The sequence below is a fragment of the Corvus hawaiiensis genome, chromosome 6 (assembly GCF_020740725.1).
Source record: "Corvus hawaiiensis isolate bCorHaw1 chromosome 6, bCorHaw1.pri.cur, whole genome shotgun sequence".
Taxonomy (NCBI): Eukaryota; Metazoa; Chordata; class Aves; order Passeriformes; family Corvidae; genus Corvus; species Corvus hawaiiensis.
In genome coordinates this window covers 45,423,498-45,477,049 of record NC_063218.1, presented here as the reverse complement: position 1 = coordinate 45,477,049, position 53,552 = coordinate 45,423,498, and the positions used below count along the sequence as shown (strand labels likewise).

The window sequence follows — 53,552 nt, the reverse complement described above, 5'->3', positions numbered from 1 at the left end:
AGGTAGGACAGTTCACAACATTTTTTGGACTTGCTCAGACCTTGTTCTGCTATTTGTTTCAAATTGTGATTTGTCCTGTGTTTAGTCTTGATTAATGACTTGTGTCTAATCACACTTCCAATGATATCCAAAGGAAATCTGTGTGCTTCTTAATGTGCTGCCACAAGCTAAAGCACTAACAAGACCCAGACTTTGCCTTGTGTTTTGCTGATGGCATTTTTCCGAATTCTTTTTTAGGTGAGTCTGGGCTTAGTGTTTGTGTACTTTTTATTGGGGAGGGGAACTTTTTCTGTATTTCTGTCTTCTCTAAGTCACTAAGTACCTTGCAAAGTGAGGTGGGATTCCCTTTATCTTTCTGGTCATAGCTTAAATACTGTAATTCTGATTCTAGGGCCTTGTTCTGGATTTGAGTTGTGTATGGTGTGGGTGCTTTCCTGTGATCTGTGTTTTCTGTGTCTCAAATGATGATTCTGAAGACTGTAATTTAGATCATGATTGTCTGTTGTATACAGCCTCCCAGAGTAAGAAAGTTACACCTTGCCTTGTATAGATTGTGTATAGGTTGTATAGATTTTGTCGCTCATGTCTCCTGAGATTTAATGCTTACCCATTCGCACAAGGAAAGTTTATCTGGTTTTCTCACTACTTTGATCTGTGGATGATATTTAGGTAGATGGGTGTTTGATTCTCAAGAGTCTAATAGACATCACTTTTTCAGATGGAACCTGGACCTGTTACGGATCAGTTAGGTTTGCTTTTAAACTCCGCTATGTGCCACACTTACTACTTTCTTACCTGGGAGGGGTTCTTCCATTCCTGTTATGTACACCAGTTATCTATCAAAGGTTGTCACAATTTCATCCTGGGTAATACACTAACCTGGCTCTTCTGCCAGGGCACTGAAGCCTGACTGCAGACATTGCAAATAAAACCTGCTTTTCCTTACATCAAACAGAATTGAGTGTTTGGGAAATCCCTCTGCTATTTTTTCAAATGAAAGATAAAAATTGTTGACTGTCTTCTACTGACTCTCACATCAGACAGAGGCACAACGTTGCTAAGATAAGCTAAGACTGCTAAAACTCCAGTGACCTTGTTTCTGTTGTTGGGAGTTCTCCAAAGCACTTTTTCTCCTATATGTTTATAGAAACAATTGTTAATGCTGTATTTGTTTAAAAGGATTGTTTTTCTTGAGTCACTGCTAAACTTAAAATTCTGAGATGTGCTTTCAGATGAGAAGCGCTCTGCTTTGGAATGAGCTATAGTGGACTGTGCATATTGGCAGACAAGGTAGTAACAAGGAACTGTGAGATATTCATAGGACTGTAGGGCCCTACTGTTTCTCTCTAGTTCCTTCAGAATAAAGTAGCTTGAAAAGATACAAGGGCTGACAAAATGTGCCACTTTCCTTTTAATGCTGGTACTTTGCTTGTCTAGTTTGAAATACTCCAAAGACAAATCTCTGAACTTGGAAAGTGGTGGGTGACTCCCTGGTAAGTAAATTGTTTCAAGCTTTAGTTACACAATTCATATGGAATTCTTACTTACTTCTATGTACAAGCAGTTCAAATAATTTTTAACTAAACTATTTAAATAAATATCTATAGATTCACGCCTGTGTGCATGCACATCAGTGTGTGGGATATATTCTCTTAACATGGCTGGTGCAGTGCCAGTGGTGCATTTCTGAAGTGCACTGAACTGTGGAATACCAGGAAGAACAAAGAGATACTTGTGCACAGGTTACAGCCCATTCTGAAGCATTTCAGGCTTGTGTCTCTGTGTGTACAGACATTGTCAGTGGTCTCTTCACAGCCTGAAGGTATCTTGATGGGAGGAGGTACTGTTGCCTCTGGTGTCTGAGGCAAACTTCAGCTTTTGTCAGATGATTTCTCTGATGCTCTCTTAGTCCAGCTGCTTGATAATATTTGAGCCTGTGGTAAGGCATATCCAACTGGGAGTCTCTTTCACGATCTCAATTACGATCTAGAATGGAATAACTCAGGAAGGGACTTGGATTGCAAAACTAAGTGCAAGGCAAGGGTTATGTTAAGCATGAATTTGTACATGTGCATGCTTGGTGCTCTTCCATCTGAGCTGTTCTCCAATATCCTTTTTTGTCATATGAGAAGGTATCGACTATGTGTAAAATGACTAACCAGTTCCTTCAGTGAGAGAAGTAGATGCTACTTCCGGATATGTTTTTGTGCCAAGTGTCTGAAAAGGCATAAAGAAAGAGATGGTGGTGTAGTGTGACACTTGTACAGAAGCTCGATCATCTCATCACACTAAAATATTTATTGGGAGCAAGAAGTCTTCGTGTTCACAAGTGTGCGAAAAGGTTATAGGTAGGCAACCCTCAAATGGAAAGGTGATTGCTTTCAAGTATCAAGATACTGGCTTGAAAGAAATAAAGCAGGGAAATGGGAGAAGTCTCAGGCAAGGTCTCGTTTCACTTTTTGGTCATTGCAATGCTTCAGTGAGCTAGAAAAAGGTGAAATCTTTCTGGCTGGCTATCTGTCTATGAAATGATGGATTGCTCTAAACAGGAATCCTCAAATGGCCTTGGGCTCCTGGGAGAATTCTTTTTCATAGTTCATTGCAGTGCTGCCTGTGGCATGTTATTCATGAAGGGAAAAAATTTTAAGTTGTGAGTTGCAATAGGAGAAAAAAATACGCACTAATGAAATCATCTGAATAAGTTGATTGAAGTCAGAATTTATACTCATGGTGTGGCTGTGTGTTATGTAGTGACATCTGACCCTCTGGAATGTGAGGATTCAGAAACTTGAATGATTGCTGCTGCTAGACAAAATTAGAAGGTTTTGTGTTAACATCACTTGTCTTATGAAACCTTCCTCTGTCTAAACTTGGTCTGAGGACTGTGAATTTAGTCTTCATTTCCTCATAAAAGCTATGACTGATAAAAGATATGATGGCATTTGAAAGAGCAACTAGTTCATTTTTAAGATTATTTTTGTGACTATCTTAATGTCCAGCCATGGGTGTCATCAAGGTATCCCACAGGCACTTATCTGACTGTAGGACTTAGTATGGCCTCTGGACTTTTGATTTGCTCCAGCTTTGATACAAAACAGTATTTCACTGCTTGAATACTGCTATCTCTGACAATCTTCATTGTATGTTTTTATGACAAAAAGTCTTCTTTGACCTCAGAGCAGAAAGGGTAATGGAGCAAGAATGACTTGTTTATAAACAATGTACGGCCTTGGTATGTGCTACAAACCTCTAAGAATGTCTTAGAAACTCAAAAATAAGCATAAAGTTTTCTATTAGCTACAGCTTTCTGTTGAGGAGAAATAAAGGTAGCGAGGCTTACTGCTAAGCTGACAGGCATTTATTAGGTGTTCAGTTTACTGACTGTGTCTGAGTCACTCTCTGCTGCTGCCATAGCAGCTTCTGTGGTGGCTGAGGATGGAACTGATGAAATCCTGCAGTAATAATACTTGAACTTTGAAACAAACCACCCTTAGTTTAAGAAGCAAAGGGGAGAGCAGAATCCATGTCAGTACTTCCCAATCCTTTTCATTAGAAGAGGCTTGTATCCTTTTTCTCCAAGTGCTTTATCAGGATAATTTCTTGCAGAAATCAAGGTAGAGGAACCAGTGCTAGAGATGGGGTTTTTTTCTACAGTCAAAGGATGAAAATAACAAATAGGGTGACAGATAAATGTCTGCAGGTTTTGAATTATTTACAGGAAGCTCTTCCTTACTCTACATTAAGAATGCGGGCAGTATTGCATTTGTCATTCCCTTTTGCCTGATGTCTCACGGAAGATTTCACAGAACAATTTGGGATTGTGGAAAGATAGAATGAACAGTTATCAGGACTGCAAAAACCACACATACTCAAGACATAGGTGTTTATGAAGTAAAAGTTCCTTTTTCATAGACGTTACAAGTTAAATAGATGTGATGGCTGCTAAGTAAAAGCTGAAAGGTAATATATCTCTTATACAAATCTTCGTAACAAAGACTAGAATTTCACTTCATTCTAGATCAGTTTGAACTCTGGGTCTGTCACATGCTCTGTGGAAAGCTCAGTTTAACTTGACTTCATACAGCATAATTACAGATCACTGATGCTTAAATTCTTACTCTGTTTATCCTCCCTGCCCTCACACTTGTTGAGAAATGACAAAATGTTAGAAATCCAAATACGATGTATTTTTCCTCCATGGGAGACTGAAGAAGACTAAAACCAAAATAATACTTACTAAAAGGCTGGAATCAGGGAAGAATATGAAACGAAGAGACGAGAAGAAACTGAAGAAATGAAATGGTGAAGAAATGAAATGGTAAAGAAAAGAAGAAAAAGTTCTGAACTGAAGTGAAAACGACAGAAGTGCAGGGAAATGGACTGAAGCTTGTGGAATGGATCCTCACTGAAATGACAAGATTTCATTTCTTTTCATGAAATGAAGAATTTATTTTCATATTAGGAAATGAAATCTTGAAATCAGAGAACAAAGTGTAACAGTCTGGAAAGTAGGTATGATCAAATGAAATGCAATTGGAAAAAGAAAATCAGGAAACGGAGTGACTACATCAGAAAAGAGAGTGACTACAACTAAATGTACTGAGATGAAATGAGGGCCAGTGAAGAGGACTGAAACTTGCCAAAATTATACACATTGAAATCCTGAAATCTGTGAAGAAAGTGAAAGGAAGAGACAGGAGAAGAAATTGAAGGAATGAAATGGTAAAAAAAAGAAGACAAAATTCTGAACCGAAGTGAAAATAATAGAAGCGCATGGGATGACATGAAGTGCAGGGAAATGGACCGAAGCTTGTGGAATGGATCCTCACTGAAATTACAAGATTTTATTGCCTTTCATGAAATGAAGAATTTCCTTACATAACAGGAAATGAAACCTTGAAATCAGAGAACAAAGTGTAACAAACAGTCTGGAAAGTAGGTATGATCAAATGAAATGCAATTGAAAAAACTAAAGAAATCTGGAAATGGAGTGACTATGACCAAATATATGGAGATGAAGTGAGGATCAGTGAAAAGGAGCAAAACTTGCCAAAATTATTTACATTGCAATCCTGAAATCATGGAACAAAGTGAAATGAAGAGAGAGGAGAAGAAGTTGAAGAAATGAATTTCAAAGAAAAAAAAGAAGATTCTGGACCCAAATGAAAGCAGTAGGAAGCGAATGGGCTGACATGAAGTGGAGGGAAATGGACCGAAGCTTGCAGAATGTATTCTCATTGAAATTGCAAGATTTCATTTCCTCTCATGAAATGAAGAACTTTTTTTGGCTTGTGTGTTTGACTGCTTTTGTCTGACTGAGTCAGTCTGTGTCTGCCTGTGCCTGTGAGAGTGTTTGTGTTGAGTGGTTCTAACCTTGTGTGTTTGTTTTTTGCTGGTAAGTTTTTTCAACTAATTTTTAAAATTAGAATAAAAAACCAGCTGGGTTATTTTTTTTTGTTTTTCTCTCACCTGGGTTTTTTTCTCTTGTTCCTGGCTGGTCTGCCAGGTGATGTTCATTGCCAAGGTTTGGGTGCAGACCATGCTGGGGCTGGGGTTTTTCAGGCAGGACGATTTGTTTTGAGGCTCCCAGGATCTGTGTCTCCGTGGAGTGCTGTGAATGTGCGCTGATGGCCCGTGGTGGTGTGGAGTAACGGAGCGATTGACATGAGAGCGAAGGTGGGTTGGTGTGTTAAGCTGAAGGAGGTGTGTGTGGTGGATGAGTGTTATGTTCTCTGTGGGCTTTTTTTTTGTTTTGGGTTTGCTGTAATAAAATTTATTAAATTTTCCAGGAATAGAAAAATGGTTATATTTGTTGATGTGTATTTGGCTTGTATTGCTCTATATTGTTCTGTATTTGCTGCTGCATTTCCATGTATTGCTCTGTAGGTAAATTGTACTTTTACCAGTGTGTATAGGGAGTGTATTTGTTACTTGTATTGCCTTCTGGTTGGGAATTGTATAGATTTCTTTAGAGAACTGAAGCAAATTCAGTATACACAGATAATGTTTTGCATTTTACTGCCTTGTGTTTGTATACATTGTTGTTTCCGTGTGTTTTGCTGAAGTGTAAGTAAAGTAAGTAATAAAGTTGAATAAACCCTAATAAAGATAATCCACCCCCCAACTAAAGGTAACACCCCTACCCACCCCCTTTCTGGTTCCTGTCTTTCTTTGTTGTGGTTTAGTCATTTTTTGTCTCTTGTGTGTCCTCATTTACTTTCTATTTCTAACTTCATTTCTATTTCTGACTCTGTTTCTGTTTCTGACTCTGTTTTTCACTCTGTTTCTAACTTTGTTTCTCTGTTTCCTCACTCTTCTTTCTCTGTTTCTCACTGTATTTCTCTCTTTCTCACTTTATTTCTAAATAAAGTGAGAAAATAAGAAATGAATTTTTTTTTCTCTCTAGCTTAAACTAAAAAACAGCAGTAGAAAGTTGCACCGCTCCTAAGGACTCCCTTTTAGCCCTCGCAGCAGCAGCAGGCAGCAATCCTCACAGCAAGACAAGACCACACCATAAAGGGAGGGATGACAGCGACAGGCGGGAGAGTGACAGGTAGGGGTTGGGGGCTGAGCGGGACACAGCAGGAGTGAGGGGCACAGGACACAGGAGTAGGTATGGGTACAGATAGGGTACACTAGTTAGGGACCAGAGTAGGGTCAGGGTCCAGGCTCCAGAGCCTGGGGTCAAGGGTCAAACCTCAAAGGTCACAGGGTCAGAGGTCATGGGGTCGATGCCTGGGAGTCAAGGGCATGTCCCTTGCCCATTAGCACCCCTCTCCTCATACAGCCCTGTTCCTGCACACCATGCCCTCTGGCATGGACCCCCCTTCATGCTGCCCCCAGTGCTACTCCTAACACCACTCTCAGCAGCACCCGTAATGATGCCATTTTAGGATGACATGAAGTGCAGGCAAATGGACCAAAGCTTGCCGAATGGATCCTCACTGAAATCTTGAAATCAGAGGACAAAATGTAACAGTCTGGAAAGGAGATATGATCAAATGCCATTAAAAAAAAAAAGAAAATTTGGAAATGGAGTGACTACAACCTAATGGTTGGATTGGGATGAAATGAAGTGCAGTGAAAAGGACCGAAACTCTCCAAAATTATACTTCTTGAAAGCCGGGAAGAATGGTAAATGAAGAGACAGGAGGAGGAATTGAAGAAATGAAATGCTAAAAAAAGAAGAAAAAATTCTGAACTGAAGTGAAATCAATAAACTAGAGTGGGATGACGTGAAGTTCAGTGGGGCTTTGTACAGTTCAATTGGCTTAGATAGTAGCAGCCAATAGTTCAGAACCTTTGGAGCTGCACAGCCAAGTTGCTGTACAATGAGAAGGGAAAACATGACCACTCATCCCACCTATGGCATTCTTTCCCCCCACTATGCATTTCTGCACACTTTATAAGTATTTAAATGTTTCTAAATCAGTTCCTGTGATACATTTTACTACTGTCAGTATCTTTAAAGGAAGGCATTTGTTTAGTTAAAAGATCCAAACTTTTTTGGAATAGGTTAGAGCTGTTAACTAAGAATATGAACACTTAAATGGGTTTGAGATCAAAGCTTTTGTTATTTTCATCAAGTTTTATAGCTATTTACAACTTCAGATAATCAGTAGTAGTGGCATGTTCTCCAATAGCTGTTAATGTGATATTAAAAGACACAGCTGTCCTTCCAAAACCAGGAAAGGGAAAAAATGGAGCCTTTTCACAATTTGAGCATGCACAGTAAACAGCATAGTAAAACTCCTCAATTGCACATACCATCCATCACACTGCAATCACTAATAAAAATCTGACTGTTGTGGCTGTGAAAGAATAAGGAACAAAAAGATGGACAATTTTATCTTTCAAGAATTTTTTTAAAAATTCTTAATTAAGTACACCAGAATAATCTTACTACTGTGAACTAACTCCGTAATTAAAAAAAAAAAAAAAATCAGCGGTCTTGGCTGTAGTAATGAAGTACCACCAGGGAATTTATAATGCTCCCCAAATGTTAAAATTAAAAATTTCTGACAAGTTATTAAACTGAGATTTAGTGAGAATTGGGCACTTTTGTATTGGTGAAAAGTTTTCTGCAGAAAGCACATTTGAACGATGACCAGGATAACACTTTTTGTGAATGATCGGTGTGTTGTTGGCATCAGCAAACATTTTTAGTTGATGTAAGACTAACTTGTGTTTCTAACATCTAAAACCTTGATTGCCTATACCCATCTATTAGTGCCTTGTCATATTTATTTAATCTGAAAGAAGTCACTTAATTGGTTTTTATGTTTGAGAAGGCAGTATTCCTGAGCTTCACGAAGTAGATCCTGAGTGATTGTCATGGTTTGACACTGGCTAAAAGCCAGGCACCCATAAGAATTGTAATGAAGGGTTCATAAGCTAAGGATCAGGGGAAAAAAACACTATAAAGGGCAAAATAGGTTCAAACTTAAACAGTCTAAAGAAAATTTATTATTAACAGAATTGAAAGAGGGTAATGAAGACTAAAATAAAATTTTAGAATGCCTTCTTCTTCCCAGCCCCTCCCTTCTTTCCCACTGCCAGCGCAGGGAGATGAAACATGGGATTTTTTAGTCAGTTTCTCACTTGAAAAATCTTTCTTCAGTTCGCTTAGGGAAAGGAGTTTCCTTTTTCTGTTGTGCTGTGGGGTCCTTCCCACGGGAGACAGTTCTCAGTGAACTTTTCTCGCATGGTTTTAATTTTCACAAATAACAGTCCTGCCTGAGCATGGGCAGTGCAGTCCTGCACCCATGGGCGGTGCAGTCTTCCCAAAACTGTACGTCATGGGCAATTTAGTTCATTTAGTCTTTTAAGGAGAAGCTGCTGTAGTTTGGAAGCAAGGGCTCTCTAACTCTGGAAACAAGGGTCTTCTCTCTGTTCGAGTTTCTCACTAGATTACAGCTTTTCAGCATCCAGTTGCTCCAGTGTTAGCTCCTCTCCCTCTTTCTTTACTGACCTCGGTGCCGCCATGTTGGTTCCCCTTACACGTCCTCACTTTTTCCTCTTCCCTGACTTGGAAGAAAATTCCAAGTTCTGTTCTCAAGTTCTATCAATTGAGAAGTTCTTATAGAGTTTCACTGTGCTGAAAAGGTTGATCTCGTCTGTGCTCTGCGCTGAGGAGTCACTCACCATGTTTCCGCTACTGGCCATGCGTACCTGCCAGCACCATGTGAGCCTTGCCACTGCTCCTGCTTTTTCTGCCCGCAGCACGACTGGCTAGGAGCAGCTAGGCAGGCCCAATTTGCTGTGGGCCGTGCCGGGCATGGCAATAGCCAGAGATCTGCCGGGATGAACCACACTTCTCATAGAGATATGATGGAACTCCATTTATTCTATTGTCAGACCCATAGTTATACCCTAATTCCCCAAGCACGCATAAGCAAGCTCCATACTATTGGGTTACAGCTACTGTTCACGCGGCCTTTGATAGCAAGCGATTGGTTACAGATTCATATGCACGCGACTAACTAACGTAAGTCTTTCTCTTTCTATGGTCAGCATCCCCCTCCGCAACATCCTGTCGGCTTGCCACATCAGCATTGCTCCCCTCTTTTTTCCCTAGTCAAGGACAGTTCACTAATATAGCTTGGATTGTGCACGTATACATGTCCCTATTCACTCAGCCATTTCCCTACACGTGGTGCTGGCTGCAGCGCCACGTCCCCGTGGCCACACCCAGCATGGCCGCGGCCACACATGGCTGCAGCCGCGCCGAGATGGTCCCTGGCAGCCGTGGTGGCACATGGCCACGTGGCCACTCCCAGCGCCAGGAGGGCTCCAGCCGTGGCACCTCCCCACCCCTTGGAAAAAGAAGAGACCTGTGCATGTTTTTTCCTTCTTAAATGTGTCATAACAGAGGTGTTACCGACTTCTCTAATTGGGCACCAGCAATATGGCCATCTTCAGAGCCTTCAGGGGTTGGCGTGGCTGGACATAGTAGAAACTTCCAGGAGCTTCTCACTAAGCCACCTCTGTGGCTTTTCCCACTCCCACCAAAGAACCAAGCCATGTTAAACTAACACAGTGATCCTCTAGAGGAACCTGTCTCTCCAGTGGTTATCAGGAATGCCTAGGGAAATAGCTGGCATGTGTAATGATGTAATTACGTTAACTAAAACGGAATAATACAGACCGTCCTTTCACAAAAACAACTTTTCTCTCCCTAGAATGCTCCCATTCCTCCATCCTTGTGACAATAAATTGACTTTGTGTTGGGGAAGGCAAGAGAAAGACCAGCTACATAATTATACTTTCAAATTTCCTGCTTCTTAGTCAGCAGAACACTAAGTACAAATAAAATTTAAGTGATATTCTTTAACACTGAACAGCACTTACATAAGAAGGAGTGTGCTGCATTTCCTTCTCAGGTAGGTCAACTTGTCCCTTAGTGCTCTACTACCTGTTAGGCTGGTAAGTAACTTTGTAGAATGCAAAATCCAAAGTGAGGGCAAGAATCATAAAGCTTTCAAACTGAAAAGGATAACAAGATGAATCAGTGACTAGAAAAGTTAAAAGGAATTAACTAACTATCCTATGACATCTTAAAGTAGCACCATATGAATCAACTGCCTCAGATACATACGAATTCTGATCAGTAGTTTTAAAAAATTAATTTAAATGTGTGTTCTGCTTCTGTTGTTAGGATTAGCTTTACAGGTCACAATCCCATTTGTAATACTGAATCTCACAGGTTTGTGGGGCACAACTTCCCTTTAACCTTCCCCGTTTGCCAAAAAAGATTGCATTTATCTATTTCTTTTCTAATTTTATTCCTTATTACAACCTATGCTTACTTGTTATTAGCTTGGTATCCTTAAACCCCCATAAAAATAGGCCCTATTTCTGTGATTTTCCCCTCCACTAGTACAAAGTAGCATTTATCAACCAAAACCAGTTACTCTCTATTCTGCTCTTGACAGGCAGCACTGATGTCAGAGGACTTTTGACCCTCTTGAAGGCAGATTATAACAAATACATCACTGTCTTAACCAGTGCAGAGCATCCACCCAAACTCCCTGAAAGCAATCATGAGAAACTTAAACTTGTTCCTGTCATTGCAGTCTCTCTTTTGGTTACAGACTAAGTGGTTTCTCTTCATAATCAGTCTCAACATCAGTTATTTTTGTGGTTGCATTGTATATGATCATGTGCACTCTCTTTTCAATCATAGTAAACTTCTGTAGCAGAGAGTATCTGAACTTGGGTCCTGAAGTCTTCAATTATAAAACACTCTCCCTAACCACCTATGCCCAGTCACCCACAAGACCAGGAGTCCTAACTGTGCTCCCTGGACAGTGTTTGTCAGTATCTGAGTTCACTCTATTGGAAAGAAAGAGTGAACTGGTTTTTAGTGGTGCTGATGAGCTCAAAAAACAAATGCAGAGTACTCTTGGGTACACATGGGTAAAAGCTTGGGGGTTTTTTTAGAGATTTTGCAGAGGTAGGTTACTGATTTTGTGTGCCCAAGCAAACAGGATTACTGTTTCCTAAAATACAAGTACTGCTGTTGTTACAAAGGCTCTGGGAACTTTCAAAGTTATCCAAGTCAAAAATGGAAAAACTCCAGAGTCTTTGGACTTGTTATGGCTTAACCCCAGCCAGCAACTAAATACCATGCAGCTGCCCACTCACATAGGTAAAAGTGAGCCATGTGAAAACTGCCCTCTGAGCTCACAAACAAGTTGCTTAGATAATTTAAAAAAGATATTATGAAGTTGATGTTGTAATCTGGTAAAATGAAAGTTAATACCTGCAGTTCTAGATGTGATTTCAAATGTGTATCCTTGATTTTTACTGGATCTCTCAAAAACCCCAATAAAATGAAACCATTTGTGGTCTACATAAGCAAAAACTGTCCAAGAAATTGAAGCTGATTCAGAATTGGATGTTTTGTTATGGGTAAAGATCAGGCTCTTTACCTCTTTACAATTAAGTTTTGTTGTGAAACTTAAGGTTCTTCTATGAAAGAGTGCTGATACCATCCTCACATTAACCACAGAGCTGGGTCACAGTGATGCATATGATGCATATGAGTAAAATCATGTCAAATCCCAAATTTATGAGGATTTTTATGAGTACATCTGGAACTTAGTCTTAGAAAATGAAAAACGATGAAAAAAAGTCATGACCTTATCATACTCTGAAATGGGATAAAAAAGAGAAATTGCAATCAGCTAGGTAACATTTTGAATAATGGACATAGAACTGAAATCTGAAGTGGAAAAAGTCAGGAAAATTGCTGTAAAAAAAAAAAAAAGAGAGATCACTAGAGCTATTCATAGAGCACATGTTCCCTTTCATTGAGATATCTCTCTGAGTAAGTTGGGATGGGTTGGTTTGCCTTTGCTGATCCTGAGGTGACAGGCTAGCTTCACCGTTTTACATAGTCCATGAAACTGTGAGCTGTAAGGCCAAACATCAACTAAACATAAATCAATAAATCCAAGCAGCTGGACAAAAGCAAACTAAGAACTGTAGCAAACAGATTAACACATGAAATATTTACTCCATTCATCACAGGAAAAAACTGCAGCTGGAGAACTGGAGAACACTTTTGTGTTTCTAGAAAAATGTACCCATTTCGACAGAGAAAGCTATGCAAATTGGAGAGGTCTGGTAAATGTAACTCATGAAAAACACTTGTATGAATTATTGGATGATTTTGGTCTCTAAAAGTCCATTTTCAGCCCCCTGATTCTTGATAATTCAACATTTATCTTTTTGGATTGACACAGAAAATAATTATTATTCTATTTACAGCTAAGAGTTAGTGTATGGTGCAAAAGCTTGTCTTCCTGAAAATGATTTATTGCAAATTTCCAAAACAAATACAAAATGGATCTTTTGACTCATCCATTTTATGGGGAAATACAGTGTGCAGTCTAAATTGAGAAAATGAATGTTCTGTTACAAATATGTTCTGTTGAAGGGAATATCAGACTATATACAAAAGAAGGAAAATGCAGATTTCTAATTTAACTGAAATCAAGCACTTATTTCAGAATAAATGACTTGGAAAGGCTTCATATCTTATTCTCTACTATGCAGTTCTTTGTTTGAAAAGAGAAAATCAACTTTTTTTATCATCTATTGTAGTAAGAGAATCTCTGTTTCAACAATATCAGAAAGAACACCAATGCAGGCAACAGACAAGTGATTTAAAACAGATGTGAAATTCCCTCTGTGTAGAAAATTATAGGCACTGGTGATGACATTAGATGCATATGACTAATCACAGTTAATGCTTGCTGTTGCCAATTAGCTTTATTAGCACAAGCAATTTGAGCACAGCATGACATTACTTTAATTACTGTAAGCAGCTTGTTCATTTATTGAGCAGTATGCATTTAGAAAAGGGTTATTCTACCTGAAAATTAATCATAACCCTCTTTATCATTAGAATTTCAGGAACACTGAGGAAGAAAGACTTTGCCATGCAAATAGAAAAAATGGGTGATGAAAGTCTGGCAGTAATTTTAGTATTTTACTACTATTTTACTTTCTTATAAAAAGACAAAAGCTATTGTATGATTTCTGTCTGAAAGCTGGACATGAGTGAGACAAAATTACTACCATTAGAGTTAAGACAAGACATTATGACCATTAGGTGGTAGCAATGCAAAAAAAATCTTATAAAAGTGTGCAGCAAAAATAAGGCTAAAAGTATCTAGGACAGAAAAACCCCAATACAGACTCCAAGCTGCACAAGAAACTTATTTTCTCCTTTTCATATCATGTGAAGATAAATTTGTTTTCTGTGACATAGGTAAAAATTTGCATATCAGAATACAGTCTTCAAAGGGCGGAGGATGCAGCATTTCACTAGCAAAATGCAAAAAGAGTCATCGTGCAATTATGTTACTCAAAATTGCTATGGCAAATGAAACAGAGCTGCATTATGACCTGATTGCATTTGCACCACCCCACTGCCTCACAAAACTATTGCAGGAATGAAAATCATGGTGTTGTGGAAGCAAGAATTCCAAATAAGATTTCTTTTTTCCTTTGTAGTTTCTCGTAAGACTTTAAAATATCTCAGAAATTTATATTTCTTAATTCAGAAGGTAATAGATTCAAGAATCAGAACATACCTCTCCTATATTTTATGTCTGTAGATATTTTGAGCTTGGATCAGGAATCATATTATCCATGTTTTACAATAACTATTTGCAATCTTTCTTTTAATCCTTCTGTTGCAAATCTTGTTTTGGACAAGATATTCACTGTTCAAAAATTAACTTAGGTCTTAAAGAGAGTCCTTAGCAGTTGTTGGCTTCTGCGCTGCTGTTACTCTTCTGTTCATCCACAGTTCTTGCAGAAGCAGTACTGCTAGAGGAAGTAATGTCAGTGGCTTGTGCTGTGTGGGCTTCTGTGGCATGGCCACACATAATCAGCCATGGACTCTGCTGAGTGCAGCGAATTCCTGCTGTGGGATGAAAAAGGAGCAGGTGAGTAAAGGCCAGCAAGGCTGACAGGCTGGCTTGCCCATGGTGGTGTAACCAGGTAAGGCTCATGAGACCTGGAAGAGGTTGCAGTGAGATGCGGAAGCGTCAGGCTGGATGGAGCTGGGTGGCCAACAGCTGCTGAACATGAGCCCGCAGTGCCCAGGTGGCCGAGAAAGCCAATGGCATCCTGGCCTGTATCAGGAACAGTGTGGCAAGCAGGACCAGAGCAGTGATTGTCCTCCTGTACTCAGCACTGGTGAAACCATGCCTCGAATTCTGTGTCCAGTTTGGGGCCTCTCATTGGAGGGAGAACACTGAGGTGCTGGAGTGTGTCCAGAGGAGGGAAGCAGAGCTGGAGAAGGATCTGGAGCAGAAGTCTTGAGAGGAGCAGCTGAGGGAGCTGGGGGTGTTTAGACTGGAGAAAGGGAGGCTCAGGGGAGACCTTACAGCTCTCTACAACTGCCTGAAAGGAGATTGCAGACAGGTGGGGGTTAGTTGGCCTCTTCTCCCAGGTAACAAGTCATAGAACAAGAGGAAATGGCCTCAAATTGCATCAGGGGAGGTTTAGATTGGATATTAGGAAAAATTTCTTTGCTGTAACAGGCTGCCTGGGGAGGTAGTAGAAGCATTATCCCTGGAAGTGTTCAAAAAAGGTGTGAATGCAGCATTTGCTGTAATTTAGCAGGGGACACAGAAGTGCTGGGTTAATGGCTGGACCAGATGATCTTGGAGATCTTTTTCAACTTAGGGGATTCTATGATTCTAACCGCAGTGTTGCTTAAACAGAGGTCAGGTGACTTACACTTTGGTTTTCCTGTTGCCTGTGTCAACAAACCTCCTGTGAACTGTCATTAAATTGAGAGCACAAACACAGATTATGCCATTGTTTTGCACTGTGCAAAGCTGTGCATAGTGCTCCCCGTCTGCCCTTCAGTCCCAGGACATCTCAGATCTTCCCCTTCTGACAAAACTGAATTCACCAGCTCAAGTTTCTTTTCAGTAGTGTCAATGATTTGATTACACTTGCATGAAGGTTTAACTCTGATGATACACCCATGTCCACAGAAGAAGATTTTTGCAGGCAGAGCACTCAGATAGTGGATACTGCTACACTTGGTTATAAACCATTGCATTAATCAGGCTGATAGATTCTCAGCCTAAAAGATGTAGCCTTCAAGTCAAAAATAGAAAGGAAGTGATCATGGCTGTTCCTTCACTTGGCAACTTCATCATGAGATACAACAAGTAACTGAGGTTTAGAGCCACAAACATTTTCCCTAATTGCATAAGCCATCCAACAGGCATGCCATGAAATGGATGACAATGAGGATGGAATAATTGCATTTCCAGATTTCTGTGTGTTCAGATCTGGGAAGAGGTACAACAGTGTTGGGAACTGGAGATAACAAAGCTATTCCTTAAAGCTGTCATCTGCTACATTTTATGTACCCAAATGGTGGACATTCATCATGGAACAGTTTCAAAATTGTAGATTTTATTTTGTGATGAGGCTTACTCATAGGAAATGGATAGAATATAGATCTTGCCATAAGCCACCACCTTGGTCAGTAGTATCTGTTACAAGCTCATGTGGATGGACAATGCTGCCCTTCTCGTGTCATAGCCATGAGGAATGTCAGCCTGTTTTGGGTTACAAGTTGCAGGAAGTCAGGTGAAAATGAAAGAGGGTTCAGTACTGGTGCCAAGGATTGTTGGTTTTTACATCCCAAGATATTGTTTAAAAAGGTATTTCTCAATGTGTACCAACAACATTTTAATTTCCTAAATTTCAAAGCACCTGAAGGGGATCTGAATCCAAATCCTTACTTATTCAATACAGAGTAAAGATAAACCTCTATGACAGGACTATGTCTACGACAGAACAGGCAAAGCTGAAAACATACATAGATAATGGAAAACCCACCAAGCAAAAGAATAAATGAAAAATTACAGAAAGGGAAATATATCCAGCAAAAAATGAAAGGTGTAGGACAAGGGCAGTTTTAAGGGAAAGGCTGTCATACAGCTGAATGACTTGGAGGGAAGTCAGGACCATATAACCTGCACAATGTGTAAAGGTACATGGAGAGCTTCATACCTGACACCCACTGCAAGGCAAAAAGCTACAGCTTGACTGCCTGCTGGGGCTGCACTAAGCACTGGACAGACACTGAAAGAGGAGTAGCTCCTGTGGCTGGGTTCCCAAACGAGCTGTTCTGTGCGCCTGCACTCATCAACATCTCATAATACTCATTGCATGAATGCACCACAGACTTCTGTGTTGTGTTCAAAGGCCAGTCTGGGTAATTACAGTTTATCCCAATTTTCCTGGTTTTACTCCAATACAGCTGTCGGTAGCCTAACAAAGATACAAATGAAATGATGCACTTTTATTCATGTGCTGCATCACAGTGAATGGCATGGTCAATAAAGCAACACCAGTGAATGCAATTTATCAACAGTGTTGTTAAGGTTGGAAAAGACCTCTAAGATGATCAGGTCCAACTGTTCACCCAGCACCAGCACCACTAAACCATGTCCCCAAGTGCCACCTTCACACATTTTTAGAATGTTTCCAGGAGTGGTGTTCCTACCTCTTCTCTGGGCAGCTGTGGGTAAAATACTGAAAAACAAAGTTCAGTGAGAGGGCATGCTTGTTTTGGCTGTGGTTCACCAGGGACAAACTGTCTGCACACCTTAGGAGCAGAAACACAGAGGGAGCTTTGTGTACCACGACAAGGGAGATGTGGAGCAACTGATGGAGTGGCACTGAAGTTGTGGTCACGCTCTGTTGAAAACAATGCAGCAATTAGGAACAAAGCCAAAGGAATGATCCCAACAGTCACTGAGACTGGAAAATACATATTAATTTTCATGACTCTACATATGCTAACAACTAAAGACACCCTTCCTTATTTGTCTTAAAAATCTCTGATGGAGGGGTAAGTGAGGATGAATGGGAGATTGTTCCCATGGGTGTCATTCCAAAGTAGTATTTATGGGAGGAGCAGTAATCTTACATTTTTTTTCTTAAATCTGACTGTAGCAGTTTTAAATTGCATGAATTATAAGTGCTTGATGAGTGTTATAAGGTGAAGCTTCTTGGAGATGTTTCCTAAATAAGTTTGGATCTAGGCTGACAGTTTGGGCATTTTTGGTCCCATCTCAACTGAATGTGCAAAGAATAAGCATCACACGTTTACAAAAAGATAGTATTTCATGCAAAGAGGCTAATTAGAATTCACAGGTAATCAAATAATATATTAAAGTATCCTAATACAGAGTTAGAACCCTAAATTTAGGGACCTATTTTTAAAAAATGCATTTGAACATGGCTTAATAAAGAAGGCTGGAGGTTAACACCTCCCCATACTGCATTTGCTGTAAAGGTAAGGCTTATTTAAAAATAACTGATTGATGTATGACTGGGACAAGAGTTCTACACCCCCCAGGAGTGTTAATACAGCCAAGTCCTGAAGCCTTATGAGCAGTTTCATTGCCAGGGTGGTGTTGCAGAGTGGGGAGCGAGAAATTCAGAACAAACAAAAGGGAAACAAAAAGGCAAAGGGTGAGAACTACTTCAGCAACACTCAATATGGAAAATATCCAATGAATCAGACTGAACAATAAAGCAGTATCTAGAAAACAGAGTGATCAGGAGACATGGAAGTGCACAAAAACAAATGTAATTCACATTGCTTACAGTGGGATGATTTTGCAGATGAGAGGACTATTTTGCTATTTAGTATTTTCTGAATATTCTATGAATTAGCACTTTGTTTTAAAAATTCTGCATTGAGAAAAGATGAATCTGCTTCTTAATAGCCCAGAATGACTCACAAGGCTTCATGGTTGACACCAATTGCATTTTAAAGGTCTTAGTTTACAAAAGTCTAATAAAAAATATTCTAGACAACTCTAAATATTGAAATGTCTTCCAAAGCATTAAAATTTCCCTAAATATCACATACATTTTTCAAATAGGAGTTAATGCAGGAATAAAATGCTAATAAAATAAGCAAGCTAACCATAAATATACACAAAATGAGTAAATTTCATTTATATAAACCATGAATGTCATTTTCTAACTGTAGGCCACACAGTGAAAACTGACAGAAAAATGTGATGCTCTTTAAAGAAACCAAGAGGAAGATCTCTGTGGTGACAGAATTCATAGAATAGAAAATTATCTAGCTATTTCTAATATCTGTGGTTCATGTGAGAAAAAACCAGAACTGCCACTTCAAAGGGTAAGTCTTTTCTTAGCCCTCAAAAATGACAGTAAATACATTAAAAAGGTATTATGCGCAAAGTATCTACAGGACCTTTGCAATAAAGAAACCAGCTCTAATATGTGTTATGCTCTTTTATGCACAACCTTTCAGCATTTTTTTTTCCATTTTCTGACTTTTTCTTACCTGGCTTACAAGTGAAAAAGGAAAACCACATTTTAACAAGTACAGTTTGAAATTTGGAACTACATTCATGAATGGAAACGATAAAATGAATTTTTTCAACTGAATGGTTAAGGGCTTCATTTTATTAACAAACCAGTTTTCTTCATGTTGAAATCTGTAACAGAAAAAGGATTAATCAAAAATAATATTTTTCAGAATCACTTGGCAAGGATATTACTTATTGTTGCATTTTCCGTTTGCTTGCCTGGTAAAGGAATAAAATAAGGAAAACACGATCACTTTGATTAGTGTCTAATCAAAGACATCGTGCCACTTAACAGATGGGACAATGATCCTTCTTCCATTCTGTTCCTCCTCTTGAAGCATTTATTTTTCCCAGTGGAAACCTGGAATGACCTAATTCAAAACGGAGGCATCTTGGTTTATGTGAGAGGAGCAAAGGAAAAGGGGGTGTCTCATTTTTCCTTTGCAGGAAGGTCAAGCGAAGTTCTCCAGTCACTCAGAAGATGTCTGCTGCTAAATAAGGCAGAGAAAGCACTTGCTTTGTTTCCCCACAGCACACACTGAAATCTTCCAACCACTAATGCTTCAAGTTTCTCTCTTAAAATACAAACAGCAAGCCCTTACCAGCTGTTTGCCACTGGGACTCTAGATACTGTTTTAATGTTCGTACAAAAAACTTGGAAGATAATAAGCTAAATTGTGACAACATTCTTTTCCAATTTGTTACTTCATCATATTTCTCCACATTCAGCTGACGTCCAATTTCACCTCAGTCTTGGATTCATCAGTGAAGATAAATGCCTGCTAACAAGACATGCAGAGTGTACTTCCTATCACAGCTGACTGCTGTACTGATTCTACTTACAAGGGCCTAGAGTACCAGTTACCAGCATAAATTTTTGAAAGGAGGCTTACATTTACATGACAAACAAATTTTCTGACAAAGTCAGTGAGGAAGCCAGAGCAGACAGTCTGCCACACCAATCAGATATTGAGAATATTGATATACATTGAACATACATTGAAGTTAGGGACTGCTATCCCAGCTGGGCCCTCTCCTGGCTTCTTGTACACTCCCATGGGAAACAGAGAAAGCTTTGATGCTGTGCAGACGCCTTTCAGCAATAGCTGGAACACTGTGTGCTTTCAAACATATGAGCTGCTATGAAGGAAATTAAATCTATCCCAGCCCAAACCAGTTCACCTACAAAGGTGACACATCAGAATAGACAACCTAAAGCTGGTGGAGTACAAAAGTCCTCCCCTTATAAACAAGCATGGTATTCTCATTTTCCGTAAAGTAACTATATTTGGCATGTTGTTTTCACCACTGGGTAAATAAATAATTTTCCATGCCCACCCTGTAGGTATTTACATAAGAACTTGTTGTTCAAGGTGTCGTCATATTTGAAAGACAACGAGCCAGAGGAGAAGATGATACATCTCATCCTGAGGTACACAGTTATCTACAGATAGATGGATTTATGCTCTAAGTTCCCATGGCCATGTTGAAGCAGTCTCTTTAATGGAGCTAAGATAACTGCCCAGTTCAGCACAGCTGCCTAAAGGGAGGTGGGCAAAATAAATCTTACTTCTCTTTAAATATCTTTTTCTGTAGCCTAGAGAGACATTTGCAAGTAAAAAGAGAGCTTTACCCCTTCTTACCCTGCTCCAATCCACCTTTCCTCAGCTACCTGTTGTTCCTAATTCAAAATACCGGATACAACCTTTAAAATCCTCAGTAATTTAAAACTTCCTATTGGGAAAACACTCTTCTTGCCACAGAATATCATCTTGCAGCTGAGTTGTCTGTAAAAATGTGTAATTTTTCAATATTAGGACTTTGATTATGAAACATTTCCTTATAACCTTCACTGGAGCCTGTATTTACTAACTTTCAAAGACTAGAAAAAGCCATTTTGGTCAGTCAATAACAGATGGAAAAGCAAAGGTCTATTTTATACATGTGTGCTTATCTTTACCCAACAGTGGAGGCAAAGCTTTAGACCACCCATATTACTTCATTTATTTATTAACATGTGGGTCACACCAGAGTCTGCAGCTGCAGATATTAATTCTTTTTGCAATGATTTATTAATGATACCCAGGACATACAGAGAAAAACCAACTGGAAAAAGAATAAGCATAATTACTCCTATTTTTATCATGCTAGGAAAGTCTACATTGATACAAGTGTTCATTACAGAAACCTTTATGAAATTTCTGTAGATTTCTAATGAAGAACAGGCTTAAGTATTTTCACAGTTTATAATACTTGTTCTTTTCACTGTCTACAAAGCTTATTTGATAAATATTATTAAATTATTCAAGAAAACTAGTAAGCTACTTGCCTGACAGGCATATTTCTGATTTTTTTTTCTGGTTTATTTAATTTGCTTTATTCAGTTATTTAGGGAATGGAGCCTGTAAATTTTCAGTAATAATTGAACTGATGTGCAGAAAGAAGGAAAGAAAGAAAGAATAAACACACAGAGAAGTTTGAACTAATCTGAAGAAAAACTACCCATTTGTTTTACCTCAGCATTTGTACATTTAGAGAACTACATTTTTAGGTGAATAATGAACTTCTTCTACTATTTGTAAAAATGTAAGAAGTACAACCTTGCAGTGAAGACTGGCTTATAAAGTCAGGTATTTGTGGCTGAAGTTCTGAAGAACAAAACTTTAGTAAAAAATTTAAATATTTTCTTAAAGGCTTCTATGTAATATGGACAAGTGTAATTTTTTTCTTTTAATAAAAAGGTATTTACACCATTGATCTTTAGAACCTAACCAAGACACTCAATACAAGTTCTTAGTTGCATGTGTTTTCAGCAGAAAGAGAAATTGCTAGCAAATACTCAGAATCCCTTTCTTGAGACCTCACTGATCCCTAATTTAGGTACTTACACACCTGAACTTGGATGGTGTGAAACTTATTTCCTGAAAAATGCAATGTTAGGTTCTGAATACAGGACAAGTGCAATGATGTCTTCTTGAACCTGTAAATAGTTTGAAATAATAGTCCCAAAAGAGGTATGAAGCATTCTTGTTTTAGTTTTTTTGCAAATTAATATAAGAACATTGACTAGATGGTAATAATTTTACTCTGAGTTACAACATACAAAAGTGGTCCAGTGGGGGTGACTTGGTAAATACTACATTCAATATTTTTTCCTTATACATGTTTACATGTATAAGCAAAATAAATTAAAAATTACCTGCTGGTTCAAACTCTGTAAAAACTTGAATCCCAAAACCTTCTGATGGCCTTCTTACACTGATAATAAAGAAGTGAAATTGATTAAAATACACCCATAGTGCTTCTAAACTTTACAGTCCTGCTGAAGTGTTCAACCAAGCAATAATTTTCTGTACTTGAAAAATAAAATAAATATTTCTTTCCCTCAAGTAAAAACAAAAAATTCCCAAGTAACTCCTAGGACACACAGAATGAAGACAGCAACCAGAAATAAGGTGACATGTTCCTCTGGTAAGTGTTGCACATTTATTCCTTTTTACCCATAAAAAAAGACGTTAATGAATTAAATGGGTATAGATGGGGAAAATAGAAAGAATAAAATGCAGGCTTCATCTGGATTTACTTGGTGCTACATAATAAATGTGTGTGGGAATTCCAAAGATGGCAATCCAAAGGACTCAATGAGATATTGCTTTTTTTTTTCTTGAAGAGTCTGCAACTATTTGCTAGTGGCTAATAGAAATCTCTAACTTGCATTGGAAACAAATGAGTCATCTTCTGCAAGTTCAAGTCCTTTGAAGCAATATCTGATAAGATTGTATATAGGTAAACATATCTTTTCCTTGGATAGAAGTGGGAGAAACACTCAATTTGAATCCTGCTAATTCATGTTTGGCTACCAAGAATAACAGACAGTTTTGAAAATTGCGTGTAATCAAGATGCTCATGTAAAGTAGCAGTGCTGATTCACTAGGCTAAAGCTCTAACATTTCTGCAATACCTGAGAAATTCTCCCCTTCATAAATACTGCAAAGACAAGAGCATACAGTTTCTGTGCACAAATGTCCAGGTAGCTCTGCAAGCAGCCAGATTAAGCCCCTCCTTGATCAAATATTGTGTCAGGTCCATGCACATCTAGGATATCCTGTGCTTTGTCTTGAGAGGATAGGTAGAACAAAATCAATTCCTGCAATTGTCTTGCAAACCAGGCCTTTGAGTGGGGGCTTGCTACTCTTTTTTTGTTAACTTTTTTTTGTGTGTGTGTTCTGAGGAGACTCCAAAGTGGTTTTTATGGGAGTGTTTTGGCAGCAGTATCAATTACCTCTCTGAAATGCCTGTAGACCAACACACACAGGATGGGGAAAAACCAGGCAGAATGAGAGGTCTGTGTGCACGATGTCACTGCAGTTACAGAGACATGGTGGGACAGCTCACATGACTGGAACGCTGTCAGGGATGGCTACGACCTTTTTAGGAGAGACAGACCAGCAAGGGGAGGTGGTGGAACTGCTCTTTATGTGAGAGAGCAGCTGGGCTCTATCGAGCTCTGCCTCAGGCTGGGTGAAGAACAAGACAAGAGCTGATGGGTAAGAGCTCAGGGACAATGTGGGTGACACTGCTGTGGGTGTTTGCTAGAGGCCACCCTGTCAGGAAGAGGAAGTCAATGAGGAATTCTCCCATCAGCTGGAAGCAGCCTCACAGTCACAGGCTCTGGTGTTCATGGGGAACTCCTGCCCTGATCTCTGCTGGAAAAACAATTCATGTGGGCACGCAGGAGCCCAGGAGGTTCCTGCACAGCACTGATGGTAACATTTTGACACAGGTGGTGAAGGATCCATCGAGGAGAGGTGTGCTGCTGGACCTTGCACTGACAAACAAGGAAGGACTGGCTGGGAATCATAAAATCATAGGATCACTAAGGTTGGAAACAACCTCCAAGTTCTACAAGTCCAACCATTAACCATGTGAAGGTTGGGGTCAGCCTTGGCCGCAGTGACCATGGAGTGCAGGATCCTACACGGAGGAAGCCGGGCAATGAACCCTTGATTTCAGAAGAGACATCTTTGGCGTCCTCAACTATCTACCTGGAAGAATCCCATGGGTTAGGGATCTGGAAGGTAGGGGTGTCCAGGAGAGCTGGTTAATACTCAAGCATCACTTCCTCCAACCTCAAGACTGGTGCATCCCTATGAAGAAGAAATCACACAGAGCAGGGCAGGAGACTTGCATGGATGAGCAAGGAGCTTCTGGCAAAACCCAAAAGGAAGAAGAAAGTGAAGGAAATGTGGAAAAAGCGACAGGCTGTTTGGGAGGAATATAAGAATGTCGTCAGAGTTTGCAGAGACGTGATGAGCAACGCTCAGGTCCTCTGGTAAGGGATGTCAAGGGCAACAAGAAAGGTTTTCCACCCAATTTTCTCAAACCTGTTTTCAGATTTCACAGTGAGCCTGTAAGATGGAATGGGTTATTTCTTATCATGGAAGAAAAAGACTAACTGGGTGCATTTACAGTACAATAATGAAGGCTGTGTAATATCATCCTGATAACTCTATTTTGTGCTTTAACAAAATAAAACCCAGTAACAAACAAGATACAAAAAAGTGAATTTTGTAGCTGAATACCTATCTTTTAACATTCTGCCTATTTTTTTTTTTACATTTAAGTGAACTTAATATAAAAATACTTTTGGAAAATATTTGATGTAAGTATTATTCTGTAGTTCCTATTTGAATTACTGTGAACGCATTTCACGTCTGAAGTGCCTACTTGTGAGGCTTTTTGTATTACAATGTTGCAGCATACTTGCTAATTAAGCAGCTGGCACTGCTGTCCTGTTAAAAAATAAGAGCCATGGAAGCACTGACCTGCTTTCCTGTGGCTTCTCATTTTAGTACACATAATTTGGTAAAGCACTTATTATAATTTAGCCCAGGTTGGAACAAACCTTGAAAAATCGTCTCTTGTTTAGCACCCTGACCGCTTGACTTTAAAACCTCCATGATGGGGACTCCACTAAGGCCCTGGGACACTGATTGTTTTCAGTCCAAAAAAATTCCTCTCCTACATCAAAATGAAACCTCTCTGAGTACAGCTTGTGCCCTTTGCTGGTTGTGCTCTCCATGGGTGTCCTTGTGAAGAGAGAGCATCCACGCTTTTTGTGACTGCCTTTTGGGAACTAGAAAACTATGATGAGGTTCCCCTGAACCTCCTCTTCTCCGGGGTGATAAGACCTAACTCCTTAAGTCTTTCCCCACAGAGCAGGTTCTCCAGCTCTTTAATCACCTTTGTGGCCCCCCTTTGAGCCCTCTCCAGTGTGTCTTTTTTGAACTGTGCATACCAGGACTGGGCACAGTACTGCAGGTGTGGCCTGACAAATGCTGACTAGACTAGGATGATCACGACTCTGTCTCTGCTAGTTATGCTCCATGGATGCAGCCTAGGATCCAATTTGCCTTCCTTGCTGCAGCAGCACACTGCGGGCTCATGTTATCCTGTCCACCAGGATTTCCAGGTCCCTTTCACCAAGGCTCCTCCTCAGATGGGCAGATTCCATCATTTACTGGGAACTTTGGTTATGCCATCCCAGGGGCACAACCTTTCTCTTGTCTTTGTTAAACTTCATACTGTTCTTTCTATCCCACTTTTCCAGCCTGTCCAGGTCTCCCTGTAAGATGTCCCTTCTGACATGTTCAATGCACCACCCAGTCTGGTGCCACCACCAGATTTGCTGAAGGTGCTTTCAATCCCATCATCCAGACCATTGAGGAGGATGTTAAACAGCATGGGGCCCTACAGGGATTGGGTAGGCAGGAATTCCTCCTGAGATCTTGCAGGACCAGAAACTCTCTTGTGTTTGGTAGGTGTGAGCTTCCCCTGAAGCTGATCAAAGGAGGAGGAAGCCATTGGTGAGCAAGGAATTAAATGGAAACCTAAGCCAAGAACCAGCCTCCTTCAGGTAAGCATCAGAATTCAGAGTTTGGTAAAGGAGCCTCTACAACTATAAATCTTGAATCAGCCCTTTGAGTCAGAGGTTCCCAGCTGTTCCCAGCTGGACTCACAGTCAGAGAAGCTGAGCTCTGTCTAATATTAGCAGGAGCTGAGTGCCAAACTCAGCCCCTTACAGAGCTGAGATATTGTATTTGCCTCTGAGAGAGGCAGTGCCTCTGACCCATCCTTCTCCTTGGCCTACAAAGGAAATAGCTGAAGCAGTGGGTCTCCTGGAATTTCAGGGAGCCTTCTGCATATATATCCTGTTTGCCCAAATAGAAGCGTTCTGGGGATGCATAACCTGGGAGTGGCAATAGGGTGTGCAATCCGTATTGATCTACTACTACTAGTACCAGAAACACTTGAAAATGGTATTTCTTAGAATATTTCAAATCCTCAGTGCTTTTCTCAGATAAATTGTTGTCAGGAGAGCCTCTGGTTTTGTCTGACTTCTTCAGGAAATGAAGCTTGTGCCTTTGTGCTGGCAAGCAATCTGTCCTTGATATGTTTGAACCTACTGGCCAATCTTAACCTAATGGATACATTACTCTCCTGTAAGGTAGCAGGAATCAAGACTAAGTGGTTTTTTTATCATTTCTCACAGTAGTATTGATGTATATAGTAATTAACTTTCAGAATTTTTCTCTGACGTTTTCATTCTGTGGTTTCTCTTCTATATATATACAATTAGTCTAAAAATCACCTTGCTTCTTGAAGCAAAAATCATTTTAAAAATACATGAGATGATCTAACGTGTGGTAGTCACAGTTTTGATGCAATGATATATGTTTGTGAATAATAGCTCTGGTAGCACACTGAGTGATGTAATGATAGGAAATTATTGGTTGATACCAGTGTAATTCAGAATAGAAAATAGCCTTTCATTCAGAAGTTATCTATAATATTTAGTTCTATTTGATGCTGAGATGGCAAAATGTGCAACAGATTCACTCAGTGAAAATTGCCTACATTTCACAGAAATTACAAAATGGGAAGAAAACAATAGCAAAGGGCTTGGAAGGATGAAGGAAATGACCCTTCTCTTATTACTAGTTTTTTTTTTTTTAAACAAACACAACAACCTGTTTTCTGTTCTCCCTCCATTAAAGAAGGAAGGAGTTCTATACATGTGAGGGAAAGACTAATCAGGAGGTTCCTTTAAGACTTAAGAGCAAACTACTTACATACAAAATGATAGTTGCATATAGAAGTTCTGTCATCTTCAGATAAATGCAGACAGCATCATCTTCAACTTATCTCTGCTTAGATTAACAATGAGCAGGTGAGATGCAAATGTTGAGGGCTGAGGTAACGGTGTTGAGCTGAAAGAAAAACTCCAAATAACTTTTCAGCTCTGTGGCACTACCCCCAGACTCATTTACCACAAGACTAGCAATAAATCTTTAGGTCAGTGAAGCAATTCCCAGCCTTGATGGCAACTGGAATGCCTCCTTGCTTCTGGATACTCAGATCTTGCAGTGTCCATACTCAGTTAGAAAGAGGTTTGTGCCTTTCCCACTCAGATTTAGCCACAGAAAGTCTTGCATTTGTGTTCTCCATGCTCAGTTATGATAAATCGCTCTATTCAGGATGGGAACACTGATCTCAAAAATCTAAAATTGTTTCCAATGCAGAAGACAGCAACATCAGTTACTGGTGTCACTGCATTTTAGTGATCTCCTGGTAAATACTGAAGAGGATTCAAAGTAGACATCTTGAAACTTCTGCAACCAATAATTTCTAGTTAGCTGGATGCTGACACTCCTCCAATAAAGCATTTACTTTCTGTAATGTCATTATTTCACTGGAATTACTCATATACGGGAGACATTTTTTTCTGATTATTTATCTCCCAAGCCTATAATTCATTACAATTGCTCATGTAATATTAGAGATTTTGTGTACATACCTGAGAAAGGTCTTAAACAGTATGTTCAGACTTGATGTTGCCTGGGAAGTAGGAAAAAACCTCACTCATTTTTTGTGCAGAAGGACATCACTGTGACTGAAGTGGTTTCTAATATTTGATTTTAATATTCATTGGTGAGTTGCTGAAAAGAACCCTGCTCTATAGCTTCAACACAGAAATAGCAGACACACTTTTTCTTGCTTCATTCATTCATTCATTCTCTCAGCAAACTTAACACTGAAGGGAGTCAACTGCAGACTCCAGACCCTTTGAAAATATAATGCAAAATCCACTTCTACTCAGTGTTTTTCCTACTATAAAAGATAGCCATACTGTATGGTTTATGTTTTTTGCTAATTAAAAGGTAAATGAGTCCATCTTACCTCATCAATTGTATAACAAAGACATTTTTACCGTTAAAGACGTGGTAGAATCCTTAGGGTTTACTGTTTGTTCTCAAAATGAAATCTTCAGTGACAAAAATGCAATAATTTTATTTCCCAAGTCCAACCTTTCAATACTGTCATTTATTTAATTCCTATTATAATTTCCTTAAAAATTCAAAGCTTTTTGCTCTGGCTGCAAACAGTATTCTTCCCTGTTTTTCTTTTAATTATTTTTGAAATGCAGTTACAATCACATCTATAAAATACATATACATGTTGCTCTGTGAGACAACCAATTCTGTCTCTCATGTATCAGCTTAGAGACATCAGAGACAGTTTTGTTATCAATGCTTATCTTTCCACTGACTTGAGTGAACTTTAGATGAGCTTCATGGTGAGTTTATCTGATGATGGACCTCTAGTGAGGATTAGGCATAACCTAACAGTATCTGCAAATTGCATTTAGCCTTTACAATTAACCAGACAACAAATAAATCAAGAGAGGAATAGACTGAAGGGTCTCCTCAATGACAACAAGCTGTGCAGTCACAGAGATGGCCATTAGTCAAGCTAAGCTAGGAAAGGCAGGCTTCAGACTAATGCTCTTTTTTTTTTGTCTGAGCAGTGAGATTTAAAATTTCTATGGAATAAAAAAAAGACTAATAGCATTCTTGACAAAGAAAATTGAGGGAATGAGAACATCAGTTGTAGGAATGACTGATAAAATTATTTAATTGACACTAACATAAAGATAGATTTAGACCAAAAGTATGATGGGCAAGTGATGGATTAAGCTTTTCGGTATACAAGAAGGCTTTCTTTTGCATCTGACTCTAGTGGAGATGAAGAGATCATTTCACTCTAATTTGACAGGAAGGTGCAAGTACTGTGGATGAAAAACCAGAATAAAAACTGCAGGTTCAAAAACATTATTTCAAATACTTTTTACAGGAACATCAATAGTAAAACTGTAGTCAAAGCTCACAGAATTAACATTTCTTGAATGCAAAATTGGACATCTCTTCATGTAACTTCTGTGGTTTTATTCAAATAACATAGAACATTTTGTGGCACAAAAAAGCTTCAAGTTTCAAAAATTACTTAGTGGCAATTAGCAGCTGAGGTCTAGGGAATATCAGTCAAAACTGCACTTTTGATAAGGTAAAGGAAAACATCACTTTGCAAAAATTATGTTGCTGTTTCCAGATCTATCTAATCTGAATTGTGAGGATCATGCAATGGCTGAGAGAACAGCTTCAGCAAATGATAAAAAATATCAAATAAAATCTGCAAAGTTGAGCTTCCCATGTATGTACATCAGCATTTACGAATTGCATAAAATAAACTTTATCCCAGCAGTTTTTGCTCAAACACCCAAAGATAAATCTAGACTCCTATAACCCTACTGCATCTGACAAAAGAGGGTAGGAAAAAGAAATAGGGGACACAGCTTCTGCTTCTAGCTTGGATTATGAACATTATGCTACATTGCAGTAAAAACCGTTTGCTTTTAAACAAGTGAATGATGAGTGAATTGTTCAAAAGTTTGCAGAGACTTTTTAGCAGTTTCTGAAAAAGGACCTGTAAGTATTACTTATCCTGTGCAACATCTGACATGTTTTCTTATTGAAAGAGAAGTGAATTTGAGAACTTGCAGTGAATAAACTAATTTGCTGCAGAGAAAATACAATTTGCCGGGGGGGGAAAGGGAAGTAATACTGGAATCTCTGCTCTGTAATTTAGTTTTGCACATCCCGATGCCAGCTGTAACCACAACTGAGATGAGCAAACTGGTGAAACTCCACTGGTTGTAGACGCACAGGCCAGGGTTAATTTAGTCACTGGAGAGAGCTAAACCGCTGGCTTTCATATACAACCCTACAACAAGTGCTATCTCAGATACAGAGCGGCAGGAAGTAGAGTTTTAGCCGCTCCTCTGACTGATGCTGGAGCACCGGACACGAGTCAAAGGGATTTCAAGGGGCCGCGAGGGAACCGCAGGGCGCTGCCGGGCTCGCAAGCACAGCGGAGCTGTGTGAAGTCCCCTCTGTCCCCAAACGCCGTGCCTCTTGTCCGCCAGCAGCACACGCAGACACGTGTGTTTAGCGCTGCTGCCGTACCGGAGTCTGGGAAAAGTGCGTGTATTCCCTTTCCGCAGCCCCGTCCCCCTTGTGCCGCGATCCCGCGGGCGGGCGGGCGGAGGCACGGGCACAGGGCAGGGCAGGGCTAATCGCCCGCGCTGCAGCTCCGGGCTCCCTGCGTCGTGCTTCCAAGTGCCTCTAATTGGATTGCCGTAATTTCTGCCCTTCCTAAAGCGGCGGGTGGCGAGGGGAAATGGCCCGGGGGAGGGGGGAGGCGGTGGGCGGCTCTCGGCTCCGGCGGCACGGCCGCTCCGCTGCCCATAAAGCGCGGCGGGAGCGCGGCGCGGCCGCGGCCATGCAGTGAGAGCTCGCCGTGGGACCAGCCCGGACCGGCCCCCGCCACGCCACGGGAGCACTGCGAGGGACTGACCGCCCCAGCTCAAGGTACCCCCTCCCGGCCCTGCTCCCAGCGGGAATGGGGCTGCCGAGCCCTGGCAGCCGAGCCCTGGCAGCCGAGCCCTGGCAGCCGCCCTGGGGAGTAGGTTCGCCCCCACTGCCCACCCAGCCGCCCGTGCCCCGGGCCACGCAAAGCATTTACCCCGCTGCGGTTTCTTTCCAGATGCAGAGGTGCACCACTTTCCTGTTTCTGTCTTTAATCCTTTGTGCCACCCTCTCGGAAACACTCGGGCTGGTTTTCTCAGTAAGTATCTGTGTCTCAGCTGGCAAGGAACTGGGAACCTCCCGGGGATCCACACTGCTCTGAGGTATAGGGATTGCAAAGGGTGCAGCACTCAAAACCATTTCGGGCTATAAACAGTTTGCTCTTTTTTTCCCAGCTAAGAATTTGGAGATTTTAAATACTAAAATCCCTTATAGCAAATACTATGACTAAGAATGTCTAGTTGATAGACCAAAATTGAATGGGTGTCCCACCTCCCTCAGAAAGATGATGTACATATGGACCTCTTTTATGAAGAGGCTGTCAGGTAAATCCAAGCAATAAAAAGAAGCACTGTTGTTTGTTAAGGTGGCTATCAGGTGGTAATATAAACTAAGTATAAAGTTGAAATTTCTGCCTCCCAAGTGTGATGTGCAGTCATCACTTACGTGGTGTGAAACCTTCAAATCGCAGGGATGTCAATAGCAGCACTATAGATTTAGGGAGAGGGTGAGAGCTCACCATGATTATTTGCTTCAGTATGATTTGCTTTATTTTTAAAATATTTTTTCTGGATTTTGAGCCTTCAGAAGACTCTTTCTGCTAAGAGAATGTCCTTTTGAGTGTAGGTTGTGCAATAACATACTTGCATTTTTTTTTTCTTTAAGGCAAAAGACAAAAGGGGTTGGACTTTGAATAGTGCTGGTTACCTCCTTGGGCCACGTAAGTGAGGCACTTTTTTTTTTCATTACTTCAAAATGCAGAAACTGTGTTTTCTCTGAGTATAGCAATTTTGTCTAAACCTGCAAGACTGAAGAAATTCATTTGGGAAAACACTTGTTTAGATGTTTGTTACATGGGTATCATAGAACTGAGTTATCTTAGACAACAGCTGTTCTTTTCTAAAGAAGTGTTATGGGAGGCCTTATGTCCACAAACTCATCTGCTCACATTTTGTGCTTCTGAACTGTAATTGTCATACGACAAATATGTCGCCACCAGAAGTTTTAAAAAATCTTAGATTATCTTAGATGTCAAGGGCAGAATGACAAAATGTGGGATTTGGCACTTCTCCATGTATTTCAGATTTCACCTTTAAATCTTTTTACAAAATGTTTCACTACTTGACTTTATTATACTACATTCTTTTTAATTGAAGCAAAATAAAACAGTAACTTGCAAACTCAAGACTGTTGATAGATCACTATGTGAAAAATAAATATATAAGGTATTCAAAATACAGGAGCACTGGCTTACAGTGGAGATAACAAATGCAGGTTGTAAGAAAAGTAATGCAGTACTAAGCTGTTTCAAATATTTTTCTTTTTACTATTAATTCTCGTGAATGTGGTAACATTCATTACCAAAGTTTCTATATTTTCAGTCTCAGTAACACACAGACAAATACTACAGATGCTTACTCTTGACACTTTTCATTCTTTTAGCTAGCAGTAAGGATACTTAAAAAAAAGAAAAGAAGTTTAATGCATCTTAAATGTATTAACTGGTTCTGTAAATGTCTGGAAGTATATTTGCCCAAAGCAGATCTAAGAAAATTGGGAAAAGTACAGTAGGGAAATTTGCTTGTCAAAGACTTGTATCTTATATCTAAGACTGGATAATAGGAATCATCCTTTGTTGCAGGTCGTATTGATCAGCTTTTACTGATAAAGGAAATGCCCATTGCAAGGGGGAGAGGAGAGGCACCAGGGGCATGTAAGATAGTTTCTGAAGGTTATTCACGTAAATGATCTGCAGTTTTCTTTTAAGCAAACTCACCAGCAGCATTCTCTTAAAGACAGAGGAAAGAGTAGTAAGAACAGCTTCCCAGTGTACATGCAGATACACACAGTTTTTCTTTACAACTTCTAAATCCAGTAATAGCTTCAGCAAGTTTGTAGCACAGGACTGGGTCTGTAATTGAGACAAATCATAAGCACAAATTTAGAAGAAAGGTTACTGTATTTAATGACACGTTAACTTCTTCCTTGTAATTTTGTACATCAAAACTAGCCATCATGATCTTTTCATTGAAATCCATGAAAAGCAAGGAAAGGTTGTTGCTAAGTCAATTAACTCCTCTGATTTTTAATTTATTTATCAGATGCAGTAGATAACCACAGATCTTTTAATGACAAGCATGGTTTCACTGGTAAACGTGAAATACCACCTGATGAGGATATTAAAGCAGGTAATGAAAATCTGAAAACCAGCCTTTTTGATTTATTTTATATGTTTAGTAATTTAATTACTATTGAATTAACTGATTACCTGGATACAAAACTATTTCTGCATTTCAGCAGAAATCTTAATAAACATATGAAAGTTAAAAAAAAAGACATTTGGCCATATGGTGTGATCTTTGTATGGTCACAGATTACAACATCTAAGTGCTTAGGAAAATGTATCATAATTTTGTTTCTTTAAATGTGTAATAGATCATATTGCTTTGAAAAAACTTTGATTTTTTTCTCTTTTCATATGTGCAAATAAGTGTTTCAAATGTCACTCCAGCCACTCCAGAGTTAATTGTTTTTTGGCAAAAAAGAGGGTGCATATAGGCATCTTTCACTAATGAAGGCTATAGAAAATAGAAAGTCTCAGTATTTCCTATGATTAAGCAAAGTGGATTATCTTCATTAAAAGATTGAAAACCTGGTCACAACTGAAGTCAACCTGTTTTGATGTTGCATCCGTCAGAATTTAATAAGTGGCAATGAAAAGGGAGCAGCCTTGTTCTGGATTTGTCATCCAAAGCTGGGCCTCTAAAACATATGTCTAGACTCCCTTTATGAAAAGAAGCTGACAATTTTTAGGCTTTATCTTGAACACCTATTTCAGGATAAAATGCAGAAATTTCGAGAAAAACCCATTTTATCTCCTGAGGATGAAACTAAACCTGCTGCAGACATCTAAAGTGAGCTGGGATGAATCTCATCCTTAGGCTGATAAAAGTGACCACTGCACTAATGGGGGCAAAACAAAGGTTTTGGAGCCTATTTTAAATACACCTAGAACAGCACAAATGCAGTTAACACTAAATGAGTTCATAAATAAGGGAAATGTGCTTAATTACAATCTCATACATACGTGCTTTGTAAAGAGAAGAGAAACATGAATACCTTTCCTAGTTGGTGACACTCTCTGAAGGACTGTCATTTCAGGTCTGGTACACAGTTATACAGTGGGGTTTTGTGTGTGGTATTTTTTTGGTGCTCTGCTTTGGTTTTGTTTGTTGGTTTCTAAGGAAAAAAACCCCAACCCTGCTTTCTCAAATACCGATGTAAAAACAATATTTGGCCATTCAGAGACAATGTGAAAGTAAGGGATTTGTAATCCAGCAGTAGAGAGCACATTGCAACATGTTGCCATTTGTGCATGTACCAGGTCTGTCACAGGAATATGAACTTACAGATTTATGGAACTCTCTTGCTGGGTACTGTTGTGCCTTTACAATTGCAGGCAAACCCAACCAAACTTGTCAGGATGAGACTTCAAAATTATACAGCTGCCTCTGCTATGAACTTCATTCTCTTCCCTTACCAAAAGTTTCTTTGAAGCTGAAGTTTATTACAGAGTTCCTACCCAAAGGAGATTTAAATACATATATATATAAAATGCATAAGTTAATCAGAATCTTATTTTAATTGAAAATTAAGGATTTTCCTGATTATTTGCAAAACCACCTTAAAATGGCAATATACGCACATATTATTTTATTAATGTAAGAGTTCATGCAAAGGACTGTGCTCTCCTTGAAGGAATGCTGCAAAATTCATAAGCTCTCCAGATAACCTAGAAAAATTTGTAAGCTGATTAGGGACTGAACACTAGGGCCAGGAAAAAAAAAAAAACCAAACCACAACTACAACCATCTATGAAAATAATTAGTCAAATATTCAAATCACAAGATCATAAGGATTTCTTTACTGAAATCTGCAAGTTATTGAATGTGCAGAATTATGGTCAATAGCAGAGTACAATATTCCCAAGTCACTGAGGAAAATTATTTATCCAATAAATATCACATAGATAATAAAATCTGGGTAGGAAAGTGACTAACACAATACTAACAAAAATCCATAACAGGTTAGGTGGGAATAAAAGTTAAGGAAAAATTCAAATAAAAGAGTATTACTAATGCAAATAATAGTAACATCTTTGTGTCAGCTCAAAGACTGGAAGACAAGATTTTTAGGTGCAGGTATATTAAATGCATTCTTAAATGCTTATTCTCCATGTACCAGAAACCTTTGTGTCCCTTACAACCCTCATCAATGTTTTTAATTTGTGCTACAGAGCTCAGTCTGCCTTCTGACCCATCTGATAATGTTTTCAGTGATGTAATAATGGACTGTTCCTTCTGGTACCCACGTCTGTGTGCAGAGAACTAAAAATCTTGGGGAAATTACTTACCATTTGTTCTTAATAGAGAGCAGTTCTCCATCCTCCTAAAAACATCAAGGTGTCTTCCTCCAACCTCCTGCTAATTCCTTTTTTTCGTCCCATTAACAGATGTAGAAAATATCCTTCTCAAAAGTACAATAACAAGCACCCATTAGGCCATTAAAATAGCATCAAAAAGCTATTTTCACAAGATCAAAGACAAGTATATTGGATTAGATTCCTATGTAAAAACATAATCTTTCTGGACTTTTAGAAAAACACCCAGGCCTAGCTTTTGGGTTACAAATCACTTCTATATCATTTGAAAAGCTATATGAAGAGCTTTTAACTGTTCTGTAAAGTTGATGATTTTGTTGGCTAAATTTAAAATTTAGCCTATCCCTGCAGGCTCAGGTGGACACAAGGGAGAGAGTTGGGAACAGAGGATAACTCTCTTCTGCAACAGATCTCATAAGGCCCAAAGACCACAACCATTTCCTCAATATAATACCCAAAGACCACAATACCATTACCATAGCAGCTGCTATGCATCAATGGCATACAAAGCTGGGTGATTTTGATTCTGAGAATTGCAGTTACCTACCTTATATGGGCTTCACTCTTCCATGAAATGAGGTTTTTCATCAAGGATTTTAAGGAAAAAGGAATTTCAGATAGTTTGGGGGATTTTTTCCCTCCCCAGAGTACTCATAAACTTAGCCACAATATCTCACATGATGTATCTTTGAGCCATGTTAACTCTCAGTAACACCCAGCTTGTTTTACAGGGAATCTTGGAAGACCCGTGGCTGATGAAAACATTGTGCGCACAGTAATTGAATTTTTGACTTACTTGCATCTTAAAGGTTAGTGAATACCTTCTAATATTTCACAGGGTATGAAATTTACTGAGGAGACAAGACTATCCCTTAATGTACACATCTGCTGCAGATTTGAGTGTGCAAGACTTTGAACAGCACCTTTGGGATCACACACACAGAGTGCAGGTGGATCCTGCAAAATTGCACCTCAGTGGAGATCTGATGTAGCAGAGTTCTGATCCCATTCCATCACTTGTTACTGACAAAAGAAGTACATCTCCCTTTTTGCATGTATTCTACAATAAAGTTGCATGATAAAATTGCAACAACACTTAGCTGAATGTTGGCAAACAGCTCAGAATGCTCTTAAGTAAAAACCCTGTACAGCCTCACAGTTGTGACAGGAGTTGTAATACTGAGCTTACAGCTGGTTCTCTAAGAATGGTAACTTCACTATGGAATTCAGTGAAGAAGAAATTTGTCTGCTTCTGAGTTTTCACTAGTTTTGCTTTAAAAAACCACAAACAAACATGGTTTTTAGCTTTTAAAAACCTCTTCAGCTCTTCTAAAATTGTCTACAAAATGTATAAAACCATAATGTATAGCTGCAAAGAAAACAACAGGTAGGAAGTTGTTGTTGTACTGCAAATGTTTGAGGATTTTTCTGTCTCAGAAAGTAGACAACTCAATAAATTAGTAACTTCTATATTCTTGCATTTGTATACAACAAATTGTGAGCAATTTTGTAGTAAGTGTATGCTGTAGAACTGTGTGTTCATTTGTGTTTTAACTTTGTTATTAAAAGAGACTTTCAACAGATCTGTTCATTTTCTGCATACCTGGGATGCTTTTTACTCATTGTTTTCTGAATTATTTGTATCCATCCAAGGAAAATAATTCAATGTTTATTGAATTGAATTTGCATTTGAAAACAAAACCTCTTTATAGCTAGTCTTAAGGGCGTGAAATAATTCAAATATATACTTAAAGTAGATTATTAGCATGTATATTTACTGTGGACAAAGTGTAGTTTGTTTGTTGTGCCACTGTGAAGAAAGAGCCCAAAACACTCCTTTACTCTGCTGTGTGAGCCTAGGAGGCAAAATCAATATTTGGACGCAACAAAAAGGGTGTGAAGTTAAGCTCAAGCACACACTCTCTGAGTAGGCTAAAAGCTGCCAAATCAGACAAGAAAACAAAATGCATCTCACAGAACTACAGATTACTTCTTCCCTGGAACAAAGGAGCAAAAAAGGCTCCCTTCTTAGGGCTGTGATGAGAAACAGTTGTTTTTGTCCAGAAAAGGTGGTGTAATTACCATGTTCTTGTGAAAAACAAAAGAATGGATCTCCAGGTCTGGCTTTACACAGACATAGTTCTTGTATTCTCAGGTTGCAACAGACACAGAATGTTATCACATGTTATCTCTCAACAATAGTTATTGGAAAGGCTTAGTACAAACTCTTACACAAACCAGAACTGTAGATCTAGCAGGTGAAAACCGTATTTTTTTCATGATAGAAATCCTTTAATACTTTTACATAAATGAAACCTTACTACATTGAATTCATTGGTTTAGGTATGTTCCTTGCTGGGGGAAGGCAGAAAAATCCCACTCATGGGGTTCAGATTCAGAGAATAGTTATTCAGATTAGACACACGTATTAATCTGCAAGAAAAAGGCAGTATTTTTACTGCTAAAAAGTACCTTGGTGATAACTAAAAGTGGCCTTCAGCTCTTTCTTTTGGAAATTATTCCCTCCAACTTTAAGTGCTTCTCATAAAGAGCAGCATGCAGGATGGCAGCTGTAATTAGATAATATTAAGTCTTTTGAGATGCTGGGATCCAGCAATATCAATTGACATAATAAAATTAATATAATTTAATTGTTCTGTCACTGCTGTTTCTAAAATGTTGAAATTATATCAGGAAGATATTTTTGACATTCAAAAGAAAAAAACCCAGTATTTTATAAATTAAAATATGAAAAGTTCAAAGATTTGCCTCTTACAGTTGAGAAAAGTATTAAAATAATTTTTATTACTGAAACTGGATTTCATTACTCAATTGCTAAGATAAATATGCATACTTACACATGTGTTAATTACTTTTTTTCCCCCTATTTTGCAGAGATGGGAGCACTTGACAAGCTACCTACACCAGAGGAAATGAACCAGTCTTGAAGAATGCATTTTTATTTTGTTGCAGTGTAGATTTAGACTGAATTCTAAACAAAAGACCCGAATGACCTGAAGTTAAGAAGAATTGTTTGCATTTATCTGCTAAATGGTAAACAGCATTCTGCCCTCTGGTTGGTTTGTTGGGTTATTTTTGCTTTTTTATTCCCTTCCCTCCCTCTCCTGCAATGTTACAGTGTATAATTTTGCTTTGGTAAAATTTTTCTGTAGGTAAATGATAAAATAAAAATAAAGAGCAACTAAGTTGTTTCATTTTAAAATTGCATACATATCAGCACACAGTGCATCATATACAAAGCCTGGGGTTAATTGGAAGATTACACTGCATCTATACTCTGCAATGTTAGAGCAAAATAAAACATAAATACTATATGTTGTCTGCTTAAGGTAACAGAAGAATAACAGTGACTTCAAAGTGCTGCCATGCAGAATCATTTTAGGTCACAGATCTGTCTGTACTTCTGTGCTTCAAGGAAACACTGTTTTCATAGACATGAAACAAACTCATGTTCATAATAGATTTCATATTATTCACCTGTACTACACCAGCCCATTGGCTGGGGCATATCTTGATGCAGTGCCAATTTAACTGTTCTGTGCAGGGTTACACAAATCTTACCTGTAGGATTCCCATGTCAGAAAGAACACTGGGGCTGTGCTCCTTCATGAAGAAAAGCTCCTGGCTGCTCCAAGGTTAAAAATATACTTTATGAGATGCTTTATTCTGAGTCTAGCAAAGCACTTGGATCCATGTTTAATCCATGCAAAATAGCTTTGATACTGGACCAGGATGCTAGGCCTGCACACAATAAATGTCATGTCAAGACTGAGGAAAGGTTTGAGATGATACAGAACCTTAGAGACGTTTTTCATATTCAGATGACTTTCAGCCTCTGCACAGTGCAATGAAATATCATCCTTTCAAAATGCTGACGTGCACTGGAGTGCACAGACCGACAGAAATTTTGCAGACCTTTGTTATCTAATCTGTTTTTCACTTCTAGCATAGCAGAATTCTAAAAGCCAAGCCACTAGTGTCTACTTTGTACCGACACAGCTATTCCACCTTGTCATTCAGGCTGTGCTCTTCCTTTGATAATCACTAAGCCTCTGATCTCATGTCTGGTGTTTTCACTTTCCAAAGTGTGAAAAGTACACTTTTCATCAGATCCAGTGAGCTTCTGAGCAAGCCCTCCACACTATGTTTTATTGGATTCCTTATTTTAAGAGTAATGAAAAAAATATACACTGCTAATATACATGCTGCTAGTTCAACATTTTTTGGTAAATTTATGGGCTTCCCAAAATGTGAAGAAAGAATAGAGTGAAATTTAACCTCTGTACATTAGTATAGTTCAGTAAGTCCAAACTCTCATTCCCACTAGTAATATCCACACTTCTCACACAACCCTGAAGTAGAGCTCACTAAAGTCAAGAGGTTTTCTTTTCACTGACTTACATGGACCTTGGTTCATGGACTGCTAAAACCCAGGATCCATTTGAAGAACTCAGTAGCAAACCATCTCTGGCAAAGCAGCTGAATCTCTGATCGAATAAAAGGAATTTCAACTTAGCACTGAATTTCTTTCTTTTTGAAATAGGGTAAAAAATTAGAAATAATAGGATAGAATTAGTAAACAGTTATTACTTTAATCAAATTAGCATACCCCGAGCTCCTTAGAGTTGGACTCATCCTGTTAGAATATTTATTCGAAATTCTGAAATTTGAGATTATTTGAAATAATGGAAAACTCACAGGATCAGGAAGATTTACAGCACTGTCTAAGTAGGGATGCTCACAAGGTTTGATATTGTGCTGCACTGTTATATGTAAGTATTATAGAAATCAGATTATTATAAACTAATTACCAAAAGCAGTCCATATACTTTCATTAATAATTTCTGCATTCAAACACGTATTGATAATATTCTGAAATAGAGACAGGTAAAATTTTCAGCTTGTTTCTTTACCCTGTAACACCTCTTACCTTTGCAAATATGAAGGGGGAAAATGACAATAAAGGGGCATTCTTCTGGAGCAATTTCACTTTTTCAGTAACATTATTATTTTATTAACACTCATTTTATTTAAAGTATGTCTTAAATCACTTCATCTCAAACATAAATTCTGCAAATATTTGGAATAACATCTCCGTAATCGACCTCTTGGAAAAACACCTGATAAAAATGTCCTTCAAACCACAATTTGAAAACAGTAAGTTTCAACAGGGCAAATGGACAATAAAAGGATGTGATAAGTTTCAGTAGAAAATAGTAATAAAAAATCCCACTTTTGCCATCTCATTATATCATTTACTTGCTTATTTGTATACATTACATTCCACTGTTGTGTAGGATTATCTCAAATTTATATTTACACAACAGACAGAAGTCAAATTTAAAAAAAAGATTAAAACTTTCTTGTAATATTTGCCAGTGATATGAAATTACCCTTCATGCAAATTGAACTCTGACAATGAGCAGAAGGCTTGCATGATGCTGAATGACTGGACAATAAAATGGAAGATGAGATTAAATGCTGATGCAAGCAAATTATGTACGCAGAGAAAAACAACTCTAATTTTACATACGCATACTGGTGCTCCAAATTATGTCTGGAAACATAACTCAGACTCATTGTACACAGTCCTCTAAAAATGCTTTTTTAAACTTCAACAGTGGATAGAAAGCCAAAGGGAACATCAGGAATTACAACGAAAATGTACCGTTCCCAATTTTGATACCAACAGCAGTTCTGGGCAGTTCACTGCAAAGAAAAAAGCACTATCGGGCCAGAAAAGCCATAGGGGAAGGTGACAAATATTTTTACAATGATTTTTATACACAGAGAAACTAAATAGGTGGGAGATGAGAATCTTAAATGTTGTGCTAAAAGTGCTTAGCAAATTCACTTTTTCTTGTCACCCAAGATTTAATGATTAAACGCTAAATGATGATAAAATTATCACTTTTAAACTCCACACCCCGAAAGAAACAGAAGGCCTTTTCCATACATCTCATGATGAAATTGTGGCACAGGACTCTGTGGAGGCCATAGGTTCTGAAGCATTTATATTCATGGAAGAAAAGTCCTTCAAGGCTCAAATGTTTAATTAAATTTTTTTAGACTGAATTAGGGACGTGAGAGCACAGAGCTATAAAGAAACCTTAGAACCTGATCCAGGGATTAATTAAACAGGACTCCTTCAGCTGCACAGCATTTGATGCCAGTTTACAAAAGAAACTTGGAAATCACATGTATTTGGCTAAAAATTCTGGAGAAATACTGAATTCTGAACACTACCTGTAACAAAAAACCCCCTATAATTTTATACAGTGTTTCACCTACCTGTCAGGTAGTCTCACTAAAACTTCTTTAAATGCAAATCAGTTCAGTGTAAAAGGGGGAATTTTGGGTGGCACAGCTGGCACAGAAGGGTCTATTCTGGTTAGGAAGTCATTAGGGAGCTGACAGGATACATGTATTTTCCCACCTGTCTACTCCTGTAAAGGTCAGACAGCAACATTAGCATAGGACATTAGAAAAACTAGATAGGACTCAGAGTACTGAGGATCTTTGAGGGGGCTTGATATTGACATTAATAACTCCCCAAAAAAGTGACAAAAGTATTTTTAGATTATTTCAGGATATGTGACACAAAATGGAAGCCTTTTAGAGAAGTGTTTTGCAGTTTGTTCAGAATGCAAGATTACCTCAGGAGCTTTCTAAGGGTAAAAGGGTTAAAAGGAAGTTTAGACCCAAGTGTTATTAGCAGAACAATTTTTCACCAATTCACAGAGTACGTTAACGGTGCAGTGCTTCCGTCACTATTCTGTGTTCTATCGCTTGTTTTTAAATAAATTCAAATAATAATTCTGATACTTAATTCCATGAGGACTGAGCGTGACCCAGCCATAGAAAACTGCACCTCATGGGTCCCTTTACTACTCAGATTCAGTAGCTGGCTATACAAATATCAATTTGTTAAGATTTTTAATACCTCAGAGCACTGGACATTTGTCAATGCATGTGCCACACTCAGAACCTCCTAGAAATGAGCTGTTAAAAGCCAGAGTTAAATTGAAGATGAGAATTATTTTATCTCCTTGCTTGTAAAAGAGAAAAAAACTTTATCAAAAATTTATTCCCAAAAACTTTACCAAATTCCCTTGAGATTCCACTTATGCATTTCTAATTTCATTGATCTCCACAGGTTTTCTACTAATTAAGTATCTATAAATCATACAGCCTTTCTGAGTGCTGGGAGACATGAGTCTCATACAGAATGTCTACCTGAGGAGGAATTCTGAAATACCTGTTACCATTCAGTTGGATTTTTTTACAGTTTCTAAAAGAAATACTGATTATTTACCACTTACCAACATAGATATAATTAATTCAGAACATAATAATTTCCCCTTCAAAATGTTCACGAGACAATGCATTTCCTTGAAATTATTCTATTTCATTAAAAATCATTCTGTTGGAAAATAACTGATCAGATTGATGAATGTCATGCCTATTATTTACATGTATCAATATTAAAGGTAGCATTTCTTGACAAAACTTAAAACTGATGCTTCAGTTATTTACATCAATAAAAGTTCCTATGTCATATCTTCAAAAGGAGTATTCTTTGCTTACTATTTATTCAGATAAAAGTGTTGTAGAAAGACAATCTACTTCCCTGAGATCTTTTTGCAGTTTGATAAGGTTATCTGATTCTTCTTCAACTTCTAATCTAAAAGATAGTAGATTAAGGAATCATTAGCTTTCTGATGGTTTTCATACCTACTGTTCCCTGCAGCAAGCAAAAACCTATAAAAGTATTCTCCAGAGATTTCTGTAAGAATTTCATGCATCTTTTCTGCCAATCAATGTTTGAGGACACTTCTATTGAGTGACTGCTTCCAGGACTCTCCAGGGGCACTCTGGGCACTGGAACTGAAGAGGGCAAAGCGAAGATTTGAATCTGCTGCCTGCTAGCAGAGCGTGGGTGCTGGCTCTGAGTTTTAAATTAGGTGTTTGGATTGCCTCCTTCAAATCAAGCAGAATGAGCCCAGGCCCCAAGGCTTAGAGATCCAGTAGAAGCAGACAGGGAAAATAACCGTGCTTTTACAGCTCAACGTTACATTTCTGTATGACTTTGCAAAACATGGTTTTGCAAATTGTGCCTGCTTGGCTTTCCTGCTGATTACCCACTTAGGCACTGTTTAAAAATACAGCTCATCAAATACAACATATAAGGGCTAAACCCTGACCTGTGAGACTAAGTGCAGAGGTACTGTTGACCTTGAAAGTACATTTATTTATATCAGCTAAGGTTTGACTTTATCCAGTGGAGCAACATTATTAAAAGAAATTAGTTTTAACAAATCTCAGATCTTATGTAAAAAATGATTTCAGAAATAAAACTATAGTCACCCTTATTCCACCAATTCCACAATACTCCTCCTTCCTACCTGCTGCAAAGCATGTTATTCATGGATTCCTTCTGTCACTTCGTGCCATCAGAACCATCTACTGATTCTACCCATTAAAGAAATTATACTCCCCACATCTGTGAAATTTTAATTAATTGCATGTAGTTCAAACTATATAGCACTTTTTTCCCCAAATATTTACATTTTTCTTTGCCTTCTAGTCCATTTTTGTTTGAATTCCTTTTGCAGAGCACATTATAGACAGTATTTTACTGTTCACCAGAGTCCTGAGACATCTGCTTAATTAGACATAATTTTGAAATGTTAATCATTATTTTGATATTCCTCTTCCCATTCTAGCTAGGTATTAGCACAAAACATAGTAATTACCAATAATTAATATTTGTGACAGAGTTGATAAGCCAGATATTGTTGACTGGATAAAGGGAAGAAGATGTAACTTGTTTTTTCCTTCTGTCATTTGCAGTAGTTATTAAGCATAAGCATTATTCTTCACCTCAGCCAGACAGAAAGGATGCTTTCTTCCGTAGGGAAAAAACCCTAATATTTTTTACCGTGCTACTTTTTGTGAATTGATAGTGGAATCACATCTGTTGACAGACTTGACATATATTCCTCAGAAGAATTAAAGCAATATAGGATTTTAATCCTTTATTTTCAAGAGTCATTTGAGGACTTTTTTTTTTTTTTTTTGAGGTGTTAACCTATTTTGAGAAGCAGAAACACCCTTTATTGGATTTATAGGACCATGCAAGGAAGTGAAGTATTGAATTACCAACAAGATTTGAAATTTTAATTATTTATATGCAATGTGAACCATTATTAAAGCAAGAACTTATGTGTTCTTATAAATCCAGCTTTATACAAATGTCAGGATGTCAAAATTCTCTCTATAGGTGGAAGCACGGAGAACACTATTAACTTACACTACCAAAGTTTTGTCTTAGTTACTATTGGTTTACCTATTTCTCAGCATAAATGTGATGTTATCCAGCAAATAAGGATGAACTCACCAACATCTCAAGGCGAAAACTGTTCCATGAAGGTGTCAAGCCAAGTCCACAGCAACAGAATTGCAGGTTCTGGGCCAACACAAGTGGCCAATACAGCCAGTCAGGTGTGGATGTGCTATGGCCGTGCCTGGGGCCCCCACTGCTGACAGAAGCCTGGATGATGCAGGCATCACCTAAATTTCCTCTGAATTTTTATAAGGCTTTGGTATAATAATGCTTAAAATTGTCCTAGAAAATTGTGCTGGGGACTTGCATCACCTTCTGAAAACCTTACCCTTATTCTATCCAGCCTGGGAAAGATTTTTGCAGAGCTTTCAATTTGTGTTAGGATCAATAATCCTAAAATCACATAAAAAGATGAAACTATGGCTTGCATCAGGAAGTGCCTTCGTTTAGAAGAAGGAAAGCATGAATAAAAAGATGAACACTGACTATACATGTATGTTCTGACAAGAGCCAGGAAGCCCTCTACGCACAATCTTTCTTCATTACCTGCTATTATGGCACTTCTCTTCTGAGCTCCCTGGTGCCATTTCCCAGCAAAATCACAACCAGAGGGGACAGGTACACTGTATTCCTGGGCTCATTTTTTGTTCAGTTGTGCCTTTTCTACCAAGCACTAATTTTATTGACCATGAACATTATATAATTTTTAAATTATAAAATTGAATAATTTTTCCCTTTGCTGTTACTAAACCAGTATGTTTCAGGAGAGTTACTATGCCCTGTCTCACAACCCTTTTGGACTTTTTCCCTAAAGGTAAACAACCACAACTTGGTAAACTTTGGAAAAAACATGGTAAGACTTTCCAGAGGAAAAGTTTCAGATATTTGGAGGATCAAGGTTTAGTGCTTTCTTTCTTTGTTTGTTGGTTTTGTTGTTGTTGTTGTTGTTTTCTTTGATTTTAAATTATTATGTAGCACATGTTAGGGCTGTTTGCTCTTAAGGCTTTAGTTCTCTAGCTTTTGTGCATGCAGGTGAAAGCAAAGATAAAGAAGAGAAGGCTGACAGTTTAGAAGGCTGCAAAATGCTCAAGCACTATTGTTCTGAGTGTAATAGGCGGCCTAGATAGCCACAAGGTGGTAATAGTGCTCTTCATGGGAGAGCTCGGGCGTGTTTAGCAGAGCAGGTCTAACTCTGTAGAGATGTCTGATTCGCTAGGAATGATAATTACAAAGGACAGTGGTGCCTTTGGAAATGAGGAAGTGAAAACTTCTAGCAGAACACCGTGTGCTGGCTAAGAGAGAAATGCCCTGGCTCAGTGATACACACCGACTGTAAACTGTGATTTAAAAAATGCTCTTGTAGTAGCATGACAAACATAAGGAGCACCATTGGAGTAAAGGCAGGTAATAAAACCCACAAGAGTCGAGCATTGGTTCTCTGGGTAAATTGCCACGGTTTTAGTGAGAAATAATGGGGAAAAAACACTTATAAGTTTTGCATTAGAAATAAGTAAGATTATAGCTGTTCTGATTTGAGCTGAGTTAGTTTTCTTCCCAGTGGCTATCATGGAGCTGTGTTTTGGATTTCTGCTTGATAATGTAGAGCTGTTTTTGTTATTGCTGAGCAGGGCTTGCACATTTATATATATATATATATATATGATATGTATTTATTTATATATATTTATTTTCTGTAAGGCAAATCTATTGATTCAGAGTGTAATAAATTTGGATACTTGGGCTTGGAGTGCATCAGTCCCAGGCATAAATCAATTGTCTGATCATTCGCATAAATCAACAGAAACATTGCTGATTTAGAACACTGTTCTAAAACATAGCATATGTCTGTGGTCTCCGAGGAGCACACTGGTGTTAAAATTGCAGGAAAAAAATATTTCAGATGATGGATGTGTGTTATATTCATGCAGAATAAAGGCTATGGCATATGCAAAGTGACACTTCAATTTCTAATCATAGAGCTCAGCAATTATTACGTGGGCAAGCAATTTCATTACAAGGTTTTACTTACTCTAAGATATACTTGAAGAACATTATTGCAATGTAATTTAAAATTCATTGCACATTTTTCACAATGGATCAGTAATTCTTCTTGTGTTCCACTTAAACCCTGCTAGCCATGACAGGCTTTACAGCATAGCATTTTACACAGGCTGTTTTGTGTGGAAGAAAAGGAAAATTATTAATTTAAATTTTACCATCACTTCTGAGTCCAGACTTCTAAGTCATCCCACGTAAAGTCCAGGCACTATTTCCACAGCTAGATATTACCTCGGTTAAAAGCATTAGAATCAGGCCTTTTATCCTTGACCAAATAAAGAAGAATGATTGCATCAATTGCCTGTGATATTTAGATCATTGAATCATGTGAGTAATAGTTCACTTATCTTCTGGCTGTCTAATCCATGGTTAGCGAATGCTCTTCACACACCCTTCACCAAAAGGACTCCACTCATAAATCACTGCCCATTCGTGAGGGAGTTCGTTTAGTCTGAAGAAACTGACTTTGTAATGATGTGACTTTTATGCTTGTCATCTCTGCAGAAGGTAGCAAGCCAGTGGAAAAAAAAAGTAAATCACTCTACCTTGACCCACAGCAATTTTCTGTTGTCTTGGTACAAAGAGATTCTCACTTAAGCATTTAACAGGACAGCATTTAGTCTGCTTTGTCACAAGGCTTTCTTTTTTCTCCTCATCTCCTTAAAAATCTCACATATGCTGTTTCTCTTCAACAATATATTGAAGTTTTAATTATAATTTTGTAACTTTTTTTCTCTTGTGACTTCATTGAGCCATTTAAAGATCATAGTTTTAACCATTCTAAGGTTTACCACACCTCTTCCTGTAAAAGAGGTAACCATGCAGTGGCCTTCAAGCCCATAAACAGGGAAAAACTAGACTACCTGTGGGGTAGTCCAGCACGTGAATTTGAACTCTGTGACTGGTTCTCAGAAAAAGGACCTCTAGTCCTCAAGAGTGCCAGCTGCAGTAAGAATAAGCATCTTTTAGATAGGCCAAGGCAGAGTCAGACATTAGTACTGGGCAATGGGCATGCAGAATTGCACAGCACAGGTTTATTTTCGGGGATGGGACCATACAAAAACTTCTTAGCCCACCAAGTTCAGTCCTTTGCTATTATTAACAGCGAGCTTATATGATCCCTTTGCCTGTTAATAAGACAGAGCTGCCTACATGTTGAGAAATAAAAAATGCTGAGCATAAGTACGTTTTAAGTAGAATGAGTTACATAGATTTATAATACTGCGTGATTTAGTATGTTCTCTGCTTAACTTTACCTGCTCACCAGGAATAGTTGGATTTGCTGAAAACTTAAGCTGCAAACTGTGAGCTCACATCTAGATATGTTTTCAGCTGGAATAGAGTTCATCTTCTTACTAATTTTCCCACTATCTGGTACAGTGCTGTGTTTTGTCTTGAGTATAAGGAAATTGGCAACATACTTACATTTTGGCTGTTGCTAAGTAATGTCTATCTTGAGTCCAGGGCATTTTTAGTTTCCCATGCTCTACCAGGTGCAGCAGAAGCACAAACAAGAAGATAAGGAGGCTATAACCATCAGCAGAAGCTGCAACTTGACACGACAAGAACAGGGTATGAACCTGCCTGCATGAATACAGGGAAAAAAATCCAAAAAGGTATTAAAAGACCCCAGACCAAAAATTACCATTCGACCAAGATGTACATGCAAAGTGCTTGAAGAGCAGATGACGGGTGGATTATAAGGGTATAACATGAGTTAGAAGGGTATAATTGTCTTAATAACTGCTTTGTTCTGGGTCCCTCTACAGAGGCACCCAACTGGAGCTGACCTGCTGCTGTACCACACCATTAAATTATTTAGTTTTATAAATCCAGTGCCTGAGATTCTGCTACTGGGGACCCAGGGTCAAATCTGTAGGAGGAAGGGCACCTGAGAGTGAAGGTGTGTGAGACCAAGTCCAAAGGGACACCCATGGAGCTCTCACTGCAAAGGGACTCAGGTCACAGCGGGTGAAGTCTGTGGTGGTCTGTGTGCAACTGCTCAGGTAGCAGCCTCTCCTTTAACATAAATGTTATTCCTCACTGTGTCTATACATACTCAAATTAGGCTACCTGGAAAAGGCTAAATTGAACAACAGCTCTGTGGAGTGCATTCAAGATGCAACAATTCTGACAGACATTAAAGGGGATGTGGGTGCCCTCGGCTCTTCCCTTATAAAAGCATATTCTGTATGAGTAAATGCCACATCTTTCTTCTGTGCAGTGAATACATTGGTATTGTGCTACATTATGTTATTAGAGTTCTTATTGTCCTGAAATGCTCATCCCAATAGAGATGCTGTGAAACAGCTAGTTCACAGAAACCAATTTAAAAAGTTGTGTCTTCCTTTGTCATAACTCATCTGATGTTCCCTCTGTATTCATCACAGTAACATAATCAGCCCCCTTTCAATCCAGCATTAAGAGTATCAAAAGAGGACTAACCTAAAGAAGAATTTATGAGTGGGTACTGAGGAAAGTCCTGCCAATTCCATGTAATAATTAGGTTATCATTAGTGTGTGGGATGGATTTAAATGAGATTAAATTTTTAATAAATTATCAAAGCCGTGACTGAAATGACCTATGGGAGCTTGTTTGGACAAGCTATTACAGATCACTGCAGTTTGCTGAAGAAAAGACAGGAAAGAAAAAAAAGTTCTACTCTTCATTTTCAGAACTTCCACTAGACAACACTTTTGTGGAAAGTTTGGGAGGAAGATACTCCTGTATTTCCCTCACCTTTGGTATTTTCTCTGTTGCCAGGCCTGCTAACAGAGAAACAAAAATGTAAGCTGTGCTAAGTTTCACTTGCTGAGCTTAAGACATAGAAAGTGATCCCATTTTCACTATTTACAAGTGTTCTATCACTGCACAGTGTCACCTTGTACCTCAGCATGCATCATCCTTGAAACACATGGGAAAACAGGTAATTCCCCTGCATTCTCAGTGTGATCCACATTGGTGCAGCACAGGAGTCTGTAAATAAAGCAAAGGGATACCTTAAAGTAGTCACTTATGGGAGGGGTGCTGCTGAATAACAGGAGCAAACTTCCAAAAAGAAGCTAAAGAACATAGCAATTAAATTATGGAAGCAAAAACCACAGGAATGTAGGAGACAAAACTGATGGCCTAGACCCTTGAAAGGGGAAACCAAAAATAGGTAATACTCTTCTTATCCAGGATGCTTTGTGATGAGTTACAGCTCTCCAGTTTTGACTGGTTCTGTGGTGAGAACTTGCCCTAGCAATGAACTTTTGCTCATTATAATAGTAAAAAACCACACTCCTTGTTCAGGCACCCCCCTGACCACAAAAAGATCATAGACTTTTCAGTCAAAAGACTGAACATATGCCGTGACTTCTTGGGATCTGATGCCTTGAAACTGAAGTAGGGAAAGGATGAGCCAATAGGAACATAGCCAAACAGTGACTCAAGTGAGATATGCTAGTACCTTAAAAGATTGTAACCCCTAAGGGTGCCTGCTTCTGTGTGCCTCGTGTGTAGCTTTGTGGATTTGCCACCTAACTCCTCTTTCTGTGCAGAGCTGTAAATAAATAACACACACTTTGACCCCAGGTGTGGATTGATTTCTTGCACACTGGGTGGAAGAACCCAGTTTAGGGTAATGTATCCCTTTGATCTCCATAACAAGTGCAGTGTTTAGTAGTCTGTGCTTACCTGGGGTACCCCTCTGTTGCAGAGTTATTTCAGCTATGTCCTAAACCAGAACTTTTAATTTATCCCCTCAAACAAAAAGTAAACATTTGATCAAAACATTAAACATAGTGTGCATAATCTGATCCTCAGTAAACAACAGAAACTTGTGCAAAGAATAAATGTGTTCTACCTCAACCAGTGTTTAGGTTCTTGTCCAGAATGCAGGTCACAGTCAGCACAGAGAGGTGAGATCCACCTGCTAAATTTAATCCCATTCTGGGCAGGAAGGAATGCCAGGTGATAGTCCACACACCTCTTTGGAGGTGTAGATTTTCTACAATCTACAACAGAGAAGAAGTTGTGCAATGCCTGCTCATTGCTGATTTAACTGATGCCTTTCTGCTGTACAGCTGCCTGTAAGCAATCCACAAGACTCCTGGAGCATGTAATGGACAATTTCCTGCTCCAGGCATTGGATGAACCAACCAGAGGAGAAGTCGACCTGGTGCTCACAAATGGAGATGAGCTCAGTGGAGGCAGCTTGGGCTGTAGTCAGCAGGCTCTAGTTGTGATCTTGAGGAACACAGGCCTGGCAAACAGTAAAGTCAGGATCCCGAACTTAACAGTGAATTCCAGCTGTTTAAAGAATTAGTGGATGAGATCCCCTGGGAAACACTGAACAAAGCATATTTTAATATAACTCATATATAGTTACACATATATATCACATATATAGTTATACAAAGAGCAATTATTCTTTTGTGGTTGAAACACACTTCAATTTTAAGAGTTATGTAAGATCAATATGTTAAATAACTTCTTGGGTTTTTTTCTTCTCATCATTATTAAATCTAGAAATCATAACAAAAACAGCACAATTACCTTTATTGGTCCTATGTGAACAATGGAGTGACTTTTAACAGGAACAAGCTACTTTGCAAATGAATTCCACCATTCGAGTAATCACTGAAATGCATACAGGCATTGCTTTTGCAATCAAATTATCAAAGTCCCGAAACAGGAATAGAAATAAAAAAAGTGGAAGAATGTATTTTTATATAACAAGCTAGGGGACAATATAAACATAAATTATGGCTGCAATGAATGCAGATAGAACTTGAACTTATAGAAACTGAAAATGATAATGTGACAGAAAACTGCACAGGTAATAAATAGAATCAGTTAAGAAAGGAGACCTTTTTCAAAAAACCCCTTCCTATAGCCCATTCTTTGCTGTAGTAGAAGAAAGGGCCAAAGAAGATGATCACATGTTTGCACCACCTTCTGAGGATGCTTGACAGTTAGTCAACTTCTGTGTTGTGATTCTTTTTCTTTCAGGTACAAATTATTTCCAGATCTCCTGGAGTCACCTATCATTAATTACCCTGATATAACAGAGCCTGGCACATAATTTTCTAGCGTCAATCACAATAGTAGGTTAGTATTTTATACCTAATTTTTACGAACAAATCTGCACACAAACAGTGTGAGACAGAGGGCTGGAAAGGACCGTGACCAACTGAAATGAGATTTATAAATTTTATGATCTTCAACTATTTTACAGGTTAAACACTTGGCCAGTATTTGAATGACAGAAGGGAGTGGCAGCAGATGTGTTAGAATGGTAAGATTACCATTAGCATGCAGCTAAACCCTACCTTTTATCTTATGTTTCTGCTTGTAGTCAAGCTTTCAGAAACAGACAAACATAATTACCTGCTCTTTTACCAGGAAACAGAACTATGCACCTTATTGCAGGGTTTTAAACACCAGTTCTGAGGATTTTTAAGGCTATGTAGAGAATAGGTAGTTTATTTTTTACTGACACTTAGAGGAACCTACGTGGCATGCAATCTTCTTATATTAAGAAGATTCTTATATTATTACAATAACTGAAAAAAGACAAGTGCTTGTGAGTAATGATTGAGTGGAATGTGAAGTTTGCTGCTGATTGAAAACAGAATGTCACTGAGTGGGCAGCCCCTCTACAAATATCCTTGAAACCAAGACATTTGAATTAATAAGTCACTTGAAGAACAGAGAATGCTACACCTACTCCAGATATTATTCAGGTGGCATTTGCTCTGGAGACCATGGATTATATCTGACCTACTGTTGACTTTTAAGATTTATGTACAATATCTCAGGGACAATTTAAAGGAGTGAGTGATGATCCAGGAGTCATCCCTGTAATACTAGATATCCTCTGGTTTTTCAAAGGCCAGGCTTGCCTAAGAAGTTTTATTCTAGATTAAGACATTACTACAATGATCTTGGAGCGGTTCAACTTGAAATCAAAATACTTTGAAGACAGATATACATTAATCCTGAGGTGAATTTAACCAGCCATGGGATTATTCATCAAAGCAAGAGAATCTTTGGCTAGAATTAAGATGTTAATAATGCCATATTCCAGCTAGCTGCTTCTTTCTCACTGGAACAGTAAATGCCAGGATAAGGAGTAAATGATTCTTCCACAGTTGTTCCCCAGGTGTCAGAAAAACTTTATGGAATTGCAGCAAGTTATGTCTTCTCCACACTTTTGAATCCTCTGTGCTGGCAGAAAACTAGTGCAGTCCAACAGCAGGTAGTCTAACACCTGTTGCCTTGAACTGGGTGCTGTGCTGATGGAATAGTTTTCCTGAATTGTTTGTTTCTTACTCCCATTATACTAGATGGCAGAAGATGTGCCTCTGATAGTGATGGACAATATTACAAGCTTATTCTGGAGGAGTTTTGCTTTTCAAAAGCAATTTCAAAAGAAAAACTCTACATAATTTACCAGTATACTAGCTACAGATCCACTGCTTTTTATCACTTTAAAAGTAAAATACTCTTCTGAGGGTGTAAATTATTCTAACTACATGGGATTATTCACACCCAAGAGAATCCATTCCTTGGTTTGGTATGCTGATTTAAATCTACAGGATAACAGAGGGAGGTCAGGATTTTTCAAAGTGGTCAGAATTATTCTGTCTCTGCTGCCAGTGCCAATCTGGGTCCTCTAAGAGCATAATTCACTAAGAACACTGTGCTGTTCTCTTTCCAAAACCATTGGTATTCTAAGAATTCAATTATTTGTTGGAAAAAAACCCCCACCAAATTAGAAGTTTTGTGATTTTCTGTATATCTGAAGTAGAGA

The 53,552-nt window shown here is 38.6% G+C and overlaps 1 protein-coding gene and 2 long non-coding RNA genes across 3 annotated transcripts; 1 reads left to right on the top strand and 2 right to left on the bottom strand.

Moving 5' to 3' along the window:
- Positions 1-10,644: 10,644 nt before the first annotated feature.
- On the bottom strand, positions 10,645-42,183 carry LOC125328078. Its single transcript, XR_007204532.1, has 8 exons — positions 41,640-42,183; positions 39,750-39,835; positions 38,910-39,089; positions 35,301-35,413; positions 32,664-32,798; positions 27,760-27,800; positions 27,035-27,172; positions 10,645-14,440 (listed from the first exon to the last, which is right to left on the bottom strand). It is a non-coding gene; the product is annotated as an uncharacterized LOC125328078 (long non-coding RNA).
- GAL (galanin and GMAP prepropeptide) lies at positions 30,536-38,533 on the top strand. The gene is made up of 6 exons (XM_048308290.1): positions 30,536-30,670; positions 30,846-30,926; positions 31,553-31,607; positions 32,989-33,075; positions 36,059-36,136; positions 38,223-38,533. The coding sequence occupies exons 2-6, from the start codon at positions 30,846-30,848 to the stop codon at positions 38,273-38,275; spliced, it is 354 nt and encodes a 117-aa protein (XP_048164247.1). The 5' UTR covers positions 30,536-30,670; the 3' UTR covers positions 38,276-38,533.
- A 5,966-nt stretch (positions 42,184-48,149) lies between the features above and the next one.
- Positions 48,150-51,040, bottom strand: LOC125326975. Its single transcript, XR_007204094.1, has 3 exons — positions 50,924-51,040; positions 49,642-49,729; positions 48,150-48,336 (listed from the first exon to the last, which is right to left on the bottom strand). It is a non-coding gene; the product is annotated as an uncharacterized LOC125326975 (long non-coding RNA).
- Between the last annotated feature and the right edge of the window lie 2,512 nt (positions 51,041-53,552).

Bases quoted from the DNA above. Each gene is read 5' to 3' on its own strand.
- GAL (XM_048308290.1), top strand. From the start codon at position 30,846: ATGCAGAGGTGCACCACTTTCCTGTTTCTGTCTTTAATCCTTTGTGCC. The intron at 30,927-31,552 runs GTAAGTATCTGT...TTTTTCTTTAAG, and splicing joins CACTCGGGCTGGTTTTCTCA to GCAAAAGACAAAAGGGGTTG. The intron at 31,608-32,988 runs GTAAGTGAGGCA...TTTATTTATCAG, and splicing joins TGGTTACCTCCTTGGGCCAC to ATGCAGTAGATAACCACAGA.